The sequence below is a fragment of the Triplophysa rosa genome, linkage group LG12 (genome assembly GCF_024868665.1).
Source record: "Triplophysa rosa linkage group LG12, Trosa_1v2, whole genome shotgun sequence".
Lineage (NCBI taxonomy): Eukaryota > Metazoa > Chordata > Actinopteri > Cypriniformes > Nemacheilidae > Triplophysa > Triplophysa rosa.
In genome coordinates, this window is record NC_079901.1 from 9,947,366 (window position 1) to 10,008,200 (window position 60,835).

Consider the following 60,835-nt stretch of genomic DNA (forward strand, 5'->3'; position numbering starts at 1 on the left):
AGTGAGCAGGGTCAACCTAACAGGAAAGAGACGCGTGGATCTGACATGAGCCCACTGAGTGCGTTCATCCTAATGGTAATCCTTAGGGAGCCATCAAATGGAAAAATACATTTGTCAGTTGACGGAAGGCACGCAACCTCGTCACGAATAAAACTTTATTTTTACACTGCCTTGAAGGAGGTGAAATAGCTCCTCAAAACTACAAAGTTCTTGAGTTATTTATTTATTTCATGCTGTATATGCTCAAATATCAATACGCAAAATTTGTAATGTTTTAGGCAGGCACGCACGCACAGGATATTCGGATGTCCCCCATGTACGCAGTAGGGGTTTGTGCTTGTTTTCCCTCTCCTTCTTTTTTTATGGCGCTGTTCTCATTTCAGTTAGATTTCCCTTATTTCATGGTTCAGTGGATGTGCAGTTGCTTGAAGGGTGAGTTCGTGTTTGCTCATTGGTCAGCGAGCCGCCGCTCTCCCGTCTCGCTTTTCCATTCATACATCCCTCCTCTCCTCCACACACGCCTCCTCGAGATAACTCACACTTATCCATGTTAACAACTTTCTCATAGACCGGACTAATTATTTAAGACTGGAAACGGTTCTATTGAAATTTACCGAGTGACAGAAACAGGACAGGTGAGTAGGGATGCTATATTTAAGGAAAACTGCTGCAGAAGTTGAACTTGTTAAGAGAACGTTTGCAGCTTACTCTATGCATAGCGTTTGTTGACTCGCTTGAACCTGCAGTAATTTCCTCTTTATTTGTTCATGTCGCTGGATAATCGTCTCTCTTCTTATTGCCATTCTTGTGCTTTTTTGCATTCTTTTAGCTTGAGCATTGAAAATGCATAGGTTATATTGCGACGGACCACATGCTGACAGAACATGTTAAAAGCACTGGATAAACGCGTCTGAAAATGCATAAAAATAAATGATTTACAGAAATAACGCACATGCATTTCATTGGCAAATGATTTGTTTCCGTTGAATTCCTTCTTCATTTAGTTTTGCTTTGCTCGATCCGCGTGTGTTGACAACGCGTTACGCACACACAAGCTAAGGTACGCTTCAGATGTAACACTAGATGTCCATGGTCCTCCTCGTAAGAGAAACGACGCAGTTATTTAACAGTCATCTTGAGCCTCCAGTCACTTAATTGGCAACAGATGAGGAATTCTATGCTCTTTTACCGTTTAGAAATTGGATGCATTTGGGAAAGTTTATGAGGCGAGCCCAGCTCTCGCCCTCAGGAGCCCGATGTCTAACGCAGAGATTCCCTGCGAATATAAATCGAGCGAATTATAAGACCCCTGATTTATTCGTTACGGTTGGTTTCTTCAGGTGTATAACTCACGACATCTCGTTTCCTATCGCGATAACAGACACGCGTTTTAATTCCCATCATTTGTGGTTTGCTGCTGTGATGTATACCCTATAGTTCTCCCCTTTTCTCATAACTGTACGTTATTCGATCTTTTAAATGTATAAACTGTATTTTATAGCTATCTCTATAGACTTTGATTTAAATACATTTTACTACATGAAAATGTGTTTCGTAATTTTAAATGTGTTTCATAATTTTGTTAGACTATAGGCAGCAGTGGTTATTAACTCTTTTAACCATGCTATTGATAAATCGTCGCCTTTAATGATCACACCCCAAAGAGGGATGGCATGCGGTGGACAATAAATGGAAACAATCTGTGTTTGTAGGGAATGTGTCAGTTGTTGTTACACCAAGCAGAACAATTTATGAGAAGTTTGATCGTTCGTTTCGATTTAGTTTCTCTCTTTTTTGATATGGCAATCAGGGTGCCTCTGAAATAGTTAAACAATGCTACAGTGCCAGTCTTTTCTGTAATTGCACACTAAAGGAATGGCAAAAGACATCGTCCCCGAGGTGCCCTTTCACCCGAGACTTAGTAGGCTACACTTATTAAAGTGAAAAGTGTTTCAATATGTGGCTAACCTTAGCAGGAACGTGACGGGGGGTTTGGGGGGGATTGCTTACATTACCTCATAAATGGACCTTTTTAATATATGTTTTATTTATTTTGATTATTATTATCGATTATTAACAATAAAAATAATAATTATGAATAACAATGCATTTTTATTCGTTATAAAATACTGTTATACCTCCACCTTTAGCAATAATATACTGAATGAAAGGCCTATACAGTCAATCTGGAAGCAGAAGCCAGTATTATTTTTGGACATCTGGAGGGATGAAAGGTATAGCAAATTCTTTAACGAATAAATGCAGCTCTTTTCAACTGTGCCATTTATAAGCTTATGAACAAGAGGTGACATTTTTTATTTTTCTGTGGCTGGATGTGCATTAACTTGGTGAAAAGGAACAAACTATTCGAATTATTGCCAAAGGTTTTTACGCATGCTATATTTATGATACACACAAAGAATGCAGGTAAACAAACCCTGTTGACGGGAAAAGGGTTTTGTGAAAATATCACTTTAGGGCATGAAAAATGTATTTCTTAGAATCTGCGAAGCAAATCAATTTCGTGAGAAAATGGCACGCCAAGGGGAAATATTTTCATATGAGGGAATCCGTGTAATTCAGAAACTTAAATAAGTAGAAATGATTGGCGAAGATTTGTGAGATGGCCCAGATGTTAATGAATGAAGGTCTGATAAGCATTCGTTTCTTTTCCAATGGCAATGGGCCTTGAGGAAATTGTTCAAATAGTTTTCCTTCGAAATGTTTCGAATTTAGCAGATGAATGTGAAAATAAAGTTAAAATCCTTATAGCGTTTTAGCGAGTGCTTAATTCTTTTTAGCCGCCTGCTCTAGTAATTATTATTAGTAGCCTAGGCATAATAATAGCCTATTTATTATTTCGTTGTATTTATCCATTGTTGTTTATATTTATTTGTTTATTCGTTCGTTTTGCTGCATGTTCTCTATAATGACCTGTGGGTTTATTTTTAAGGGGCCGAGAAGTGAACATCACCCCGGGCTCTCTGTCCAATGAAAATGTTTCAGACCGTCCCCGACACTTCGTCTTACGTCAAGGTAAGACAACATCGTCAATACGAGCAGGTAATGTGGGAGGAAACAGATTGAAACTTCTTAATTGCCTTTTTCCTCTTCCAAGTTGTACTGGTGACTGGCTTGGTCAATGACATGTAAAAACGATGTTTTCCTGATTCACTCTTGACGTATTTGGCATCGGGAGTGCGTACTGTCTCATTAAGCCAATGATGAAATTTAAGACTGTAAACTGTGGATAGACTGACCATCTCCGACCTTATGAGATATTTCTTTTTGCACATTATATTTGACGGGGTGCATTTTTCTGTCTTGCATGCTCCTAAAGAATGTATACATTGCAAATGGCAGACATCTGTTTTTGAAAAAAAAAAACGAAAAGCCCGACGCATAGAGAATTTTCTGGCTGTTACTGAGTTGGAATATCCGGACATGGGATATTGGTCCACTAAATAAAAAGTAGACCCGTGCTGACGTCATGCCCACATTGATTATCCCCAATTGACTTACGCATTTCATGTTAGTTTCCTTTTCGGTACTAACATGATGTTAGGTCTTTCTTAAGTTATGTTATATTGTCACTATTAATTATTTTTGTGACTGACGGTTATTTGGTTATTTATGGCCAAGTGCCTCTGCCATAACTTTAATGTATCAAAAGGCTTAGTGCACTGCGTACAGACAGCCATGAAAATGAAGTATTGTGCCTGCTAAAGTCATTCATTATATCTTTACAATCAGCATACTTTCCAGAGCAGAGTTGTTATGTTATGGAGACTTATTGCCCCCTGCATAAGGGAGCTTTTCATGGAGACGCTATAGTTTGTGTTCCTCCACAGAGGGGCTGCAGTTTCACAGTCCCACGAACAGTCCTCGATTTGTTTCGAGACATTAGCAACGGAGGAATGTTGAGCGAAAACCTTCCCTTTGAAATCCAGCATCACTGAATAATAAATAGTGCCGCGCATAGCAGTCGAGTTGGGCTATAGCTTACAATCAAAGATAAAATGCCTTGGTTATTATTTTCAGTTAATTTTAGTGTGTCTGTATAATACTCAAGGTATGCATACAAATAAGGCCCATTCTTCCACAGCTTGCTTTTTATAGTTGTCATTTTGTTGAGTGACAAGTTCTTGGGGGTAAAAAGTGCTTTTTAAAATTATTAATATTAATAAATGTTTACCAAATGTTAACATAAATGTGAAAATGTATGTCTTTGCTGTTTGGCAGAATTTGGGATTTACCTCAGAAATATTTGGCTTCATTCAAGCAGCTATAATGCTTTTGTTTGGTTAAGGCCGGGCGAGACTAGGGCTCTCCAATAAAAATAAATCTCAAATTAATTATGGCCTGGAGCAGGAGGCCAGACAGTTTGCTGTTGTGTGCTTCAGTCTCCGTTTTTTCGTCGTGCGTGTCTTTCTCTGCTCCTGAGAGGAGAGGGACTCGTGACTGTCTCGAGCAACCTGAGAAGCGTGATCCCAATCTCAGATAGGATGGACGATTTATATTTCCCACATCTCATCGAATCCTCACCATTATCATCACAGATAGGAAACGTATGTGTCTATAACCCACACCCACATAGTGCTACACAAAATATATTGTGTAGATGTAGCTACTGCACGGTTATAAAATCGCGATATCTACAGCTGTTGCCGTCTTACTAATTGTGTGGCCAATGTGTACCGCGTCATACCCACACACGTTTTTCGTTTTTTTCCTTGCTTGTTTTATACTTGAGGAAACCTCTCGTCTCACTCTGGGTTAAGTCTTGCTCCAGCACTTCAGGGTTTTTCCAGTAGCGTTGGGCCACTGGCTTCCCACAGGTCGTGGTTGGGAGAAATGCCTGGCTGTCAGGATCCAGCGCAGAGCCAGATGTTCTGTGGCTCACTACATAAACCAACATGCATCTGTTTATTGGCCTTTCAAAATGTTTGTTACCGCTGGACTCATAATGACCTGGGCAAGTGCCACGCGGGAGAAGAGACCGGTTTTCTAGGTTTAATGATGCACTGAAAATGTTTGCTCCATAAATAAACGCAGAATAATTTATTTTCGACGTGTTATCGTTACAAACGGCGAATCTTGGGCGAGCGATCGAACCGTTGTCAGAAAAATAGACCTGCAAGTTTTTTTTTCGTTCCACATAAGTTTGAGTGAAACGATTTTTGTGTTCCTTATTTATCTGATATATAGTTCAACATCAAGTAACGAGACGTCTCATTTATAATAATCGAGATGGAGCCCATAAAACACAATTATAGTGTCATTAGTGACCCCTCTCCGCCAGATCTCCGTCTCGTCGTGCGCTCAGAGATAATGGTGTTTTAATTAAAAGAATGGTGGAGTCTAAGCGGCCCCTCTAGGGAAACATATGTTTCAGCTATCAGGTCCCACGCTCTGTGAAAACGATGTCCACCCCTCCATTGTAACGCACAGGTCCCAAAACCCGATACGATTATCCCAATTCTTAATTTCAGTAATGAATAATGATGCTAAATGGTTAAAACCCAAATCCGTCCTCTTCCTACATTCTCGCCTTCCTTCTCTTGTCTTACCAGAATTCCCCAATCGCTCCATCCTAATGCAGAACGCAGAGATGGATAAATATATGCCAACGCCGTTTATATGAATGGAAGGAAAAACTGTTATTTTCTGCACTAGAGTAAAAGAGAGAGAGAGGCCCTGACTCGAAATGGTTAAACAAGGTGTCTCCGTTAATTACTGTGCAGGCCTCAGGCAGGAGAAGCCTTGACCCCTAGCAGGATCCAGATGTGGTGCTCTCGAGGGGGGCTCTCCCCCTCCAGACCCCCAAGTCGCAAACAGCACAAGCCAACCGGCGCAGACTCAGTCTCGCTCCCCCAGGCATGGCCCTCTCGGTCAGGGGGTCTCATGATCCGCTCACGTTCTGCGTTGGCTCCGTGTCGATGTGCTAGGTAACAGCGCGCCAGAATTGACGAGAGCTTTTTCAGTGCGCACAGAAAAAAAAATGTAAAGGGGTGGATATTTATTCTAGCTCACGCAAAGACTGTCTGGATATATAATGGGCCATAGAATGACCTTAATATAGTAATACTAATAGATATATAGTTTTCGAACTGCGTTTGAAAATCTAGGTTTATACTGCGGCGCACCAATATGTTTAAATTTATTTTCAGGAGAAAGGTACAGCTACGTCTGCTGTATCCTATAATAAACACTGTTCCCCTCATCATTCACGAAGACATAAAAAATGTTGGGGCATATGCTATTGATTTCTAAAAAATGTTAAACAACAGGCAGGTATCAGCCTCTCCATATGTTCCATACAGCCTCATAGCACAAGTCTTTCTGGAGATTCATGCGCGTTCGGAAGTGCGCAGGCTAACAGGCGCACACGTGTGGAGCAGACAGACTCGGCACTGTGGGCTTCGGTTTTATTAATGGAAGCCCGTTGCAGGACTGAAAAACACTACAGAAGTTGGGACAGGCTTTTCACATTCTTCACAATAGGTAGCCTAGATCTAGTTCGCTTTTCCTTAACAGAGCCTAACAGGATGTTTGTTAGATTTGATTACGCAGTTGCAAAAGAGACTGCATGACCTGATTGTCTGCATTCATGTAAAAGTCGTTTGTGATGTTTTAATAAATCGCTTTTCTCCCAATTGTATTGATAATATTGTATTTTTGACAGTTTTCTTGTATAAACCCGTTTTTATTTGTGTATATTTTTAATTAAACAAGTTTCTAAGCTGCTAACTATGTATTCGAACGCATAATCTAAAAATGTAATGCATTGATGAAGGGCTAAGGTTTCCATACCGAACCGGCCATTACAAAGTTTAGAGGGGAAAAGACAAAGAAAAAAGCGCAACATATGTAAAGAGCTGGCAGGCGTTCTGTAAATATTTCCAGGCAAAAACATGTACAAAGGAAAGAAACACTATTGTTTTGGTGTCTTATCTCCTCGGGACAAGTATCCTGCTTTTGGGTGCCGTAATGAAGGCAGGGCCAGTGACACACACACACACACACACACACACACACGCACACACATACACACACGGCTTCCTTCTCAGGCGCAGTGACTTCACTTCCCAAATTTAGAGGAAAAAAACCATCCGGCGAAACTGTCTCTGTCTCTCCGCCACATATCGGAGGCTGGAATTAATTCAGACGCGTGTCATGTTTGGAATATTGTCGGGATCCACTGAAAATTGCGCAAAATGGACGGAACTATTAAGGTAAGAGTGGAGGAGAGGGTTGTTTTCTGAGATGTATAGAGTTTGAGACCGTTAGATGTTTGAGTTCTGCCTGCCTGAGGATTTTCAGCCGCTCCGAACAGAGATTTCCTATACGGCTTTCCTCTTCTTTTTCCCCCAAGTTTCCTTTTCCTTTTCGTCGAAACTTTGTTTAATGTTGAAGTCTACAGCAGAGGATACGGTACATTCAGACAGACTCTACACGCACACACTTGGACGCGTTTAGAAAAAAAAACTTGGATCATACTCTGGGTTAGACACGTTGTTTGTGATGGAGTAAAGCCGCTTTTTCAGTCAAAACAATGCGAATCAGCTTTAAGATTAGAATAGCAAATGTCCACCTCTCGATGAGGCTGATTTGGGCTTTTCGGTGTATTGTGGCGTGCGTGCGCATTTAGCGCAGTGGTTTCTATAAATCATAAAGCTTTAGGCTGGAGATGTGGCTGCGCAATTGGAGTGGCACCGTGCCGAGGTTTTCCAACCATTCATATAGTCCAAAACCGGAGCCCACCCACAATAAAATATTTCTTCACAACCTTTCCCGTCTTCTTTTGCTGACAATAATACTCTTGAATGGGTTCGTTTGCGTGAACAATAGACTGCTATTTTTATTATAAAATGAAATCTGCCTTTAAAAAGCTTTTTCAAAGATGTGAGGACTCGATCGCATCATCTGCATTTAGTCTTGTAATACGCTTGTTGTGAATCACAGTTGCAGGTTTAGAGATCAGGTTTAAGACGAGCATAGTTTAATAAGAATTAAAATGCAGCCTATAGATAACTCGTATTGACTCGTGATTGTTGACTTTTGTCTGGACGGCAGGGTTGCAAATTTAAGCACTCCTCTTTTTTTGCGGTCATATAAGTGGTTTTTGGGTGTGGTATATGTTTGGGAACGTACACATCAAGCTTGTGTTAGATTTTATCGTGTTAAAGACTGTTTCGATTGAAGTGGGGTGAATAGGGACATCAGAAGAGAGATGCATTTAATGCAGCAACTCTACTTTCAAAAGAAGCAGTCGGTTTAATATTTCATTATTTTGAAGCAAAAGCATTTTAATCTTGTTTTTTTGTTTAATTAGAATATCAAAGCGGTTTTTGTGGCAATTTATGATGACGATGGTTACTTACTATTATTAATATTAATATTGTTATTATTGGTGAAAAATTACGAATATAACATGAAATAATATAAAAAATTTAATGCAAATACTAACTAAAGCTAGAAATGAATTGATTAGAAGAATTTGGAATTTGAAACAGAAAACATCTCTTGATTGATTTTAACTGTACACTGTTCCAAAATGAGGGTGGGGGGTTTCAATCCACGGGTATTTCCTGTTCCACACAATCTGGTTTCCTCTCAGGTTTCCTTTTCCTCCTGAAACAAAAGACAGGAATGCCCTCTGTGTAAAATAGCACTGTGCTTTAAGTGGGATGTGTACATCCTAATTTTTATGAAGCAGCTACTGCAGGCATTTCAGATCCTGCCATTAAGTTATGCTGTGGGAAATATGAAAAAAAATCCAGTAAAAATTCATCTTTAAGTAAAAGAAAAATGTACAGGCTTCATGTAATATTATCAGCTGTGCAAAGATGCTGTTGGTGCCTCACCATAAATCTACAGCAGCAACCCAGTGTGTGTCTGTGGTTCTGCATGGTTCAACTGAGCCATGCAGGCACGGCCAATTTATGGCCTGAGGAAAATGGCACCTTTGTGAGTATTTTAACCTCATTGTAACAAGATGCTTGGCTCTGAGCTTGTACGGCGACTGTTGCTAAGTTTTGTGTGTTTAGACGATATTGCATTTTGACAGGGCCATCTCTACGGGTATACGAGTTTGAGCTTGGAATTAGATTTTCCTATTTTTAAAACCCTCTGTAATCTTGGGAAAGACTGACTGCCAATCATGAATTATATGGTGTAGGCTGATATGTCTGCGTGTAAGTAATGTGTAACAGTCATAATAGCAGCTCTGGCCTTATCTGGCACCGTGAAGGCATTCCTCAACTCTGCCATACTTATCATGCCACAACCCGGCTGCTGTGGCTCGACCGATACTGTCCACATCACATTGATGAAATTGATGATGACTGTCACAAAATTACAAAAATATTTCCTATTTTTAATTTTAAGATGTACTACGGTAAACATCAGCATTAGTCCATTTCAACCAATCAATGGCAAATATTTGGATGCTGTATACAATTAATAATTCTTACATGAACTCAGAAGGATATGCTCTTCTTTGTTTCAGATTTTTTGGGCTTTTCGCCTTCATAAATTAAAATATCTCTTTGAATACTAAGGTATTTGAGTTTTGGGTATAACGTTTAGTCAACAGTGTTTTACAGGTGTTTATCAACTAACACAAGTGTCACAAATGACAAGATATGACACGATGGTTTAAAAATATGCAAATAAATGTGACTTTCAGCAGTGAATGGGTTGAAGAACATCCATGGAGACGATCGCATGCACGTGTAGACGTTGCTCTCTCCAGAGGGGCTGTCTGCTGCGTTTGTTTTCTTTAATAAAACGACATCACCCCAGCTGAGCGCTTGCAATGAGAGCAAATGTAGAAGTGACCTTGGACAGATGTCTGTGCCTCTTTCTGTCTCACGTGTGAGTCATGAACAGGAGAAAGACTTAGCATTTACACGTAAAATGAAGTTTTTTCAATATTAAAGTTATTAAAGTATGAGAATTGATAATGGTTGTGTTTGGCTGTGTTTATGTTCTGTTTTGCTTTTTTCCCCTCTATGTTGCATGATAATGATATTCGGACAATATAGATTTAATTCAACATAAAATTAAAACTACATTAGGATTTCATGTTCCATGTCTTATTCACATTATTAAAATAAAGTTGCTCATTCGCTAAAACAACCTTCCAGTTGATGTCACAATTTCCCCCCTTTATTTTTCAAACCCCTCCCCTTTATATACCTGCCTCCGTTCTGTTTTGCAAGGCCAATTCTTCACAGGCACATACCATCCTAGATTAGATTGTATTCCCAACCCAATAAATTAATGTCCCGCCCTAGACTTTTCTCACCGAATATCCCACAGAAATACGTCAGGTTTAGTAAAAATGGTTGCGGATGGCATTCCATGTTGACTCCAAGTTTTTCACGTTTTGGCAGTGGTGTGGTCATGTATAAGCAATGGTCGTTTGCGCCCGTGCCGACGAAAGATCTGCTCTTCAGCAAGAAAGTAGACAGTCTCAAAATCTGCATTGCTTAAAATGGATCACACATGATGTGCTGAATTAGTCAGTTGCTCTGTGCTTTAATGAGAAGCAATAATATGTTCCCTGTTGCCCTGCAGGAGGCGCTGTCAGTGGTGAGTGAAGACCAGTCTCTGTTTGAGCCTCCTTACACTGCTGCAGCTCCATTACCTAAAACAGACATGACTGCGTCCGGTGCGCAGGATTACGGACAGCCCCACAAGATCAACCCTCTGCCCCCCCAGCAGGAGTGGATCAATCAACCTGTCCGGGTCAATGTCAAACGAGAATATGACCACATCAATGGATCCAGGTACAGTGCATTGATTCAGGAAACAACAGAGAATTGTTGTCACGAAACACTGTTTAGACAATTTTAATGTGTTGATTCACTTTTTGAAACAGTAACGTGCATCTTAAATGTCCAATGTGTCATTTTTTGAAAGATTTTTTTACAGAAATGCAATATAATATTCATAATGTTTTCAGATGTGAATAAACACCTTAAATAATGAAGCGTAGTGTTGTCTTTGGCGGCCTGTTTTAATTTGAGTTTTAGTCTAGTCTTTGTGTCAAGCTGTCATTTTAGTTTTTATTAGTTTTAGTCACGTTCATACTCTTTAGTCTAGTCAAGTTTCAGTCGACTAAAAAGCATTTTAGTCTTATTTTAGTCAGAATTATCCATGACTATTTTCATCTAGTTTTAGTCGACTAAAACTGATAAAACAGAATATTGTATTTTAGTCTCTTTTTAGTAATGCAATTCTATTTAACCCAGTCAATATAGTGTAAGTACCTAGACGATACCAAAATTTTCTTTTAGCCAAACCAACTTCAAACAAGGTTATCTTATTATATTATTGTTACCTTATAGACTCAAGAATACATCCATTCCAGACACGGAAGATGCTCTGATTTGAATTTACGGCCATCGTAATCACGATGCGATTCGATTACGATTGAGAGGGCTGCGATGCGATGATAAAAAGATTCTCGATGCATCTTTTTTATTATACAAATTTTAATTTTCTTGCTGTGTGACTATTAAAATCGAAGTATTTGTAATTAACCAGACCGATTTTACTTCTAATATCCTTTATTAATAAAACAAATGGAAGTGATTTCGCAAGTCAACTGGAAGGTTACATTTGCCAGCATTGCAAAGAACCAACAGGAGAAGAGTGCCTGCCCTCAGTTCCCCATAGTAGCATACAGAATACAGTAAATTAATGCAGACTTATTTTGCACATAGCACTGGAGCTAGAGAGGTTTAAAGTGTGGTAGCACAGGCCAAACAGTAGGAGCACAAGTATAAATCGTCTGTTGTCATCATAAAAAAATGATGCAAGTGCAGTTCATCATGAAAAGGCAGGTAACTGACAAAACACATTCATGTTACATACAGATGGATAAATTAGGGCCATATAATTTTTAGACTACCTAAATTTGTTTTAATTTTTAATCTAATTTGTGTGTTTTTCCTTTTTTACTATACAATAGTGGTATATTTGTCCACATAAAGCACTGTAGTATACTATAGTATTTACTATAGTAAACTGCAGTAAAATTCTTAAGATACTATCATGTTTTTGAACTTTACTATAGTATACAGTGTTTATCAATTTACTACAAGGGCACTACAATTTCCAATAGCAAATACTATAGTTCACAAAAGTATTTTTGTCTGAGTGTTCAATTTAACGAGACTTTTATTTTGACGGGTATTTGGGAAGACGCTTGAGTTTTTGTGTTTGACATAGCTTCACTCAAACAGTAAACGCTCATAAAATAAACTCAGAGCAAGTCTGGAGATGAAGTTTATTGATTATTGTTACACACAAACAAGCACAACCACGACAAACATGCAGGTCTGTCTAATGCACATATTCTTATTATTCTACATATATGTCGTACTTTTTTTTTTCCAAGTTACTTGTCCAGTCGGGCATGTAAAATTCTCTCTCACTCGCCCATACAAAACATTCACTTGTCCCGGACAAGCATTAATGTCGAGGCCTGTTATGACTTTAATATAGTTTATCATGTTAGTCGTGTTTCCAAGATATGTTAGTTTAGCTTGACACAACTTGCATATGTGACCCTGGACAACAAAACCAGTTTTATCGGTCAATTTTTCGAAATTGAGATTTTTACATAATCTGAAAGCTGAATAAATAAACTTTCTATAGATATATGAGTTGTTAGAATAGGACAATATCCGGCTGAGATACAACCGTTTAAATCTCTGGAATCTGAAGAGCACAAAAAAATCAAAATATTGAGAAAATCGCCTTTGAAGTTGTTAATCAGGGGCACTGTGACAGACCATCCACTCACAAAAATAAAGTTTTTATATATTTAAGGTAGGAAATTTACAAAATATCTTCATGGAACATGATCTTTACTTAATATCCTAATGATTTTTGGCATAAAAGAAAAATCGATAATTTTGACCCACACAATGTATTTTTGCCTTTTACTAAAAATGTTCCCGTGCTACTTAAAACTAGTTTTGTGATCCAGGGTCACATATGTGGGTCTTGTCGAGGCCATTTTACCTTCAGCTTCCTAGAAACCATAATGCGTCCATACATGAGCTTTTAATGTAAACTGAGCCGGTCGGATTTCTTTCTCGGCCATCTTCGTCATCTGTTATTTGCACGCCGTCAAATATTTAACATTTAGAAAATCAATTTTTGACATTCGTGAATCGATTCAGAATCGTCAACGTCAGCATCGCGATGCATCTAAGAATCAAATTTATCCCGCACCCCTAGCCATCGGTCCCGTTCTCTGTGTCAGACTTACCTTTGTTTGTTGTCGTTTACGCTAACTCACTGAAGCTGCATCTTCTAAATAATGCCGCGAGTGGGGATTGAGGATGTGACGTCGCCTGCGTTTGCGCAGTGCGACCTGATGCAGCCCCTGAAGTGAGACACAGCATTTACGCTGCGTCTTAAAGGTTGATTACGGTTCGTTGACGACGATATTTAGTCATCATTTTCGTTGACGAAAGCAACACTGATGAAGCGTTATGTTTTAATTACCTTAGAATGAGCTAGTTCTATCTACATACACCGCAGGTCCCCTTACATGGAATTCACCATGTTGTTTCTACAGTAGCCCTAAACGGACAAACTGCTCTACAGAGCACATTTCGTAAATACGTTATCTCCTTCGGCAAAGAAGCAAAAAGTGTATATATCTTTGTCCTGTGTGAGCCACCGTAGTGCTTCCAAAGGGAGGGGTGGAGTGAGCCGTTGGTTGCAATTCGCAGCCTCACCACTAAATAGCGTTAAATTTTTTATACACTGGACCTTTAATCTGTCGTGTTTTCATGTATGATATGTTTCTTACTTTTTTTGGTCTGTCTTTATAGTTTGTGTAGCAGAAAGAAACTGGATAAAATATAATTGCTTTTTAATAGTGCTCAAAAACCTCATGTGATCATTTGTCAGGACTATTATTCAGCAGTTGCGTTTGTTGTTCTTTCTGAAATAAGCATAGTGATACAAGCTTTCTGTTTTTTTCTAATCTGTTTTCCTCTTTCTGCCTGTATAGCAGAGAGTCCCCGGTGGACTGTAGTGTGGCTAAATGCAATAAGATGGTGGGTGGAACCGACGCATCTCAGATGAGCTATGGCTACATGGACGATAAGAATGCTCCACCCCCAAACATGACAACCAATGAAAGGAGAGTGATTGTCCCAGCAGGTATCCACTGTTTGCCTTAGATTGTAATCGTTTACTTCTGTGTTTTTTATAGTATACATTCCTAATTAAATAATTAAAACTCTTTATTTTGTAATTATAATATGAAAATTCCAATATAATAATAGTGTGCATGCTTAATATGAATGCCTATGTTTCAATATGTTTGGAAACATATTATTATATACAATTACTGGAAACATATAAACATAATATTTTTTAAATACTCATGTAATTACTCTGCAAGTCTTGTTAAATGTTTCTGTAAAAGGCAACAGGAACAATTTCAAGATACATGCTCTCTGCTGTTATTACACAAACAAAAATAGTTGTTGCTTTTCCCACAGTTGAACCATTAAAAGTTATGGGAAAGCAAGCTAGTGTCTTTCTAATGTGGATTTGTTTTGTATTTGTCATTTTAGATCCTTCTCTCTGGTCTCCAGACCATGTGCGGCAGTGGTTAGACTGGGCCATTAAAGAGTATGGTCTTCAGGAGATCGACACAGCCATGTTCCTTAACACAGATGGAAAAGAACTTTGCAAGATGACCAAAGAGGACTTCCTGCGACTTACCAGCGTTTATAACGCAGAGGTCCTTCTCTCACATCTCAATTACCTCAGGGAAAGTAAGTCCAGCAACCTTTATTTTCTTTCTTTGCGGCTAGATTTGAGTCTCTTTTAAGGTTTAACTTGGGGATTGTGGAATTCCTGATTAAGTTTTTAAACATTAAATCAGAATCATGTCAGTCAGTCTTCATAATGTTAGAATATCTTGGTTAATTGTTTTAACTTGCTTTCACTTTTTTAACTGATCTGGGTTGCGTTTCCCGAACAACTACGTAACTCGCTGATTAACCACCATAGTACGATGCATCGTTGGGAAATTAACAATGTAGTTACCACTGTTTCCCGAAACCGTAGTTACTCTGTCAGAGATCAATTGTTTGAACTAAGTTGGTTCAGCAATCTAGTTGATGACGCCACACAAGTGGTGGAGTAATGACATCTACTAATAAATATGTTCAGATCGAATTAATGTCAAATTCTTGCTGTAAATAACACATTGCATTTAAGGACTGCTTTTGTTATCCTATTTTTGATGTTGTTTTATTGCACGATATTTAATTCATTTATAAGTGTCCTCCTACGTCACTCCGCCCAGGGATTCCCCAGGGTCCTAGAGCACGCAGGCCATATGCACTTTTCAAAAAACAGCGCTTCTACTTTCTTGACAAACTAAAATATGTAAAATTTAATTTGTATATATTTAGAATGATGAATATAGAATGCACTGCATGTTGCTTGCTTACTTTGATAAAAAGCTTGATGCATGTAAGTCTACATGTCATAATAATAAGGAACGATGCTTCTAATCACAGCTCTAGACCTGTAGTTCCAACCACGCAACTTTGCGATGCTGCTTGCGAATGATCGTTGGAACGATGTTTTTGGGAAATCGTTGAACTATGCTTGAACGACAGAACTTGCGACCACAGTTGGCTGCTTTTGGGCAAATCACTTACGGCTTCTGAGAAATAAATCCTTATTTTAAAATGTTTATATGGATTGTTCTCTTTTATGGGATGTGACTTGCTAATATGTTTGTGTGGAAAGGTCCAAATTGTCTGTGCGAGACAGGGTCAGGCTTATAAAGCATGACCAAATGGCATTTGGATCAGTAATCTCAGAATAGTTGAAATGGTCTGACTATTTGATGGCAGATTGCCGTAGTGACTTCAAACCAAAACTTTCACAAAAATAAGACTTTTGAGAGCCACGTTTCTATTTGTTTATGAGTATTTATGAGGTGCCAAGCAACTGACCAATAAATTGTTCCCAAACTATTTAGAAAAGCTTTTAATAATTCTACCACAACAATAAAAGTAATTGGAACTGTTTAATGCATGACTATCCACGCAAGAAACTGATCCAAGCAGTCTAGAGAGGTTGCTGTCATTGTTTTTGCCACGCTGTTGCACAGTCACTCTAGCCACACTGAGATCATCTGTTCAATTTACAAAAACACTTTTCTAACTTAATAGTTTGCACGTTACGCTTATTTTTATTCAACTCTTGTAGCCTTTAGTCAAAAGAAGGCTCTGTGCTCCACCTGTTTGACTTACCGAATGCATTTGGTCTGGCAGAGTCATGATGATTATGAATTTAGCAAGCATTGCATCCAGAGCATCTCCCTCTGAGTGCTTTCGGCCTCAGACTTGGAGAGATGAAACCCAGGTGCATGGCCTCAGGAGACTGGCCATCGAGGCCCCTGCCTACACACTGCACGAGAAAGTTTATCCCTAATTTACAACAGAGGCATCTTGCCCCCTTTCCCTTCCAAGCGTTTTCTTATGTTATACCCTGCGTGTTTTGGCAGAGATCCCCTGGCTTTGAAAAAACGTAGTCCGCTCATTCATTTGAATGCATCAGTGCCGTCAATCCTTGCATCTGCGACGGGATCATCATCTAAACTTTACAGAAAATGTTTGCTCTCTGATCGCTCTTTGGCTTTGTTTGCACGAGAGCTATAGGCACTGCCGCACGTTAGTAAACAGACATTCTCCGAAGGGTCGCTTAGATGCAATCCGCTTGGATGGCGAGACCAGCTGGCCCATCCAAACATTATGACAGCAGCTCAGTTCTGAGATGGGTGGAGTCCCAACAGGGCTGAGCGGTTTTAAACGGTCCTCCTTAAATAGTGATGGATTCGGCTGTGAGGTAATGGGAACTTTATTCCGTGGGTGTCAACAGTTTTGTGCTGGTGGCCAGGCTGTGGGCCTGCATGCAGACTCGAAGTATAACAGAGAGCCATTGTAAGTCATAGGGCAGAACCCAGTCTGTCTGTGAGCTGTCAGTTGGGTTTTTTAAGAGAGTTTTCATTAGGTAGATTGCCGCGGGACAGAGCCATAGCTTACGCGTGAGGCATTGTGGATCTGCCTTCCGCTCTTTCTTCGATTTAGCCACTGTGTTTTTTGGAAACAGAAGAAATGGTTCGTAATCCTCTGCTCCACCATTTGTTTTGGCTTGGAAAGCGTCCCGAGTAAAAATCTAATAATATGAGGGATGCATTTGTCCTTTCTACCGAAGGCCATTTACTTTCAAACGCAAGACATTTGGGTGCTTTACCTGCTTGGGAATTTGAAGAGAAACCACATTAAGGATGATGTGCTATGTATGCGCCTACATTTGTTTTCATCTGTATGTCTCATGGGTCTAAGAAGAGTCTTTGGAAATGTATGTAGGTCCATACGCTTGCCAGGGTTCCTCTCAACCCCTGCGGCTCTGGGTTTAAAAGAAAAGCTCATCTCTTTCCTTTTTGCTACACAAACAAACACAGTCGCAGACACACGCATCTCTACAATTCAACACTCATACAACGGACATGGGTCCATACACATGCACATGCGGCATCCCTTGGCCTGCTACATGTTTCCTGTGCCTGAGGTCTGTGAATGTGACAGTCCACAAATGTGGAGATGCTGTAGTGTTTACGTGGAGTCTGATTAACATTCTTGTGTGTCATTAAGCCTATACACAGAGGAGCAGAGAAGGGTCCCGCCTCACTCGCCAAAGTTCATGCAAATGCTGATTCATACGCAGTATACACGCATCATAGCAGACAAAGTATGTATGATGTATTACAGATAAAAACAGCGTATCTGTGTGCCGTATGCAGAGATGAGGTCTACAGCGCTGATATCTATAAGGGGTTTTATTATAACTGCTGTTGGTCAGTTATTCAGATTTTATTAGAGATTGCCGCCCACTCACCAATGTGCTTTCAATTTGGGTGCAATTTGAGAATTTGTTGGAATTTCTGTCCGGGAGTGGGGGCATGTACTGAATGGAAAGGTGTGTGTGGTGTGTGTTGGAAAGGTCACGGAGTAAAAGATAGCTTGGATAAGCACATAGGCAGACGTAAGCACACACGTTGAGAGACACTGTATTGACACAAGCAGTTGATATAGGTCAATGATGTGCTAATAAATGCAGGCAATGAAAGTAGTTTGGCTTAATGTTTAAGTCTGGGTGGTGTCTGTAGGTTGCAGTGAAGAAAAAAGCAAAAGCTCAAGTATAAAAGTTTGAGTTTTTCATTTTGAACATCCTTTCATGAAATTGGATATGTCACAGAGTAGGCTGTGATATAAAAAGGTCGAAAAATACAGAGAAAACTGTAGGAAAAGTTGTTGGTGACGTTGTATTTCAATAGTCTACTTTAGATTCCACTAAGTATAAGTAACTTTTCAGCCTCTAGTCAACTATCAGTTATTACCATATTAGTAGACTATACAGCCGAGGAAAAATTTAAGAGACAATTCCAAATTTCCATGTAAACATAATTTCTAGATATGTTGTGGCCATTCCAAAATATCAAACCTCGGGAGTAACACAGAGTAATCCAACAGCAATGTGAAAGACTGACAGCATGACAATACACATGGAAACTGTGATAAAAATCCAGGTTATCAGATATAAAAATCATTTTTGAAATGTTCCTAATTACAAGAACAAATATTACTGTCGTATTGCTTAAAAGTGAATATGAACTTGTTTTCTTTGCAGTATTTGAGGTCTGAAAAATAGAGAGAATCTTTTTGTTGTTTTGACCTGTTTTTCCCATTTAAATTTTCTGCAAATAAATGAAAATAGAAACAAGATTGTTTATTTGTAATTTGGAAGAAATTTTGTTAGTAGTTAAAAAAAAAGATAATTTTACCTAAACACAATACATTAAAAAAAAAAAGACAATTAATTCCGCTGCTGTATGTTTTATGTCTTCTAACACATTCTACTGACTACCTTGCAACTACATATCAACTTATTCTCTTAACCCTAACCTTAACCGAACAGTTTACTAATACTTAATAAGAGTGGAAAAGTTATTTATAGTTAGTAGAATGTCTGAAGTGATGTGTATATGTGTAACCAAGTTTTTAAATACTTCCAATTAAATAGATTTTAATAAATGTTTAAACAAAGCAATTACATATGGAATACATTTCCAGATTCTTTTTAGATTGTTATCATTCTTTATGAAACACTTGTGTGTTTTTCATTGAATCACAATCAGACCGACAGCCGTGTGTGTGTAACAGCAGTTATTCTCTTCAGTGCTGCAGATCTGCTGTTAGTTATACTGTATGTGACAGAATGGTGATAATTCAGAGTGGGACATTCAGAGAGCGTTAATGGTTTATACAGACCATAAACATATGGACGTATTCTCTCTCTCTCCCCTTCCCACAAGATTTTATTGATCTTTCCTCCACTTGTGGTGGATTATCACGTGAGTTTGACATTTCAGCACCTTCTGCAGTAGAGACTTGACGTCTGTACTACTGTACAACCTTGTGCATCTGTACCACCTTTTTGGGTTTTACATTGTAAATCGGTTAGCTATGATTAAAAACAAACTCAAAAGTCAAACATATTATATATTTATTTCTATATTATTAATCTGAATTATTTCTATATTATTTCAATTATTTATATATTTTAAGTATATACATATGAATTAAACTCTATAGTATGCATCATATAACACAGGTTTAAACCCATGTTGGTGACCTTTTACCTGCTATTGCGATACACAACTGCTGTTCCTTGTGTGTTATGTATAGATGAGAGATTATCGGAAGGTAGTTTTGTGTGCTATATGTGAGGACTTATATAATGATCCAGACCTGCAACAGATGGAGTTCAAAGAGTTTAAATCAAAACTGCAAAACATTCAAATGCATCAGGGGAGCAACTCAGAACCATTAGCACACATACAACGGCACCCCCTAAATTCAGCTGCTCCTTAACAAGAATGTTGTAGTTCAGAAGTTTAAAGTGACAGATCACAAAAACTGAACTTTGTCATTTCAAACCAGAGTAGGAAAAAAGTTAGGGTTAGCTGAGCTGTGGTTGGGTTACAGCTGGGTTATTAGAAATAAGGGGAACTATTTCTTTCAGGTGTAACCTTGTGTTTCTTGCGTCTTTACCTTACTCCATTCTCGTACAAAAATGTATCTTTTCTCTCTTCCACATGGATGTGTGGGGGTTTATTTTTGTATGGGAACAGCAGTCTTTGATTTCTGTGTGGGGATCGCACCCCATACAAAGGCTGCCCTGTTCTGTGGCCCCAACAGCATCGCTTGGGGGGTTAGGGGCCTGAAGGTTAAAATATGTGTTTAATGCTCTCTCCTCCCCCATAAAACATACATACATGCACATATATGTTAAAACACATTACTATCCTTTCTTATAAAAGAACAAAGAAACACCAAATATCAACAAATACTAGTTCCTTTTACATATTCAGATGACATCTCCCCCTTTCAGCTTCTTCTGAAATCCTACTGCTGTAACCAGCAGCCCTCCATCCAGTAGGACGATGTGTTTTGCCAGCGTAATTTTCCCTCTGTTTTCTTTCGAATTGATTTACGAGTTGAAGCAGCCGAAATGAAGAGAGAGCTTCAGGACAGGCCTGAGGTGGATCAGTGGAAACACTTTCAGACGGCACATGAATGCTTCTTTATGTGCACAGTGTAGATTGTGTTTGGACTGTGATGGATGTTCTGAGGAGCTCTTGTGGGAAAGAGATGATTGTTGAGAATTAGTTGCTGATACTTGAAGTGCTTTTTGGCAGAAAAGCCAATAGCTTGAATTGTTACAATGTTGTTACAATGTTGTTACATAGTTATTACACCTTTACAAACCTTCATTGAATATTATGATGTATCTGTTTTAGTCAAACAAATATGTATATTATTCATAAAATAATATGTTCTGAAAAATGTGTTAAAAACGTTAATGCATGATGCATTTTTTTCAATATTTGGTATATTCAAATAAAACAATACAATCTCATGCCAAAAACGTAACTATTTTACAAAATTTGCTCATTTTGGCTAATTTGTTTGAATTTGTACCATCACATTCGTACATTTTAGTACAATTTGCTTTCACACCAGTGACGTTAGGTTTAGTGGCAGGGTTAGGGGTGGGGCTTCAGTATTGCTTTTTTACATGTACAGTGTATGAATTCATACGAATTAGCCTCCTGTAAAATAGTTACGAATTCTTGTGAGTTCAGGTTGAATAAAATCCATATTCTGTGATATTGTGCTGTTTTACCTAATTGCCAAATATTTTTGTCTGGTAAATAACTTTAAAAATATTGTTTTGTACCATACACATTTTTATATATGCTTTGTGTACATATCGTTTATATAAGCACTTCTTTAAAACAAAATGCATTTACAAGTTAAAGCCTATTAGATATTATGACTTGTTACATCACTATATATTAAGACTTAATAAAACATTACATCTTAATTGATTCGTGATTGTCTGTTTTCCAAACAATTAACAACACAATATTTGTGTGTTACAGGCAGCTCATCAATATCATACAACACAGCATCTCATACTGACCAGTCACCACGTCTGGCTGCCAAAGAAGGTATGAAACACAATAATTGTCCTCATAATACATAATAATAATAATTTCAGTTCTGATAGAAAGTACTCTGTAGGTCACTTTGGATAAAAGCATCTGCCATATGTGCAATAGTAACAGTCATTTTTATTTGTATGTACACTTGAAATTTTTAATACTGTCAATGGGATACTAATTCTTAGACACAAAATGCACATTACACTAACAATACTTATGGATATGACAGAAGGTTTTATCACTTCACTCAAATAATGGCTTTGCGGAGTGTTTAGTTGGCCCCTGTCCCCCGTGTCCATCTTCTTCTGTACATCAGAGCAGATCTCCACGCCGAGGCGAGCCACCCGGCAGGTGCTGTCTTTGTGTTGTGTAAATAAAGAGTGGCAACCATTAGTTTCCCACCTGAGCCCGGACAGCAGCGCAGCTCTCAGAGCAGAGAGAAAATTAGCACGACAAAAGCCACATGCCACACTGAACTAAACCTGCAACAGAGAGCGAGAGAGAAAGAAAGGGTAGAGGGACAGGTGTGTTTGTCAACAATACAGCAGATAGAGAGACTTATTCTTTAACTGAAAAGTGTACTAATTATGTATAAATGGAGGATACGTGCATCACAACAACGAGTCCAGGGATGCTAGTTTTTGCTCTCAAGTGCCCACTTAGATTGATTTTATGTCATAAGAGCATTGGAAATGTGCACAACATAGCAAGTAATAAAACAGTGATTAAAGTCCCAGTGAACCGGAAGTTGCGATCGCATCTCAGAGTGAAATGGAATTTCTCAGGAGAAAAATATTGGGCGTGGCTTTCGTCTTTGTCTGTGATTTGATTGGATGTGTAAAAACAGCCATTGCATTTTGAAATGGAACTGACGGCAGACTGACAGTTGAAGGGGAGGAGTTAACGGATGCTCTGGCCAAGCCGTCCAACATACATCATTTAAGATGGATAGTCATTACAGGAAGGAAGTGCATTTTCATTACTAAAGATTATGAGGGCACACAAATTTTAAAAAGAGAGTGACCCACATTGATTAACTATTTACAATAAATGATGCAATATTTCATGAACAAATAGGCATTGTAATTTTTAATTTCACTGGGACTTTAAAGCAAGGGTAAGTTAAATAAAAAATGAATCTAAAATTGAAATCTGTCATATTATCCCTTTATAAATATATAACAAAATGTTTTTAGAAAATAATAAAGAAATAAAATAAAATTATACGTTTAACATATAACATTGTATGTTACTACATAAAATATCGCATACTGATTTCTAAGGAATTCTGAATTTCTTTTAGATTTTTTAAAATTCAACTTTACTCAACCTGCCATGCTGGTCAATTTGTATTAAGATAATATATCAAAATAAAAAATGCAACATTTCACAAGTGATGTAAAGCTTTTAGTAATTTTTATAATTTCACATAATTTTAATTATAATTTAATTTATTATTTGTGTTTAATTTGTGTGTTTTTGCTTTGATAGCTAATATGAAAATTCATAGAGCATTTATGCACTTGTGAAGAGCATCTCTTACTGTATGAAGTTGTGTTGCAGTTAGGATGTTGTCTATATTCACTGCCGACCAATAAATAGACCTGCGAGAATTAGCTAAGTCGTAAAACAGAAGCAGTCCATTTTGTGAAGTGTCTGGCATATGAGTTCTTTTGGATTTTTGTTGTATTGTTGATTATTCTACAACATAATTGACCACAGAGATAGTAGACAACAATTGGCGTGACTCGTTTGCCTAACTCAATTTACTTGTGTACTTTCCACTGATGCTACAAGATACACATCCAAATTAAATCAGGCTCTCAGACACATCAAGGAAATCGGTTTCCATAAACCATTTAACGTTCGACAGTCTCTCTGGAGAATGGGCTGCTTTGGGCATTCCCACTTCAGAGCAATGCTGTAATAACAGTGATAGCGCTGCTCTCTGGAGCTCAGGGCTATCTGGGTAAGACCAGAGGAGAGGCCGGCGTGATAAAAGCCAGAAGTCAGACCACCTGTTCTGTACTCAGAACTGATGCATATTAGGGTCATTAGTACAGTGGGCTTTAAGATAAGATAACTCTGAGAAAGCTTTGAGACCTTTGACCTCTTTCACACAATTGTCAGTCATCATGTAGTTGTACGACAGAGGTGATGGACGGACCTGTCGAGTATAGTTCTCTGGGTAAGAGAGCACATTTTTTGGCAAAGCACAGTTTTAAATGAATGCATCCCTTGTAAAATGGACAAATATGCCTGAAGTTTACTTTAGTTAGTGATCCATACACCTCCCCTGGAGCCTCAATCATAAGCCAAGAAATAAAATGCTATGCTTATTGAAAAGCTGACCATTTTACATCTTGATATATGAGGCGGATTTATTTTCACATCTAAAGACATTTTTCTAATCCAATTTCTGCCAGGAAGTTAAAGATTAATAGTGATTTGTTTTTCATTTACGCCATTAAATATCATATTATATTCATCTAAGTTACAGATCTTCTGTTTAGTATATGGCTCTGTTATGAAATTATCAGCCTACGAAAGCAGCAGTTTGATGTATCGCAGGTAAAGTAGAGCTCACTAGGTTTTGGAAAAGAGCTTATATTACGCTCATAATAGTTTCTCTTAGTGTTTTGGCATATTCTCAGTATAGAAACCCATAAATTTCTCATTTCGCAAATAGCTTTTTTATGTTTTATGTCGAACGTCACATGCAGAAACCAGAAAACAGGTCTCATCACATTCGGTTCAGGTCTTTTGTATGCGCTACATTAAACATTTTACCTAAAATCTCTTCAAAGGAGCTACCAAAGATGAATATAATCGATGTCTATCACATATATAGATTGATATATAGTTTGATATAATTTTATTTCTTCTCACTGAATATTTGAACATACAGTCACGAAAAAAATTAAGAGACCATTTTAAAATTATTTACAGTTTTCCTGAATTTCTAGGTATGTGTTTAGGTAAAATCGTAATTTTTGTTTAATTCTGTGAACTGCTAACAATATTTCTCCCAAATTTCAAATGAAAATCTTTTTTTCTATTTGCATTTATTTGCAGAAAATGAGAACTGGAGAAACAGGTTGAAATAGCAGAAAATATGTTCTGTTTTTTCAGACCTCAAATTCTGCAAAGAAAACAAGTTCATATTCACTTTTAAGAAATAAAACAGTAATATTTTTACATGTATTTAGCACAAAAAAAGGTGATAAAAATATTTTTTATCATAGTTGTCATGTGTCTTGTCATGCTGTCAGTCTTTCACATTGCTGTTGGATGACTTTATGTCACTCCTGAGTTTTGATTTTGTAGAAATTCAACAAACACTGGACTGGAATGACCACAATACATCTAGAAATGCTGAATAAATGAAAATTGGGAAAGGTCTATTATTTTTTTCCTCGAATAATAATGTAGGATCGCATAAAAAATAAAACAACTACATTTTAATAATAATTATAATAATACATTTTATTGTATTAAGAACCTTTAAAAGCTACTTCTCAAAGAAAAATAAAGTATGTCATATAAAAATAAATATGTAATTTAAATGAAAATAAATACAAAGGTTAAAATAGTAAATACATTAATAACAAAAGAAATATAAACACATCAGGACAATACATAAAAATCAAGAAATCACATTTTAGCTAATTAGCTCAAAAATCCAAAGATATCACTGGACCTGTTTTCCAATTTGGTCATGTGACATTTGACAGATCCTATTAATAGGTGCTTAAATTACTCAGTGACCGCCCACACGGGACGCGTTCATGCATTCTATTGGTGCGCGCTGTTGTCGAAGGTTTCAGGCCAGTTTCCATATAACTTCTGAGCAAACATACGTTGAACCTTTGAGTGTGCTGTTTTAAAACGGAGCTAGTCTAGACGGCTGGCTGGGCCAGGATTTTGTTTTGACTAGGAGCGCAGCGGCTTGGTCTCTCGAGGAGATGCCACACCCAAAGAAAGCAGAGCCGTTCAGATCTCTGCACAGAACGGGAACACAACTGTTTAAGCAAGATAGCGCCCATTTGTTTGAATGCGTCTCATTTACGGAAAAGATGAGCGTGCGATCCCAACTGGCGGTAAAGAAGATCTAAATTTACAGCCCTACATCAGGATGGATTTTAAACCGTTGTATCCATATCCCAGATGCACGTCTGTCTCTGATTTCGCAGTTGAGTTCTGATGTGATTGAATTGGGAATACAGGCCCTCTGCTTTTCTCTATTTCAGGTCTGAGAGAGAGTTGAGAGGGAAGATCTGGCGGTCATATTCATCTTGGCTTCTGTTGTGTCTCCTACCCAGTTTTGCTCAGCTCTATCAGACAGTAGCAATGGCCACCACCATTGCTTTCTTTTCCAATTCCGACAATGTGTTTCGTCTGCTCTTCATCTCTCCCACTCTCTCTCTCTTTCTCTGTTCTCTCCATTGGTTTGTGACCCTTCTCCTTCTGGCTGCTGTGTGTTTTTTCATGGTGGAGGGGCATGAAAAAATGGGGGAAAAAAGGCCAGTAAAACAAAGAGAGGTTCTGTGAGCAGACTCAGCAGGCAGGAAACGCAACTCTCTATGGACTTTCTCTCTCTCTCGCGCTCTCTCTCGGCCCAGCTCCAGATTAGATCTGACAGACAGTGAGAGAGTGAAGAATTGATGATCATTAAAGGAAAAGAGAGAGTTTTAGGAGAGAGAACGATAGAAGATTGAAAATAAATGGAAAGGAAGGTATCTCAAGTACACTGTAAAAAAACAACTAGTAAGATTTACTTAATTTTTGTCTAAATTTGGCGCAGTTTTTTAAGTAAATTTTACTTTGTGCAAAAACTTGACAAGTGAAATTTACTCAAAAAAATTGTGTGCAAAAAATGTCCACAAAAAATAAGTAAATCCTATAGTTGTTTTACAGTGTATTGCTTAAATTCATTGTGTTCATAATTTTATTAAATGGAGAATGTTTCGGTGTCTGTTCTCTTGAGGTCAGATATCATTTTCTGTTAAGTTATGCAGCAGCAGCTATAGCCGTCTCAATATTTTTACTAATAGAAAATCTGTATATTCATTTTATGAGACTTAAAGCTGTGTTAAAATACTCTTGAAACCTCGGATTTCTTGATTTTTTTGCCAAATCATTAGTCACCCTTTATGTTTGTCACTGGGTTTTGCAAATATCGACCAATACAAAGTATTAAAAAGTGCTTGTCAACTTTGACAACACAGTATTTAATCATTTAAAAAGTACTGTGTTTTTTCCATTTCCTGAAAAACAGCAAATCTGGACATCTGAACTTTTGGAAGTACAGCAAACCATGTTTACAAATTTTTGTATTTATAATACATAATTTGTATTTGCAATAAGTTGGTCGATTTCCCAAGTTTTAAACACTATAGCTTGGTCACATTTTCAAAACATTGCTTTGTTTGTTTGAGCATCCCAGCTGTCCCATCACCTTCTTCCAGTGATGTTAGTTTGGGGCTGGGCTTTCTGTTTAGCTGATTGATGGATGACCAGGCATGGCATCCTATTAGATTACATAATGGCATAGAAAACATACTTCAGCTTTAAACTAGATTAAACCTAAAATGCTCCAAATAAGTGAAGAAACTATCACAAGGTTAACTGACTACTTGGGGGTCTCTGTAGATATACACTACTGGTCAAAAATGTTCAAACCTACTTATTCATATTTTTTTCCACATTTTAGAAAAATAGTGAGCTCATCAAAACTGTGGAATACCATAAACAGAATTATGAGGATTATGTTCTAAACAAAAAAAATACAATAGGTCAATACAATAAAACTTGTTATATATGAGCATTTTAATGTAGTTATCTTTTGCCTAAAATGTGCAGAAATGTTTTCCTTGCATTTTATTGGGGGTTTACCCTAAGTTGGCTTTTAAACAATATTAAAGGAGTCCCCTCTATTCTGAACTCTTACTGGCCGCTCTTTTATTATTATGTAGTTGAAGTCATCCATTTCAAATATATTTTTATTAAAATATTTTTATATTAGTTTATAATGAAAAATGTTTATATTTGCACAATTATATTTTTGTCTATAAAACTAATTTCAGATATTTAAGCATACACATTCGGATGAAAACCTTTTTAAGACATTGAGAAACATTTCATCCAAGTGTTCGAATACTTTTGAAGTATTGTAAGCATTGCATTCAGAAACTTAATTTGCTGTGATGGATTTAATGATAATCAGAAGCAATAAAAGTCTTGCACTTTCTTGTATCATCACAAGTTTATAATGCTTTCAAAGATGAGCATCATTCTTTCTCCTAGGATGTTGCTTCAGTCGAGAAACCCTGGCTGAGACAATGTTGTGATTTTGAAACGTGGGCCATGTAGTTTTATCAGCACCTTCCAAACTAAACATTTTTCTTACTCCTCAGAGGTTAATGTCTTTGTTCCACCCAAAGCTTGGAAGTGCTTTCTACTACAGTGACCAGAAGAGGGCGCTGTAATACCATAGTTGAAGAAATATTGGACCATTATCCATTAAATCTAGTTGTGTACTAAAGCTAAACTTTCAGGACAGTCATAAAACAAAGATTATTTTGAAAGCATCATTTCGGTCTACTGATATTGGGCCAACGGTTCTTGACTAGGTAATACTAGGTAATACAGCACACAGTGGCACTTTAAGGCCTTGAGGAAACACTCAGTCCAAGGCCAAACGTCTGAGCGTGCAGTCTGGAGCATATAGAAACTTGATTAGTGTCAGCCGTTGACGTCTTTCTGTTTGGAACAGAGGGATCAGTGCTGCTTCAAGGCATGATAGGACTGTTTTAAGAGTGCGTTTAAGAATGAAGTAATGTCTGAGGATTCCCAGGAAACACACATGTGTCCTCAGCTACTTTTATAGAAATTCTTGCAATTTTCCTCTGAGAATGATACTTGCGGCATAACGCAACATATCATTTGCCTTCGCATTCTCGCTGGGCAGAGAAACTTTTGTCAAAACGTTTATAGGGTAAATAGTTGTTTGTTTACAGATGAACAGGAAATTCTTCAGATTTACAGTAAATGGAGCAAATGTGAATTGCACATGGCAAATATGTACCACGGCAAAAAAAATTGTTTCCATATGGTAATTCTGTAATTCGGTAATTTCCAGAATATCCCCCCCTCAAAAGAAGTGTTTTTATGCTTTTAATTTTTGTAGAGATTTTCAGAAAATGGCCTAAAGTGAACTGTTGTTATGATAGAACACCTACCATAAAGCTCATTATAAGACTGATATTGATTTGTTTGCTTGCCTAAGAAAATATTGCAGTCACTGTCTGCCAAATTCTTAAAATGTGCTTATAATTTGTGGTTCTGCATGCGAGATCTCCAGAAACAGACTAACTGATGATCATGTTTTTACATCCAAAGAGATTATAACTGCAGTTCTGACAATGTTATTATAGGCTTAATGCAAGTGTGAATAATGTGATTTCTGTTCAAAAGAGTAGCACATTGGCCACTCTCTCATATACACACACTATCATATTTTTGAGTGTATAAACCAAAAAGGCCAAAATATGCACAAAGACGCTCATCAGTCAAAGACATTAACTGGGATTAAAACCATTCAGTCCTTAATAATATCAAATAAATGTTCTCAGGAACATTCAAAGTATTCCCAAATGCTCTCTGACCTTTTGAACAAACAATCGCAGGTTATAAAAACACTTTCGTTTTCTTTCTTTGAAATTGACCAGATATTTCTTTTTCGAACTGCGTTTTTTTCAGATGCTTCTTATGATGCTGTACGGAGAGCAGGCTGGTCAAACAACATGCACAGTGGCAAAGGTCAGTGTCATGGTCAAATTCTCCATCGTTTCAAAGATTTGTTTTTGTGTTTATCAAACACTGATCAGCATGTGAGAAACACTTTTGATTCTGATGTGTCTTGAACCTGAGCAGTAATGTGGAGAGTCAGCCATAAGGCAAACGGTCAGTTTTCAGTTTAGGGACATGGAGAGCTGAAGAAGACCATTAAATACTTAGCGGGTCGGCCAGCTACTGCTCCTGTTTTCTTTGGACCAAGACTGATGTGTCTGCTCGCCCAGACAAATGTGCTTAACTTGTTCATCTCTCTCTCTCTCCTGCCGTTTCTCGTTCTCTTATTCTCTCTTTCCATTTCTCAGGCTCTCCAACAGTGGTCTCACAGAACGTTTCCAAGAACACTGAGCAGGCTCGGCCTCAGCCAGGTGACCAGAAAAATACACACACGCACGCACACACACTAAAACACCAATGAAAAGATGAACAACATTTCAGTTCATAGATTACAAATTCTCATTTCTCTTTTCTGTTAGACCCTTACCAGATCTTAGGACCCACCAGCAGTCGACTCGCCAACCCAGGTAACACAGAAAAGCTTAAAGGAATAGTTTCTAAAAATAAAAACTTTCACAATCTTTAAACCCACGACTTTATTTTTTTTAATGGAACATAAAATGAAAATTCTAAAGAATGCTCTGATTTCCATCTAGATGTAAACTCACCATAAATTGACTCTTTGTAAGTCAAATAATATTGGAATTCTGCAGAATTTATAGATTTTCAATAATAATTACTCACATTCCAGTCTGCTTCCTTATATAAATCTGTTATATGACATCAAAAGCTTCAGTTCCTCATTTATTGTATCTGTTTGGGAAAACACTACAAATACAATTCTCCACGAGTCATTGTTTTGGTTTCCATAGAAGTAGACGGACAAGTTTAGTGAATTATAATAAATGACAACTATGATGACAGAATGTCACTTTGAGGTGAATTATTCCATTACTGTATTTGATTATTTAGATTTTTTGTAAATAATTTGAGCTAACGTGTGTAAAACTGTCTCTGTTCAGGATCAGGTCAGATCCAGCTTTGGCAGTTCTTGCTTGAACTTCTTTCTGACAGCGCCAACGCCGGCTGCATCACCTGGGAGGGGACCAACGGAGAGTTCAAGATGACAGACCCAGACGAAGTAGCGCGCCGTTGGGGCGAACGCAAGAGCAAGCCCAACATGAACTACGACAAACTGAGCCGCGCCCTGCGCTACTACTACGACAAGAACATCATGACCAAAGTGCACGGAAAACGTTACGCCTATAAGTTCGACTTCCACGGCATTGCTCAGGCCCTGCAGCCCCATCCCACCGAGTCGACCATGTACAAGTACCCGACCGACTTGCCTTACGTACCCAGCTACCACGCCCACCAGCAGAAGGTCAATTTCGTTTCGCCACATCCGCCCTCGATGCCGGTCACTTCCTCCAATTTCTTCGGCCACGCCACCCCGTACTGGAGCTCTCCAACGGCCGGAATTTATCCTAATCCGGGTGTGCCACGTCACTCCAATTCTCACGTGCCATCCCACCTAGGCAGTTACTACTAATGCCCTCCACCTCTCGCCCCAGATGCCAAAACTTGAACTGCACTTGGAGTGAAGATAAAATGGAAGCTGGATGAAGAAAACGCAGAAGGATATTTTTTGTTTGTTTTTGAAGAGGCCTGGCAAAATTTGTACAATGAAGGAAATGTTGAAAGAAAAGAAAGAGAAAGTAGAGAGAAGAAAAACAGAGCAAAACATGTCTGATCCTCTTCAGATGGAGTACTACTTATTCAAAGGACAAGCGACGTTTTGTTCAGTGTTTGTTTTGGAGAGCGCGTGCGTGTTGCGCAATGTTCTTGTGCCTTTCTACAGCCAAAAGCTGCACCAAATGGGCCTTCTACCAAATAAAGACCGTTGGAATAGGTGAACGACCGAAAATATGAATCACTGTAAACTCACCCTGTGTGTTAATGCAATTGTGAACCGAGTGTTTATGTTTGTTGGACTAAGTCCATGCTTTATTTCGGATTTTTATTTGAACCAACCTTGGTTACATAAGTTGATCTTTTTTAATTGACTGAAATATTTCTCGCTGAGGCAAATCTGGCAACTGGAAAAAATGGAAGCGTTCAACCGTCACACATTCTCCAAAGTGGAGGACTGGACGGTGGATGGTTTTATAGGAGCTTCTCAGGCTAGCTGGCACAAGCTAAACTCACTTTTCACTTTTAGCAATCCTCCATGCAGATGGTGTCGATGTGAATGTTTTGTAAACTTAACAATGGATGAATTCAAGCCTGCTTCACATTTCAGATACAACTTTGACTAAATGTAAGTTGTCTGAGGGGATTCCTGTTTGTATCCCCCTCACGGGCCAGTGAAAATCGATTTCATCTCAAAATAGCCAATGTAACAAGCGTCAATTTAGTTCACGTGAGATTCATTTACAATCCTCTTCAAACTCTCTTGAATAGATTCTTGGATCGTTGAATAACGTTGAATAACTGAATGTGGGCATCATGCAAAGTACCTCTTTGAAAAGAAAAAGTAAACAAGCGTTTTAAAACAACACAAATCGTTGAAACCAGAGATTCGCGAACGCTGTGCGTTTGTCAGACCTATTTGCTAGTATTTTTTTAATCAAAGGTCAACTAGGCATTAAGCATCTTACTGTATAAATTATGCAGAGCTATTTTCATATGTGACAGTGTTAAATCATACGTTAATACGAGTTGACCTCGGTCAAAATGCAAAAAATTTTTTATCAGTTCCTGAAAGTAGTTTGTAGTTCGTAGGTGTTTTGTATCTGTACATATGGGCAATATGTTTATGAATGTTTTCTAGTGTTTTTCGGAAAATGCATTTTCTGAAAGCCTTGGCGCATTGCTACGACAATAGGAAAGTTATTTTGATATGTATTTTTATTCCTTGAAAAGCAAATGCCTCACCAAAAACCTCATGCTTGGAGACAATCTGTTTTACATAAATCAAGGTTTTCCAAAGTATTAAAATAACTTATAATGCCAATTGCCTTAAAGCCAAACGCTTATGCTGGTAAACGTAATATGTGCCAAAGATTGATTTAACAGTGTTATTCAAGTGTTTTTTGCAGGCTGTTCGCCTTTGTGTACAGTAACAGTAATAAAAAGGTAATTGAATATTCCCATTAGTTTATCTCTGTTAAGGGATCACTCTCAAATATGAAGGAATTGTGCTCTTTTATATATGCAATGTATTTTGGATATTAAATTTATGACTATATAAATATATATGAAATATTGCAATTAATCATTTTGTTAATTTTGTTATTTCTGCAATTTATTAAGTATTGCCTTTTGTAAAAGGGTTTGTTGTATATGTAAAATGTGACAAAATAAATGTTTTTACATTAAAAGGCTCTCCATTAAACTTTTTGCTGTATGTCATTTTCTCGCTTTAATTTAAAAATGGTGTCACTTTAAATTACTAAACTACTGTCTGGTACTCTTATATAAGTAATTCAATAATCTCAACTAAATAACTTGTGTGATTTCATAAAAACAAAAGCCAATAAACTTCCCCCATCTTTATGGCAAGCTTTTCAATCAAATATTACATCAGCGAATGGGAACTCTGTGTCTGACATCACCATAACTAATATGTTTCTTAGTCAATCTTACGGTCTAGACGTCATTATTTTTCACTTAATCTACTGCTGACTGAGCGTAAACCCCAATTTCAGGACCACATTGTCCTACTACATCTGGATAGTATTCATTTATTTGGATTTGTATCCACTGTTTTGGTGAGGAGAGATATTAGATCATGCAAACATCACTGACAGTTCTGAGGTGAATGAGCTGAGATATTAAAGCTAAAGTCCTCATTGCAGTACAGGTGGGACTTTAGATAAAACATTCATTGAAAAGCTCACATGTGAACAGTCATGTTTATAAAGACATCAAATCAATTCTTCTGCAACTGCTTTGAAAGGCATGAGATGTCAGCCCTGGAGAAAGTTGAACAGTTTGTCATCCAACTGACTTGGAAAGCTATAGCGTTGTCTTGTGCGCCATCACGTGGTCATTTCTGTGCAAAATTCAGTTCATCGACGATTGAAGTTTTTTTTATAAATATGCGATCGTAAATTGCTAAATATACTGCAGACAAATCAAATTTTTGTTCATTTTGTTTTATTAAAAAATTATATTTACAAAGTAAAAATTACATTTGTACATTTACCATCGCAATATAACAATATACAGTATATTCATTTACAACATGTTCATAAATTTACACCATCCCTGAGTGATTCGGAACATAAAACATCTGCAAAAAAATACAGAGTATTTCCCAGTTCATTGGTGTTAAAATCAGTTCATATAAAATATTCAGATGAATAGATACAGAGAGATTAATAGAATCAATCTCATATTAATGAACCTTCAGTTAATATTCCCACTCCCATCGCAATGACCCTGCAACAAAAGACAACTTTCACACTTCAGTCTTTATCTTGATTTTCTGAGGACAAAGGAGAGTAATATTGTTTTTTTTTCAAGGTTCAGGTCAAGGTCAGAACAAGATCAAAGAGGGGGACCTCAGCCACATGCATGCCTAAATAAATACAAAATAAATACGTTTTATAAAATACATGCACACATTCCAGCAATAACACCACTCCACGTTTTGCTTGCACCGTCGCTGGCATCATTTTGTAATTTTCTATATTTGCTGTTAGCATAATGCACCTGAGTCAATGTCCATGACCTCTGATAAAGGTCAAGATGGTGACATCACCGTGTTCTTCCAAACACTAGACACAATCAATCAGTGACCACGATTTACATTTTGGTACCGTTTGGTCCGTCGATGTCAATCACCTCAAAGCCCTGATTTTCAATGCCATTTCTGGAGTGGTGATGGTGCCCGGCCTCATTGTGGTAGCAGTAGGAACAATGAGCGGTTGGCACCGGCACCACTTTGGCGAAGTTGGAAAAGTCCACGCGGTATTTTCCCTCCTTGCTACGGGAGATGATGGGGAGGAAATCATAACCCCACATGATTTCCTGGGGAACATAGGAAGTCCTGACCTGGCAGGTGGAACTGGTGGACTCGGCCGTGCCATCCAGGAAGACCACGAGTTCAAACTCCTGCTGATGTAAAGTGTCCACCGCCATTTCGAAGAACGGACTTGTTTTATCGATCATGTGGTACAGGGACAAAGGGCACACGAAAAACAGATTGTCTTTCCCAGAGTCCACTGTGAAATCAATGCTGACCTGATCCATAATAACAGTTTCTCCTTCAGGCGTGACGGTTGTCCGGAGGAGCTTGCCGTAAATCTGACTGCCGATCATCAGGGTCTTGCGGAGGTTGGCCACGCGTATCTGAAGGCACAGCGTGCCCTTTTTGGGGCAGATGACTGCGGACTCGCTGAACGTGATGGTCTTGGCTCTCTTCTTGGGTAGGGCGATTTTTGTCATGACTACACCACACCAAAAGCAGTTGATAATGGCACCAATAAGACACTGGATTATGATCAGCGCCACTGCCCCGGGACAGAGGCTGGTGATGTATCTGTTACCGTAACCAATGGTTGTTTGTGTCTCCAACGAGTAGAGAAAAGCAGTCGTCATGCATCTGACGTTCTGCACGCACGGTATGTGCTCCTCGGTGGCATTCTGCCATGTGAGGTCGCCGTTGTCTCTTGCGATCCAGTACCAGACCAAACCGAAGATGAACCAGCTGAGAGTAAAAGAAGCGATGAAGTGCAAGACCACGAAACGCCAACGAGTCTCCACGAAGGTGGTCCATATGTCGAGGAAGTAAGCGTAGCGGTGTCTGTGCATCACGGTGCCGAATTCAATGTTGCAGCGGCCATCTTTGGTCACCAGGCGGCTTTTACGAATACGCCGCTCTGACATGTACTCCTTCAGCACCTCTCTCAGGGAGCGGGTCATTCTGAGTCTGGGGAAAGAAGGAAGGGATGTTAGGTGCGTGCACTTTGCAAGAGAAGATGTATTTACTGAAACAAAAGCAAAACAAAGCAACAGAGGCACAAATCACTTGGAGACGCGAGACATGGAATGTGTTGCCTGACATACAAGAGTATTTAAGGATAAACACTGTGTTGTTATGCATGAAATTGGAGACCATCGGCTAAATCTGTCCACATATTTACATGCAAGAAGAATGTGAAATCTTTGGATAGTTTTTGATTCATACAATTGCAAAATTAATTTCTACTGCTCTGTTCCAACATTATATACATTGTATTCAGTGTATAGGTTATCACTGCAGCCTCATTCTAGGTTATTGAACACAAACTGTAATGATTATTATTTATTCACCCTCATGTCATTCAAAACATGTATGTGAATCTTCTGGAAAACAAAGAAGATATTTTGAGAAATGTCTCTGTGGTTTTGTGTCTACACAATGGATGTCAATGAGGTTCAACGTTGTTTGGTTACCAACATTCCTCAGAATATACAGGTTTGAAATGACAAGAGGGTGAATAAATGATGAGATTTTTCATTTTTGTTTGACTATCTCTTCAAATCGACACTCAAGTCTATAATGAAGCCGCTGTGTAAAACAATATCAGCGCTGATCATTCTCTAATCTTTTCCGGCATCAGACCATGGACAGTTGAGATAGCCCGAACTTTCTGATATAAATAAGCGATAGGACCGGCGATATTAAACATGGTCACAGTGGGTGGGTTTTCATTGCATTGATTCAGCCTCTTACTGTCAATGAGCAGAAAAAAGTACAAATTAGTTAAACCAATAAATCTTAAGCTGGCAAGTGAAAGCATTCTTTGAATCATCGCCAAACAAGTGCACTTGACACATTCTGGAAGTCTCTATGTACTTAATGACAACAGTAAATAAAAGCTGTGATAAATGCGGGCATCGCATGGCACTGCGTTCAGGGCGGTTAGCTGCGGGTAATCTCTGTTTATCAGTCGTTTATGAGGGGCCATTGAGATGGCTCTCGATCCGCGCACGCTATCTCTGGAGAGTGCTTAATGTTTAATGCAGAGTCTATTAGAATACATATCAACTCTGTTCCAAAGCTCAATCACACTGCAGAATAGCAAGCGTTCAGCCCAGCCGGAGGAACCCGCAGTTCCCATCAGCACCGATCATCTGCTGAGCAGATTTATGAATTTAATGCTCCCAAAATACCTTGAGGAATATTGGCGCTGATGAGTGAACCAGACTGAAGCACGTCAGGATTCACAAATGAGTCGAATCAGTCTCGCTCGGCTACAGACCAGACTCACAGCCCCCCCAAAATGAGGAGTGCTCTTGTAAGCTTATCACCAAAAATGTTTTGTTCTCAGCTTACCTGGATAATCTTCAATTGATATCCAATAGGTGAAGGTGTGAAAAGTAGTTGTAGATCTGTCGTTATCAGTCTGTCTCTCTCTCCTTCACCTGCTTGTGTTTCAGCGGTCCCTCGTCCCTTCTTTTAAGCGTTAGCTAAAGCAGGAAATTGGAAACAAATATATGCGTGTTATTCATTAATAAGCCGTGTCCCTCCTCACTTTCACACTCTGTTAGTCCCTTTGGCTCTTGCTCATTTTCTCCCCATCCAGAGGTGTCTGAAGTACCTCATGCCCAACTTTGCCCTTTTATATTCTCCCTTCCCACTTGCGCAGTCATGCCGTGTTGATATGTACACAACTATCGACAAACGTACACACATAGATGCTTTACACAAGTGAAGCTTGCAGGCCAGGGAGCGCTTACCTGTGAAATTCTGACATACACACGCATGCACAGATGCATGCATGCCCTTACAAGGAAGCACGCCTCAGCAGGCCGACACGTTCGGCCGGGACACGCTGTAACAAATGGACTGTTAAGGGTATCCCCAGAAAATCATATCACGTATTACTTTACCGTAAACAGCCGTTACTAGTGGTGATGTGATTTCGAATGATGTATGAAGTGATACAGTAAATCTGTTATGGGACAGTTTTAGGTCACTAGCAACCTCCAAATCAAGGTCAAAGGGAAAAAGCTTTCATTTTGAGGATATACACCGGAGAAGATTGAGGGTAAATCAAGACTTTGAGGTATTCAGAATCGGTGTCTCAAACAGGGTGTGTATTATAGTTCTTGTACTGTAAAGAGAATATGTGCAGGTCCAGTGGACTCAGAAGTGATATTCGCTGAAGGATTGTAAAAAGATAACATGCGCTTAGTATAAAGGAATTTCCAGAAGAAATCTCACTGCTTTATGGGTGTTAGAAATGAGGAGCTGTGTGAGCTCGCGGACCGGCTGGATTGGCTTTTTGAAAGAAATCTCAGATCTGTCTCTCGCTCATCTTTTGCTCTGAGACAGTGAGTAGAAAAGGACAACACCCTTATCTTCAGCTCTCAAAGCTTTTCTCTTTTCACAAAGACTGACCCTATAGCTGAAACAGGCAAAAATCTGCCTATTTAGTGATGACTGGATTCAATTTGGCATTTGTAATGAGGTAACAATGAAACAATTAACAGAAAGCATAAGACAATATATATTTGTTCTACATTAAACAATTAAACAAAATAAGAGACCATTTCAAAATTATTTTCAGTCTTTCTGAATTTATTGTTTTGGTATGTGTTCAGATAAAATGATCATTTTTGTTTCATTCTGTGAACTACTAACAAAAAAGACAGAAAAGATGCTGTGTGTTTTTTTCAGGCCTCAAATACTGCAAAGAAAACAAGTTCATATTCACTTTTAAGCAACACAACAGTAATATTTGTACATGTATTTAGAAACATATTTGTTAACTTTTTTCACAAGTTTTCTTGTGTCTGTGATGCTGTCAGTCTTTCACATTGCTGTTGGATGACTTCTGTTGAAATTCAACAGACACTGGACTGGAGTGGCCACACTACATCTAGAAATGCTGGTTAGATAAAAATTTGGAACAGTCTCGTTTTTTTCTGGCGCCGTATATATTATTTTACACAAAAATTTAGACTATGACATACTTCAAATATTCTAAATGTTGCTTATTATCTTTTTCAACTATTTGCAAATTTAGCATGTCTTCTCACTTTTGGGTTTGGGTTTCCTATTGGTCCTGTGTTGACTCACAGCTCACCAAATTAATTTAATTAGTGTTTTAGGATTCAAAGAGCTTTGGGCGTAAACTCAGAACATATTTTTCAAGCATAACCACAATTTGGTCAGTTTGCATCAGTATTTCAGAACCTAGTTACAAGTATTACTTTGATCTTGGGGGATTTTTTTCTATGGCTTCTAATTTTTCTACTGTGACAAAATGACAACAAATTATAAAGTCAAATATCCTTAAAGAGTCTTTACTAGAAGTGCATGGTATTCATCTTGTTATTATTTTGATTTAGAAAAGAATTTTAAGACACTGATCTTGACCTTAGTGTGCTGAATGAACTCACCGCGCATACAGTACTGTATGTGGTACCATAGTTCTCCTGTCATTCATGCAGCTATAATCGTCATTCAGTTCAATACCTTTATGTGCTTTGACATGCCGAAGAGCAATTTCCCTCAGTGAAGGTTTCAATGGAAAATCCATAATAAGCCTTTCAATAATAACAAACCACAAAACGTTGCCCGAGGCTCCCATTAAAGACCACTGATCCCAGACAGAAGTTTTTCCACGCTGACTTTTCTGCTGTGAACGTTTTATACTTGCGTAAGCGGCATAAGTGCCGAATTCATTTCGTATAGCAAAACGGTTCTTGCAGTTTTGCAGAAAATGCTGAGTCTCTATGACCTTATTTTAAAACTCTTTTCTTGTTCTGCACGAAAATCAGCCAGCTACATGCTTTTATAACACACCATGAAAACTCACTTCTAACTACAGTCTGCATATAAAGTGATTCATTTTCAACATTAAACTTGCCAAATGCTTGACATTTTGAACTTTTACCTCATTCAAACAATTCAAAGGAGCGATGCCCACTTAGTTAACGTGCCAAAATAAAGTATCAGTTCACCCTTCTATAATCGTAATGATATAATCACCTGTGCCAGGTGTCCGACGGCATATTTCACTACTGAAGTGTGAACGCTAATGACCAGCTTAGTTCCACCGAATAACTCCAACGAGTCACACAGACGTCACTGTGTATATATATTTCTCTCATTTGACTTCAAAAACCAATAGTTGTCGTGACTTTTGACATGTGGCGTATAGCAGTCTGTCATTTTGGGTCTTTGTGAGAGTTGTCAAATGAAAGCCAAAGCTGAATTATCTGTGTTCTGATTTGCTGGAATGTATTTAATAAGTTTTAAGTGTTTTGTTTATCATTTACCTCAAGTCCTGGAATTCATTATCATTCATGGCCAATGCATCTAAGCCATATGTTTCTCTTTAAGACCGGCAAAAACCTGATTGACACCTTAAAACAACCTTGACATCAGGACATCTCAGGCTGTGCTTTCAACGGTTATTAAATGATTGAGACCACCTTAATACAATTGGACATTTTACTCGATTTGCAAGTGACCTGTGCACCAGGTCATTTGCTTATGTCTATCATAGGCAGATTAATTTGCTTTAAAGCGCATGATGCCATCTTAGCATCTTATATGACTAAAGATTATTGTTTCCCATACACTAAGGTTTAGTTGCACCATAAAGTCTCTGAACCCATCTCTTGCTCTTCATGCAGTTTTTTTCTTTTACTTTCTTACTTTTCTAACACACCAAAGCAGACATCTTACCCTAAACCGTGGGCTGTGAAATTTGATGTAAACACTGTGACTCACCGTCCTCCACTGCTGGGAAAGCATTACCTCATAAGTTTTTTTGGCGGTTAATTCTTCCTTTAGACATAATTCTGCATTTAAGCCTTTGTTTTTTTACTCAAAAAAGTTCATTAAATAGATATATAGAACTTGCTGGGATATTTAGTTGGCTTGATAAACTATGGCAGTCGGAGCTGGTGTTCAGCCAGCAGAGATAAAGACAATGCCAACAACCTTTGGCAAACATAATGCTGTGTATTATAGACAACAACACATAATTTAGGTTGTGAGGTAAAGCACCGGTGTCCAGCATATTAAAGCCTTGCTTTTAAAGACAAAGTACTTGAGGATATAAGCCTACTGCACATGCACGTGAAGCCATTTCAATTCCAGAACTTTACAAAGGGTGTCGCTACTGAACAAACACTTTTCTACTCAGAAACAGCATACGCTTCTCATTCAGTACTCACAATTAATCTGTTTTATTAAGAATCGAAACATTTTACTGAATAGAAATAATCTGCAATCATAAACAGAAAAGAGTGTTAAACAGTGCACACGAGAAGAGTTCATCCACTTTTCTGCTAACATGACAAGCAGTTACGCTCTCATATGTGGGCGCTGAATAGCACTTGGAGCTAAAATGATACAGTCCTGTGTGGTTTATTATGAAACTCTGCTCAAGGGTTGAGTAAAGTGCACTGAACCATTGCAAAGTGTATACACAAATAGAATATGTATACTAGGGTATTTGCTTTTATATATTTTTATCAGTATTATTGCAAAGAATGTCAGGATAGACAGTTTATTCAATGGTTCATAAAATGCAGTGATTCCATTTGTATATTTTATTAACATTTATATTTGTGTATTTTAAGTATTCATTAAGTATTCAAATTGTCTTTGACTTATTTCTGTTTTTTACTATATTGAAATGGGCACAGCAAAGAAACCAGTCTGTCAAATCTAGTAGATGGTCAGAAAATAGCAGTTAGAATAAACATTAAAAACCAGTTCAACGCTGGAAAAGTCCACTAGCAGAAACACAAAACATTACGTTTTCAAGGTTGTATTATAAATAATATCAGCTATGAAGCACATTTTCCTATTGAGGGGGTGAGAAATACAAAAGCACAACACACAAGGTTATGTAATAACATTACTGTACAGTGATGCTTGTGTTCTAATTAGAAAATGAAACAGAAAAATGTTTTTGTAACAAATGTTGTAATAAATTCTCAACTAGATTGAGGTGTGGGTGTTGACGGGAGCTCACAATTTGGTTCAGCATATTTTTAGGGTTGTTGTCTTGGCTGAACTTGCCTTGCGTTTGGCTGTATCCACTTTCCATCTCAACCCTGACCAGTTTTCAGTTCCTGCTCGAATCATGATTCTACCACCATATCATCCTCCACTATGAGGATGTTAAGCCCATATTTTCAGTTTTGCTGAAAGAAAGACATGCATCCCAGTTAAATTGCTTTTAATATTTGGTTGTAATGGCATGACATTTTATTTTTTTGGAAAATTAGTACGATATGGCAAAATGTGAGTCCCATAGGGAGAGACTTGAGCAAGATATTGAGTCAGCAGTTTTGAGGTACAATGAAATGTAATGAATGTCCCTATTTGTTAAAAATAAGCTTTTTTGCAACAAAGATCTGAATACCTTAAAACTTTGTAACCAACAACCTATGTTTATCAATAGGAAAATGCAAATAATAGTTAAAACATTATTTAGTGGCACGTGTTATTTATTTATTTTTATTTTCCTCAATAGGAAAATATGCATCATTATTCTTGTTATAACAAACTCTTGGAAGCCTATGTTTAGTGTTTTCCAGTGTTTGCAGTGGTGACAATGTTTGGGACTCTCTCTCTCTTCGGGACTCTCCGACATATTCTCTGATTTTTTTCTGCACTTAAAAAAATAAATATCACACTAACATTATCGAATTTATCCTCTTCCTTCGCGGGAAACCGACTCTGAGCAATGCCTATAAAGCCAACTGCAGGCCATACTACCCATTAGTAGTAGTGACACTAACCACAGCCTGCACCTCTTCAGTTATTATGGGTTGGATTAAAGTCTTGAGGGTGGGTTCCCCCTGAGTCTAATTCCTTGGGGGGTTTCCATCTAATCTTTTTTTTTCTTGTCACTACATGATTTAAAGCTTATGACAAATTGCCTTGACCGATAACTTCTTATCATCATTCCTACATCTAATATACAACATATTTTATTGCATTACTGTTTAAATCAATGTTAAAGCTGTTCACAACCCTTATTACTTTCATATGTGACAGATATCCAGTCAATGATCCAACAATTGAATCATGTAAAATGGGTTGAAAACTAGTTTAATGCAGCAAATCCTGCTAACAAAAACACTAAACAACAGACTTTCAAGGGCATGTTATAACATCAAATATGACTGGCATTTTCCTATTGAGAAAAAACAGGGGGGTATCAAGTTTATGTTGTAATGTCAACTATGATGCACATGTTCCTATGGAAGAGAATGGAAAATGCCACAAATGACTTAAAATATATCCCCTCAGACTTTTTCACATTGGTTAATTGGGAATGTTACTACTAAATGTACACAACATGCACACATGTTGCTAAATAACATTATTGTAACAAATAAAAGGCCATTAAACAAAAGCTGGATGAATTTGTTGGATGAATGTACAGCTATAGCGAAATAACAATATTGACAGAGTTGGGTAGTAACGCGCTACATTTACTTCGTTACATTTACTTGAGTAACATTTTGGAAAAAATGTACTTTTTAAGTAAAATTAAAAGTGTGTACTTTTACTCTTACTTGAGTAAATTTCTAATAGAAAATCTGTATTTTTACTTCGTTACATAACTTACATTGCGTGACGTTCCTTCGTTCCTTCGTTTTAAAATATGCTTTTTAAAACGCGTTGTTTATTTCAAGGTTGTCGTCTCTTTTTACGGGCATTCCCGAGTGATCGATTCTTTTGAGTCGATTCTTTTGAAAGCATTAATTGAACAATGGGCAAAACCATTTGAATAGGCTAATGAATCAGTTCTAATGATTTGTTCAGTTCGCAGTACGATCTGAATCATCTGAAGCAGGATTACTCACTCTTCGTAGCGCGAAACTTAAGAACACGCAGAACACATAGAGCTTTTGATGAAGTTGATATTAATCTATATCTATTCAATCAAAACTGCAAATGTGTCATATTGTTTGCCAGCAATGATAAATGCCGCCATATGCGCGCACCCGCGCGACCTGTTCGTCAGACACAGCAACATGCGCGTTACCTGTCAGACACATAGACGTGGGCTTGCAGAAATATACATTTGAAGAACAGAAGGAAGAAAACTTGTTGATGGGCGTGTGGTTCACTGTTTACTGTTTGTTTACAAGTAAGAGCGTTTCACAACACACACGTGACACAACACGAGAAAACATGAGCTTTGTTCAAAAATGTGTATTTCATTTAAGAGAGCACTGCAGATGTTCTAGATCATCTTAGGAAATGCTCTGAGTTTAGTTCATGCTTTAGTTTGACATGGTCTATTATTCTAAATAAGTTGTGTAAACTACATTGACATCATGGACTAGATGACATTTACAGAAATGCTTGTCTCTTCTGTGTTTTTCTATTCTTTAGTCTCTCTAGTATATTGCAAAGATATCTGCTTATGATAATTAAAAATATTGATTAAAATGTCATATTAAAATATTGGCGTTAATATTAATTTTATGTAGTAGGCCTATATAATCAGATACAAAGTAACTAAGTAACTAGCTACTTGAGTAGTTTTTTCATTGCATACTTTTTTACTTTTACTCAAGTAGTTTTTAAAATAGTGACTTTTACTTTTACTTGAGTAACAATTTCTCTAGTTACTTGTACTTTTACTTGAGTAAAGATTTTGGCTACTCTACCCACCTCTGAATATTGAAATGTTAGTCTGGAACACAGAATTTACCAAAATATTTTGGATTAAACTATGCCTTATGTGTTTGAAATCAGCATTAAAAACCACTGCAAAACAAAACACATTTGTAATTAGTGCATTAATCTACCACTCCTGAAAACTCAAATGAAGTTAATCTTCATCATTTATTCCTCTAATGGTTTTAAAGGCTGAGCTCATCCTCACTGCTGGAGCCAATGCTGCACTCTTTTCCCTGCTTTAGCCATAAATCATAGCTGCGTGCATTTTTTTTAAATACATGAATCAAAGTAGTCTTGCTTGTGCATGAATACATTTATAGTTAGAATTTAGATTTACATTTACTGTAAAAAATGAACTACTGCAATTCTTTGTGGTACATAACTGCCATATTGCCATAAGTCATTTGTCTATTTTGATCGGCCTACAGAGTTTCCGCATGGATCGACAAATCAAATGTCATATGGTTTGAAAACAGAATTATTATTGGATACTTCACAGACAAATGCAATGCAACAATGCAACCATTTTAATTTCCAGCATTGCAATATGCAAGAACATTAGGCAAAGTGGTTTGGGGTAGATTTGGTGTCAAATGAACAGGACATTAGAAATGAGGTGAAGATTACCTGTGATCTGCATACATAGGTTTTTTTCCGAAGGCCTATTTTGTCTCTTATTAATGTTCAACATGCACACAGGTTTCAAGTACATTCACACAATTTGTCATGATCGTAGGGGTGAGACAAGGGGACAAGGATAGAAGACACAGGGAGACAGCGGGTAAGGGATTAACAAGACGTTTAATAATAATAAAGACAAAAACAAAAACCCACGGGTTTGGGGGGTTGGGATGGGTGGGGGACAAGACAGGACTAAGACTAACTACACTTAATGATTTAATGCCCTGCACCTGTCCCCCTCTTGATTTGATCCCTTTATAATGTCCCTGTGTTTTCTGTTCTGTGCTGGTTCATTGTGATTGTATGGTAAGTTCCTGTGTCTTGTCAAGTTTAGTCTAGTGTAGTCATTTGTAAATTATGTCAAGTGTTAACTTTAGTCTTGTTGTAGTCAATAATGAGGAAACGAGGGGGCGGTGACAAAGATTAGACCAGAGAGAGTACATGAGATGTCAAAACAAACATTGGCATGTCTCTCTACACAAAACATGAGGCTCTGCCATGATCCTGCCACAAGACCAAGAAAGACATGACATGATGAGGCAGAATCATGACACATTTCATTTGTAACTATTTCAAGCATGTGTCCTTCCAACGCTGTATTGTTTGGCTGCTTAGCTCTGCTACATAAATAAAATGATTTTGTCCCTCTTGAAGTGTGTGTGAATACATTAGACCCTGCTCCCAAGCAACACTTCAGCCTGTGTATTTACAAAACTACTGAAATGTACCAAAAAATAGTCTGCCAACCCACACAATATATCAAATTAAAACAAAAGCAGAATAATGACATCGTCGAGCATTAGTAAGGACTGGAGCATTGTGAAATCAATTGAAAGATCACCAGAGAAAAGGATGAAATTATATATTTTTGGGTGAGTGAAGAACTTAGTATCCAAATTTAGGTATCATCACATCTTATGGCATCCTCCCTTGGCTTAATCTCTAAGGGGGACCTACAGGAGGCTAAATCACTGTACCACTTTCAAGGGCCATGAGTATCTTAACCTCCAGCATAATTTCTCTGTGGATCTCAGTGGATGTCATGCTCTTTTCCCACCATGCAGGCAGATCCCTCAGCTCAAGAACTTCTTCTTGACATTGTTAACTATCGGCTGAGCTGTGCTATATCTCCTGCTGGACCCCAATACAAACTGAATTCTCAGCAATCCTTCGCAATCTTATTTTGTGCTTCAGCCTGGTTTCAAACAATTCATAAATATCTAATAGACTTGTCACGAAGATAAAGGAGGACCCAAAAGCAACAGCAGATGAATGCAACAGTTTACTGTATAAGGAAACCAAGGCAGTCTGCTGTTCCGGCTGACGCAGATGGGTGCAGAACTGGAAGGAACCCAGGAGACAAAGGCAGGGTCCCTCTAGTGTTGACCAGCAGAATGGGCAGCAGACGGGTGGAGTCAAGCGAGTGCTAATCCGGGCCATCAGACTCTCTCTCGTTAACTGCGATAGGACTGGCACGCACAGGCAGCAGGGCAACTGGACAGAGAACAAAACTGAAGCCACAGACATGGCTGGGCTGGTCTAAACTAGACTGGATAACTTATCTAAGACTCTGACAGAACTGAACAGCATTCCGTAACAATGTCACAATAATCTGGCAAAGAAGCTGCGGGAAAGAAAATTAAGTTAAGAGAGAACAGGTGCGAGATGATTTAGCGCCTATGCCAATGGCGATAGGGAACAGCTGAGTCTAAGTAGCCAGATAGGAGAGAGAGAGTCTAAGTAACAAAATGAAGAAAATCAAACTCAGCTCATGACAGTTCCCCTCCCCCAACGAGCGCCTCCAGGTGCTCCCGAGGTAGAGGCCTGATGAGAGCGAAGGAATTCCTCGATAAGTGACCGTTCCAGGACGTCTCGGGCTGGGATCCAATTTCTCTCCTCTAGACCGTACCCCTCCCAATCGACCAAATACTGGAAGCCACGCCCCCGGGGGCGAACGGGGGGCAGTGGGACACAATACTACATAGCATGCGGCCAAAAATCTGGTTGGTTCTTTCAGCCTGACCATTAGTTTGCGGGTGAAATCCTGACGACAGACTGGTGGAAGCTCCAATCTGCTAAGAGAATTCCATCCAAAACTGAAAGGCAAACTGGGGACCCCTTTCAGAAACGACTTCAGAGGGTAGTCCATGGATTATTAACACATGGTCAAAAACGGTCTGCGCAGTCTCCTTGGCGGAGGGAAGTTTGGGCAGTGGAAAACAATATGAGCAGCCTTAGAAAAGCGGTCAACGATCGTAAGAATAACAGTGTTACGCCTGTGACGAAATCTAACGCAATGTGAGACCATGGACAAGACGGAATGGAGAGGGGCCTGAGCAGATCAGAGGGCGGAGAGTCACTAGACTTTGTTTGGTCGCAGATCGGACAAGAGGAAATGAAACGGCGTATATCGTGAGTTCTCGTAGGCCACCAAAATCTCTGACTTACAGTAGCGAGAGTACTTCTCACCCCAGGGTGGACCGCCAGAGAGTGGGCGTGGAGAGTGGGAGGAGCCAAGTAGAATCCTGGAGCAGGAGGAGCCTGATGGCTGGCCAGAGAAAAGCCAGGATGGCGGCCCATGGTGGAGTCGCTGAAGGAAGCAGCCATGGTGGAGATGGGAGAGGCTGTCCTTGCTTGCCAGTATGGCGGTGTAAACAGATAGGTCACATGACTGCCGGACTTCTACACTCCTGTGTTCATCTTTCAACTGTACCACAGATATTCCATACATTTCAGTATTTAAATGCCTTATACACGACAGGAAGACGGTTGATTCACTTTTTCACTCATACCAACTTTTTATTATCATAAACCCAGCTTATCTGTTTAAGTTTATTAATATTTTTAATAATAAACGCAGATTGATATTCATTCTTACCAGCTTATTATTATCATAACCCCAGTTTATCTGTTCCAGTTTATTACTATTCTTAATAATAAACAAAGATCGCTATTTTCATTCATACCTTGCTGAGTTTTTCTTTCAATTCCAATGCACTCTCACTCACTTCTTTGAAACACAATTATTACCACACGAGACTGTGACACAAACATAAAACAAAGTTTACAAACACTAGTACAGGAGTTTTAAACTTGCAGGAATTTTACACATGTTGCAGTAATTTTCACCTGGCAGGAATTTTATACCTACAGAGGACCTTTCACCTGAACAGGACTTTTACCCTTCCAGGAATTTCACCTTGTCACGGTTCTGTCTGTCCCCATGCCTGTTTTCTCCTATGTTCCCCAAGGACTCCGTTTCCCATCACACCACACGCTCCCACACCTGTCCCGTGTTTGTAATCATCGCACCAGCCTGTCATAAGCCTCATCACTGGACACTGTTTATACTCTGCTTGTTTCATGTTTCTGTCATGGCTCTGCTTCATTTAGTCATATCTTTCTTGTTCCTGTAGCAGAGCCATGGCAAAGCCTTTGGTTATGTGTGGAGAGAAACATATTATTGTCCTTTTGACAATAATATGCGTTCTCTCCAGTGTCTCGTCATTGGCCCCGCTCCTCTCGTTTCCTTGTTATCCTTCCCTGAGTGTTTGATTAACCACACCTGCCCCATGTCGTTATCCCTCGTTTGTCTTACCTATATATACCCTCTTGTTTCTTTGTCCTTTGCTCGTGTATTACCTATGTATGTGCATGTATGGTCCTGACGTTGTGTTTTTGCCTTGTCCTCTCGTGGTTCTCGTTCCTGGTTTATGATTTGACTGTGGATTCCCTTGCCTTGTTTTGTGACGTTGCTTCGTAAGTCTGTTTTGTTATTTTCTAGTTTTGCCCCATCATGGGAAGTTTTTGTTAGTGTTCTTGTTTTGTTACCGTGTCCGCCTTTTCCCCCTCGTGGGTTTTTTGTTTCCGTTTTTGTCAAATAAAGTGTTTTGTTAACCCCTTCACTGCCTGCCTGCATTTGGGTTCTTCTCTTTCACCACGATCCTGACAGAATACACGAGCCAACACCGAACCCAGCGGGCAGCATGGAGGAGACGGACGAGGCGTTTAGGAGCCGCCAGGCTCACACCTTGTTCGGCTTTCGCCAGAAGGGCACCCCCGTGAAGACCTTCGCCATGGACTTCCTCTCCACTGCGCGCCACTCAGGGTTCGACGAGGCGGAGTTGAAGGTTATCTTCAACAGCTGCCTCGACGAACCCTTTTAGCCTGCGGAGATGCGCAGGTTGATGCCCCTGGGCTTCGTAGATCAGCTCCAGATCGCGATGGATCACGAGGAGTCCAGGGGACTGTCCGTGGCGGGGTCTTCTACGGGGCTGGCGACGATCCCGGAGGGCCAGACCCTGCAGCTCGGGGTCGTGGGCCTCTCCGCACCCTCCACCTCGTCCGATGCAGCCTCTCCACCACCGGCTAGCCTCCGCGGCAGGCGTGGACGGAGGGAGTCGTGGGACTCCCCGTCCGACTCCTCTAGCACGGAGCTAGTCGTGCCCCCCACCACTTCCCAGCAACCGGCCACATGTCCTGTGGCCGGTCCAGGAAAAAAGAAGCCGAGGAGGATGAAGTCCAGTCCTGTGCATAGCCGGCGTCCAGTCCAGTGCAGCTGGTTCCAGTTTTGTGTCCAGTCTTGTGTCCAGTCTTGTGTCCAGTCCTCCGTGTCCAGTCCGTGCAGCCGAATATCCAGGCCGGGCAGCCGTGCATACCCAGCCGGCCGTTCCCACCGCTCGTATTCCACGCCGGGTCAAGCCCTGTCCATGCCGGCCTCTCATGCCAGAGCGTCAAGCCCTGTCCAGCCGGCGTCAAAGCCCCTTGTCTGCCGGCCTTCCAGCTCGGCGTCAACGCCGTCCAGCCGGCCTTCAGCCGCACTTCCAGCCGGTCCTATCCGGCAAGCCAAGCCGGCCCCAGAGCAGACCCCCAGGGTCAAGGACTTACCCTCAAGACTCCGCCACTATTAGTTCCCTATGGTGACTTACCGCGCCCGGACCGCGAAGAACGCAGCGGGACTAGACACTGATTCCCCCTTGGACCTCTTTTGTTCCCCCCATGAACTCTTGTTTTGCCCCACCCCCCCTCCCATGTTTGTTATTCTTGTTGTGTCACCCCAACCCCATGATTATCTTGTCTTGTTTGCCTCTGATTTTGTTTTCCTTGTTCTGTCTTGTCATGTCACTGTCTCGTTTGTCTGCCCTGTCTCGTTTGTCTACCCCTTGGTGAGCACTATGTATTACCTATGTATGTGCATGTATGGTCCTGACGTTGTGTTTTTGCCTTGTCCTCTCGTGGTTCTCGTTCCTGGTTTATGATTTGACTGTGGATTCCCTTGCCTTGTTTTGTGACGTTGTGTCATAAGTCAGTGCTCTGGAATGGGTTATATGCACACGGAGCAATGACGTCCTTCCGCTAAAATCTCAGCCAGCTCTGTTACATCCGGGCCATTGGGAACAATGGTGTTTTGCTTCAGGATGCACGTAGAATTACGATCAACGTAAGTCTAATTATTCAAACACTTCGCCATACATCGACAACCAAAAAGGAGAAGCACTTCAGGCTATTCGTTTCAATTTACATCAACAAATATGAAAAAAAGCAAAGAGAACTTTTGCACTTCCTAGAGGCATGATCACAGAGGCACTTAACAATGCTCACCCGTAGTGCTGTAGGTTCGCCGAAATGTGAACATTTTCTTACTAAACACATCGTTATCACTTGGTGAAAAATCCCCTTAGTGCTATGAGAGCGGAAGTGACCTAGCTGGCAGAGATTTTATTGAAAATACGTCATCGTCCCGTGTGCATATACCCTTTTTACAGATAAAAAAGCAAATTCTTTAAAAATGTTAACACCCCAAAAGACTTTGCATAATTTGCACATTAATAGTTGCTTTGACAAAAAATGGCATGACCTAATGCTTCTGTTTTTTTTTTTTTTGGAAAAATGAAAAATGAAAAGTAATAAAAAATGAACGACATACAGTATACTGTGCACTACATCCATTTCCTTTCTGGCCTTTTCGTCCACAGATCATTCCACGATAGCTTATAACCTTCCTCTCAACCTCTAGTGATTGCCCAAGAAAACAACTAACAAGCTTGGAGAAATGAAGGACCAAGCCCTTGATTACACTTAGAGGATTGATAACCCATTGAAAATGTTTATTGATTTTACAATTACAGGACCAGCTGATAGATGTGGCAGCAAGTAATGCTTTATCACATGTTGAGAGAGAAAGAGAAAAATTCCACTCACAATCCAGGTAAAGATGGTACAACCATGGGGATGATTCTAGTCTTGAATTTTTTACATACATTAAATTTGTATCTAATTGTCAGTATTGTGTCGAAGAAGCAACAGAGGCATATTTGGTTGTATTTTATTGTTTTGATCTCAAAGGCTTTTATTTTAAAGGGGAATGTTTGGATGATATAAATTGACCTCGTGGCAGTTTCTCAGACAGCTTTCCCTGACCAAACATTACAATCATATATCACCAATGACTGAACTCACTGTCCTGAACAATTAGGATTGGTCCTTGAATTGAGTCTATAAAGGACCTCAAAGGCATTCCATTGGCTAAACGAGCTTTAAATGGATACCTTATTCAGTTCAGAAAATTTCAATATCTTAACTTTATTATTTTTTGTTATTATGAAAACAAATGTTCTGCATTAAAACATTGCATTTAAATATGCTTGATCGTGGAAGTCTGAATCTGCACTGTTACCCAATTCACATAAATTATAGTGAATTTAAGGTCCAGTGTATGAAATTTGGTGGCATCTAGGGGCGAGGTTGTGAATTGCATCCACAGGCTCACTCCTACCTTCCAAAACACTATGGAGGTTGATTTGCAGAAGGAGATAATGTATTTACGAAACGCTCTCTGTAGAGCAGTCTGTCCATTTAGGGCAGGGGTGTCCAAAGTCAGTCCTGGAGGGCCAGTGTCCTGCAAAGTTTAGCTTTAACCCTAATCAAACACACCTGAACAGCTAATCAATGTCTCACAAAGCAGACTAGAAACTTCCAAACAGGTGTGTTGAGCTAAGTTGGAGCTAAACTCTGCAGGACAGTGGCCCTCCAGGACCAGCATTGGACACCCCTGATTTAGGGCTACTATAGAAACAACATGGTGAAATGAGTTTTAGTCATCAATAGCATATCTGAAACTACAGTATGCAAAAAAACAGTAGGCGAGAAATACCCGGATGGTCTACTACTTCCGCCGAGATTCATGAGTGTGGATCGGATGGACACTTTTCTATCCCATGATGCCACGGGAGCTGAGCAACGGTCAAATTTTAAAAGTAAATCAAATAAATATAGCGGAAAACTTTAAGGTGGAAGTCCGTTTATAATGTAAGTGCCAATAAATGAATTTCTTGTGACAAAATTATGTTTTTATAAATGCTCACGTATAGGTTGTTGTTAAAATGTCACATGACCATAAAACATGGCGGATGCAGTATGTCCGAAATTAATTCATACTACACCCACTCATAATATATAGAACATACTGTTTTAACGGCCGTTTCCTTTAATTTCTCGCATGGGAATCCCAAAGGAGGTTTTCACGGACCAAGGCACGGCGTTCATGTCACGGACCCTCCGCGAACTGTACGGGTTATTGGGGATTAAGACGATTCGTACCAGCGTCTACCACCCACAAACAGATGGGCTGGTCGAACGTTTTAATCGTATGTTAAAAACAATGATCCGGAAATTCATTCACGAGGACACCAAAAATTGGGATAAGTGGTTGGAACCTCTGTTATTCGCAGTCCGCGAGGTCCCCCAAGCCTCCACGGGGTTTTCCCCCTTCGAACTCCTCTATGGCCGTCAGCCCCGCGGGGTTTTAGACATCCTAAGAGAAGCTTGGGAGGACGGACCTTCCGCGAGCAAAAACCAAACTCAGTATGTCATGGACCTGAGAACAAAACTCCATACACTGGGGCAGCTCTCAATGGAGAATTTGTTACAGGCACAAGACAGACAAAGCCGACAGTATAACAGGGGCACCAGACTACGTAAATTTGCACCGGGAGAGAAAGTGCTTGTGTTACTCCCAACGTCCAGTTCTAAGTTACTCGCCAAGTGGCAAGGACCCTTCGAGGTCACACGGCGAATTGGGGATCTCAATTATGAGGTAGTTCGGTCGGACAGGAGCGGGGCACATCAGGTTTACCACCTCAACCTCCTAAAAAAATGGAGTGAGTCGAACACAGTGATGCTGGCGACGACAGTGAGTAGGGTAGATGATCTCGGACCAGAAGCGAACACCAAAGTGCAATCACTCGCTCTGGCCCCAGGGGGGATCATCTCTCGTTCTCCCAGATCACTGATGTTGATAAGTTGCAAGCAGAATTTGCGGATGTGTTTTCACCCCTGCCCGGCCGCACCAATCTCATAGAGCACCACATTGAGACCAAACCGGGTGCGGTAGTACGCAGCCACATATAGGTTACCTGAACATAAGAAAATTGTGGTTCAGAAGGAATTAGAAGCTATGCTGGACATGGGAGTAATAGAAGAGTCCAGCAGTGATTGGGCGAGCCCGATAGTCTTAGTTCCTAAAACCGATGGCTCAGTGCGATTCTGCGTGGACTATAGGAAGGTGAATGCTGTGTCGATATTCGACGCATATCCAATGCCACGAATTGACGAATTACTTGATCGGCTAGGTGCAGCTCGTTTTTATTCGACATTGGATTTAACGAAACGATATTGGCAGATCCCCTTATCTCCCTTATCCAAAGAAAAAACAGCCTTTACCACGCCGTTCGGTTTACACCAATTTGTCACACTTCCGTTCGGCTTATTCGAAGCCCCGGCTACCTTTCAGCGTCTCATGGATCGCATACTCCGGCCTCACGCTGCATATGCTGCAGCGTACTTAGATGATATCATCATATATAGTACTGACTGGCAGTGGCATATGCAGCATTTGCGGGCGGTTCTGAGGTCGCTGAGAGGGGCCGGGCTGACGGCTAACCCGAAGAAATGTGCGGCTGGGCGTGTAGAGGTAAGGTATCTGGGCTTCCACTTGGGTCACGGTGAGGTGCGTCCCCAAATTGATAAGACGGCCGTGATTGCGACCTCACCAAGGCCCAAGACCAAAAAGGAGGTGAGGCAGTTCCTGGTGCTGGCGGGATACTACAGAAGGTTTGTACCTAATTATTCGGACCTCACTAGCCCGCTGACTGACCTCACTAAAAAGGGGTGCCAGATACCATCCAATGGACGGAGCGGTGCCAGCAGGTGTTCACCCAGGTGAAGGCTGCTCTATGTGGCGGGCCGTTATTGCACTCTCCCGACTTTTCTCTTCCCTTTCTGTTGCAGACCGATGCGTCGGACAGAGGCGTGGGGGTGGTTCTGTCCCAGGAGTTAGAGGGTGAGGAGCAGCCGGTGCTGTACATCAGTCGGAAGCTCTCCAGGAGAGAGACGAGGTACAGCACCATTGAGAAGGAGTGTCTGGCGATCCGGTGGGCTGTCCTCACCCTCCGCTATTATCTCCTGGGGTGCGAATTCATGCTCTGTTCGGACCACGCGCCCCTGCAGTGGCTCCACTGCATGAAGGATACCAACACGCGGATCACCCGTTGGTATCTCGCGTTACAACCCTTTAAGTTTCAGGTGGTCCACAGGCCGGGGACGCAGATGGCGGTGGCCGACTTTCTCTCCAGGAGGGGGGGGAGGCTGCAGGCCGGATGGTTCCCCGGCCTGAGTCGGGCGGTGGGGGTATGTGGAAAGGGGGGCGTGGTTCACTGAGAGAGAGAGACGGGAGAAGAACGGTGAGTAAGCAGATCAAGCGCATATTAAAAACACCTGCTTCTCATTGTAGTAATTGGCGAGGAGACGGTTAAAAGCTGGACAACTGGAGACGGGAGGGAGAGAGAGACCGGCTGGGAACCGAGAGAGGAAGCCGCTGAGATGTTGCGTCCAGAACTGGAATATTGTGAATGCTTACTGAATAAGTGTTGAGTGTCTTTTTGTTGAGGTGCAGCAGCACCATTAAAGATTTGTTGTTAAATAAAAGTCTACCTCGGTTTCCCAGCCACGTCAACCCCGACTCCTTTCTTCTGGAATTTTTGAAACTCGTTACAGGCCGATATAGGTACTTATATAAATTCAGTATGTACTGTCAGACTATGCGATTTCGGACGCAGCGTGGGGGGTCACACACATCAAAATACAGCTCTTCTTTCTATTAAGGTATTTATTCATTCATTATTTCGTATGTAATGTTTACTGTATACTTACATTTGTTAATTTAGTGACGCATCAGTTATATAATGTATCAATGCAGTGGAGCGTCACTAAACTCCGCCTACTCGCGGTGAGTTGAGGGTAATATCAGCCTTTAGAGTGTGCATCATTATGCACTTTGAATTTCTACCTGAAGTAGTAGACGATCCGGGAATCTTTGGAATACTATTTTCAACATACTACAATTTGGGACATACTAATTCTACTTTCGAATACTATTAGGACGGATAGTATGCGGATTGGAATGGTACCAGTAAATGGTACGTATTGGACTTGTTTTTAGTTTTTAAGGGGAAGTTGCATGAATTTATGCAGCGTTGAGCAAACTTTGATGTCATACGGCGATCAATCTGCGCAGCGCTGCAAGTAAAGCTGGTGAGGGGCTGCATCCACTCTTGCGAGCCAACGCAGTTTGCGCTACTGTATCTGAATCTCTTAATTAATATGCAAGGTCAAGTTTAATTAAGATATTATTAAACACTGTTAAAACTTTTATTTTAATTGTTTGAGTATTCTGATTAGCTCTATAAGCACCTGTGATTTAACAAAACCTGAAATAATCATACAATTTATTTATAGAAAGTAACCTACTGCATTAAAGGATTCTGTTTAACAATTATATGGACAACTCAGAGACTCTTATTGAATGCAAAATATCACATTTAAATTTGGTGAAAAATAATCATTCGAGTAAGCATAGTAAAGATTATGTCATATGACTTTCATCAATTTCTCCCATCACATTATATTCATAAACATAACAAAGGTTCTTCAGCAGTCAAGACAGATCATATGTACACTGAACAAAATTATAAACAAAACACTTTTCTTTTTTCCCCCACTTTTCATGAGCTGAACTCAATGATCTAATACTTTTTCTATGTACACAAAAGGAATATTTCTCTCAAATATTGTTCACAAATCTGTCTAAATCTGTGTTAGTGAGCACATCTCCTTTGCCGAGATAATCCACCTAACAGGTGTGGCATATCAAGATGCTGATTAGACAGCATGATTATTGCACAGGTGTGCCTTAGGCTGGCTACAATAAAAGGCCACTCTAAAATGTGCAGTTTTATTACACAGCACAATGCCACAGATGTCGCAAGTTTTGAGGGAGCGTGCAATTGGTATGCTGACTGTAGGAATGTCCACCAGAGCTGTTGCCCATCAATTGAATGTTCATTTATTTACCATAAGCCATAAATGTTGCCAGTCCCCGCCCCGTGCATACGGGTATAAAAGGGAGATGGCGACGGCCATTCACTCATCCTTTGTTCTTCGGAACCTGCGTGGCTTTTGTCAAGCATTATCTCTTCGAGACTCTTCGATTCGTCGGCGATTTCTACTGCTGGATTTACGACGCAGAGCAGCGGACTTCCCCTGGGCGTCTCGGCAGCGAGCTACAGACCTAAAAGAGCAAATTTCTCACAGTTGCGAGCATGTCTCGTAGCTGTGTCCTTGGGTGTGACAGACTCATCCCTGAGTCAGACGGGCATGACACCTGGGTCACATGCTTGGGGGTCAAGCATGCTGAGGCAGGATTTGTCGATCTGGCATGTTCTATTTGTGAAAACATGGCGATCAAGGTGTTGCGGTCACGGCTGGCTTCGTTCTTTGTGAGCGCTGCCGCCACCCTGTCTGCTTCCCAGGCGAGTTCGACTGCCGCTTCGGCGAGGTCGACTGCTTCGGCGAGCAGCTGGGGTGATTTGGGGGTACATATGGATGCTGCTCCATCAGCTTCGGCTTTGCGGACCACCTATACCCCAGCACACTCACCTGGCTCGTCCCTGATGGGTGGCTGTGGATCGTCCCATAGCATGCAGACTCGACAGAGTGATGAGGACGAACTCTCTGTCATAGCATCGGACAGCTACCTCCTGGCATCAGATACGGAAGACCTCTCTCTCGGTCAAGCTCAAGATGAGGCCGACACTGAGATGTCAGCCATGCTTGCCCGGGCAGCCGCGAGCATCGGGTTGCAGTGTGTAACACCGCCCTCCCCGAAACGCTCGCAACTGGATTCATGGTTTCTGGGGTTGGAGCGTGGTCAAAGCCACGCACAGCCCCGGTGCCATTCTTCCCGGAAGTGCATGAGGAGCTCACTAAGTCCTGGAATGCACCATTCTCGGCACATTCCCGGCTAGCGGGCTTGGGGGCTGTTACTTCCCTGGATGGTGGGGCAGCAGAAGGCTATGTCGACATCCCCCAGGTGGAGCGTGCAGTCGCAGTGCACCTGTGCCGGCAGAAAGCTGCCACCTGGAGGGGTCGGCCTAGACTTCCGTCCAAGGCTTGTAAGCTTTCTTTGACACTCGTGCTTACAACACTGCAGGACAGGCCGCTTCTGCCCTCCATGCTATGGTGGACCTTCACGTTTTTCAGGCTAAAGACCTGGATGATGGGAAGGCTGACCCAACTCGCATGAGCGAGTTACGCATGGACACTGACCTCGCGCTCCGGGCGACTAAGGCCACGCCACGTGCCTTGGATCGGTCGATGTCCACACTTGTGGACCAAGAGAGGCATCTGTGGCTCAATCTTGCGCAGATGGGCGACACCCAGAAGGCCCACCTTCTGGATGCACCCATCTTGCAAGCTGGGCTGTTTGGTGACACCGTGGAGGATGTCACAACAATTCTCTGTGGTGCAGAAGCAGGCTGAGGCGATCAAGCAGATCCTGGTCACCTATCGGTCGTCACGGTCCCGAGCGCAGCCTGCTTCCCAGCAGTCCCGCCCCTCCACGGTGGCTCCTCTGGTTCCAGGGCCCTCCCACATGACGGCACGCCCCAGACGCAGGCCCCCACTGAGGAAGGCATCTGCCCCCCCGGTCAGCATGCCGCTAAGAAGACCTCTAATCGGCCCTGATGGGAAGAACCCAGGGAGTCCAACATCGGGCCCGACCCTGGCCATATCAGCGCCCACGGGTCTGAGAGGTACGCTGCCTGCTGCTTATCAGCCCGGCGCCCACATTCTCACAGAAAGAGTGTTTCTCCCTGGGTTTTCTCTCTCCGCAGCACCCTCGACTCGACGGTGTCTTGGACGGACAAAGCTGCCGGCCGCAACCTCCACTGGACGTTGCGTCGGTCAGTGACAACAAGCAGGTAAGTCAACAGAGTCGTCGACCTCCCCGGGGTTGCCCCCTGTGAGAGGTGACCGCTCTGTTAGTCACCAAACCAGCCTCCCACGGCACAGTGAAGCAGATCGTCCCTCTGGTTCCGCTGTCAAGGTTCTTGGGCGCTTGGCAAGAGTGGCTAGAGAGGACGATCCGTCTCGTTATGCGATCCAGTTCGCCAGGTGCCCGCCAAAGTTTCGTGTCATACTCCACACCTCGGTTCGAGGGAAGAACGCTTCCGTGCTTCGGGCCGAGGTTGCCGCCCTTCTGGCAAAAGGTGTGATCGAACCCATCCCTCTAACCGAGATGTCTTCCAGGTTTTACAGCCCGTACTTCATAGTGCCCAAAAAAGGTGGGGGGCTGTGCCCAATTCTGGATCTGCGCCTCCTGAATAAGCATCCTACACAATCTGCCGTTCAGGATGCTGACACAGAAGCGTATCTTGGGCTCAGTTCGTCACCAAGATTGGTTCGTGGCAATCGACCTGAAGGACGCGTACTTTCACGTCTCCATCCTCCCTCGGCACCGACCGTTCATGCAGTTTGTGTTCGAGGGAAGAGCGTATCCGTACAAGGTCCTGCCCTTCGGTCTGGCCCTGTCTCCTCGGGTTTTTACCAAACTCGTAGAGGCTGCCTTAGCGCCCCTCAGGGAGCAAGGCGTGCTGATACTCAACTATCTCAATGACTGGCTTATCTTGGCACACTCGCGAGATGTGTTGTGTACGCACAGGGACCTCGTGCTCTGGCACCTAGACTGTCTGGGCCTACGGGTCAACCGAGAAAAGAGCAAGCTCTCCCCAGCACAAAGCTCCTCTTATCTCGGTATGTAACTAGACTCTGTCCGTATGTCAGCGCGTCTCACCAACGAGCGTGCGCAGTCGGTGCTGAACTGTCTGAAACTTGTCAGGCTGACTCCAGCGGTCCCGCTGAAACATTTTCAGAGTATCCTGGGCACACGGCATCCTCGACAGGGGTAATCCCTCTCAGGTTGATGCACATGCAGCTGCTTCAGCACTGGCTTCAGAGTCATGTTCCCTGGATGGCGTGGCACACCGGCACCAGGCGCATTACGGTAACGCCTCAGTGCCTTCGCACCCTCACCCCTTGGTCAAACCTGACCTTTCTCCATTCGGGGGTTCTGCTTGGGCAGGTTTCAAGCCACGTTGTGGTCACGACAGACTCCTCCCTGCAGGGGTGGGGTGCCGTGTGCAACGGGCACGCAGTATTGGGGCAGTGGACTGGTCCCTGGCTGCGGTGGCACATTATTTGCCTGGAGTTGCTGGCTGTCCTTTTGGCACTGAGGAGACTCTGGGCCCTTGTGCAGGACAAACACGTGCTGGTCCGGTCGGACAGCATGGCTGCTGTGGCGTACATCAATCACCAAGGCGGCATACGCTCACGGCAGATGTCACGACTCTCCCCACGCATCCTCCTCTGGAGTCAGCAGGTGATAAAGTCCCTGCGAGCCACTTTCATCCCGGGTGACCTGAACCAGACAGTCGATGCGCTCTCTCGTCAGGGGACGCCCCGCGGAGAATGGCGACTCCATCCCCGTGCAGTCTGGCTCATATGGGAGCAGTTCGGCCAGGCGTAGGTGGACCTGTTTGCCTCCCCGAACTCCACCCATTGCCCGCTTTGGTACTCCCTGACCGAGGGACCCCTCGGCACAGATGCCTTAGCATACAGCTGGCCACGGGACAAGCGGAAGTACGCCTTCCCCCAAGTGAGCCTCCTTGCAGAGGTCCTCTGTAAGGTCAGGGAAGAGGGACATTAAGTACTGCTAGTTGCGCCTTACTGGCCTAACCAGACTTGGTTCTCAGACCTGGTGGCTCTGACAACAGTTCCCCCCTGGCCCCTGGACGGGACGAGGAGACCTTGAGTGGCTTGCCGCCGGCGGTCAGAGAGACCGACCTGCAGGCTAGAGCCACCGCTACTAGGCGATTATATGCTTATAAGTGGCGTCTTTTCTCGTCCTGGTGTTCTTCCCGCGGGGAGAACCCACGGAATTGCCCGATCGGGTCAGCGTTGGCCTTCCTACAAGAGAAACTCGAGAGTAACCTCTCCCATCCACATTGAAAGTGTTTGTAGCCGCTATTGCCGCTCATCGCGATCTCGTGGGGGGTAAGTCTCTCGGCCAACATGACCTGGTCACCAGGTTCCTTAGGGGCGCGAGAAGGGTGAATCCACCTCGACCGTGCTGCGTACCCTCTTGGGACCTTAATGTGGTCCTTCAGGGTCTTTGTATGGCCCCTTTTGAGCCCCTCAGAGATGCCAATCTCCCTCATCTAACGATGAAGACGGCACTCTTGATGGCGCTCGCTTCTATCAAGAGGGTGGGGGACCTCCAGGCATTCTCCGTATCCCATGGGTGCCTAGAATTCGGGCCCGGTAGTTCTCACTCCCTTTCGGGACCAGGTGGTGAACCTGCAAGCGCTCCCCTCTGGGGAGGAAGACCCAACCTCCCACGTGTTGTGTCCAGTACGTGCACTGAGCCTCTTCTTGGACCGCACGCAGAGCCTTAGTAGCTATGAGCAGCTGTTTGTCGGTTTTGGGGGACATCACCAGGGGAGGGCTGTCTCCAAAGAGAGATTGGCGCACTGGATCGTGGATGCCATAACGTTGGCATACCGGTCCCAAGATTGCCCGTGCCCGCTTGCAGTAAGAGCCCACTCCCC

General features: G+C 40.9%; 2 protein-coding genes across 8 annotated transcripts; one reads left to right on the forward strand and one right to left on the reverse strand.

Annotated features, from left to right (window-relative positions):
• Positions 1 to 455: 455 nt before the first annotated feature.
• fli1 (Fli-1 proto-oncogene, ETS transcription factor) lies at positions 456 to 32,873 on the forward strand. 7 transcript variants are annotated; one of them, XM_057348483.1, is made up of 10 exons: positions 456 to 635; positions 2,954 to 3,063; positions 10,585 to 10,796; positions 14,048 to 14,196; positions 14,616 to 14,819; positions 21,575 to 21,643; positions 29,399 to 29,458; positions 29,797 to 29,859; positions 29,968 to 30,015; positions 30,511 to 32,873. In XM_057348483.1, exons 2-10 carry the CDS (start codon positions 2,992 to 2,994, stop codon positions 31,038 to 31,040), a joined length of 1,407 nt encoding a protein of 468 aa, XP_057204466.1. In that variant the 5' UTR covers positions 456 to 635; positions 2,954 to 2,991; the 3' UTR covers positions 31,041 to 32,873. The 7 variants fall into 7 exon arrangements, with proteins under 7 accessions (XP_057204466.1, XP_057204471.1, XP_057204465.1 ...); XM_057348482.1 differs by having other exon boundaries at positions 457 to 635; positions 14,045 to 14,196; XM_057348485.1 differs by having other exon boundaries at positions 458 to 635; positions 2,954 to 3,036.
• An 832-nt stretch (positions 32,874 to 33,705) lies between these two features.
• Positions 33,706 to 37,050, reverse strand: LOC130563039 (ATP-sensitive inward rectifier potassium channel 1-like). Its single transcript, XM_057348441.1, has 2 exons — positions 36,816 to 37,050; positions 33,706 to 35,426 (listed from the first exon to the last, which is right to left on the reverse strand). The coding sequence occupies exon 2, from the start codon at positions 35,417 to 35,419 to the stop codon at positions 34,301 to 34,303; it is 1,119 nt and encodes a 372-aa protein (XP_057204424.1). The 5' UTR covers positions 35,420 to 35,426; positions 36,816 to 37,050; the 3' UTR covers positions 33,706 to 34,300.
• Between the last annotated feature and the right edge of the window lie 23,785 nt (positions 37,051 to 60,835).

What these genes read in the sequence shown, in the direction of transcription:
- fli1 (XM_057348482.1), top strand. Translation starts at nt 2,992, where the DNA reads ATGAAAATGTTTCAGACCGTCCCCGACACTTCGTCTTACGTCAAGGTA. An exon ending in TCTCAATTACCTCAGGGAAA is followed by an intron (nt 14,820 to 21,574) that starts GTAAGTCCAGCA and finishes TGTGTGTTACAG; the next exon opens with GCAGCTCATCAATATCATAC. An exon ending in GCAGGCTCGGCCTCAGCCAG is followed by an intron (nt 29,860 to 29,967) that starts GTGACCAGAAAA and finishes CTTTTCTGTTAG; the next exon opens with ACCCTTACCAGATCTTAGGA.
- LOC130563039 (XM_057348441.1), bottom strand. Translation starts at nt 35,419, where the DNA reads ATGACCCGCTCCCTGAGAGAGGTGCTGAAGGAGTACATGTCAGAGCGG.